Consider the following 72,089-nt stretch of genomic DNA (forward strand, 5'->3'; position numbering starts at 1 on the left):
TAGAGAAAAATCTTCATTTCGAGAAATCAATGTGTCGCATCCAATACGTTAGGACACAACGTGTTGAATTCCCAATAATGAGTTCTTATTTTTTTGATTAAAGAGAAATGTACGATCGTTAGATTTAACGAAGAAAATTGGAACCCAATACGTTAGGGCTCAATTTTCTTGAAAATCCTAAATACGAGTATTATCTCTATTTTGAAAATTTTCTATTTTTAAATTTGAGTAAAAGATGATGTAATGTTATATTATACGTACAAATGCTATAATAATAAATAGAACAATAATAAATACATCAATAGCATAAAAATAATATAAACAAATAAATAAACGAAATGAATATATATGAAAGCAATATTTCATGACATGCAAAATATTAAATAAAAAATATAAATGTAAACACAATTAAGTAGCGAATGAAGAAAACAAGCAAAATAAATAAAGAAAAGAATGTATATAATCTACACATAGAAATTTTAAAGAAAAATACATATGATTTACAAATAAAATTTTGGGTTATAAAACTTATATATACAAAAGTCATAACATATTAAAAAATAAATAAAAATAAATAAATAAATATGTATATGTATATGTATATGTATATGTAAATTATAAAATACGTGTTAAAAATATAAGCATGTATTTAAGCATTTTCGAAAGTAAAAAAAACATACGTATATATATATGAACACATAAAATATATTAAAAATAATTAAATAACATCTACATTATCAAAATAAATAAACATGCATAATTATATAAATATGAGAAAACTATTAGTTAAAAAAATTATGAAGAATAATATATATAAAAAATGTATAGAAGCATACGTATTTACATATTTACAAAAGTAAAAAAAAAGTTTTTAAAAGTGTATATATATATTATAAAAATGTTTGTATGTACATGAAAATAATAATTACAATACCAATAATAATAATAATAATAATAATAAGGAGAAAATAAATTTAAAAAAAGCGAAATTGTAAAAAAAAAAACCAAATAGTTAAAAAACTACAATAACAAGAAATAAATGAAATTTAATCAAAATAATGGGCCAAATCGCGACATGCAAATTACATGGAGGGCCAAATCGGAAATAATTCGCCTCCCCAAAACGGTGTGCAGCGATATGGGCTGAAATGGACAAAGGCAGAAACATTTGGGACAAATTAAAAAGTAACAATAGTTTTAATCCAAACATGTCGCAAAAGAGGAGGTCTAAATGTGAAATTTCCCACATAGGGTGGAAATGTGTGGACCCCACTGGATGGCACCGTTCTGCTTCTTTTTAAGTTTAAAAAAAAAGCCAAATTTAAGGAAACAATTTTGTTTCCCCTTTCTCTGAAGCAGCATATGAAATGGCTTCTTTAGGGTTTCATCAACCCTTGAGTGCCACCGCTCAGCCTTGTGCCAAAGCTCCGATTACGACGGAGATGGCAACAACTCAGTGGTTCCGGCAGAAAAGGTAAGTTTCCCGTTCTCTTCCTCTTTATTATTTTAAGCAAACTATAAAAATAAAAGAAAAAAGAAAAAATATAGATAGATAGTAAAAGAATGATGAACGCCAATAATGTAGAACGAAAATAAAAAAAAGAAACCTTTGTATTCAAAAAATTCTTGTATCTGTTTTCTCTCTTTTTCTTTGTATCCCCTTCACCCTCTTTCATACAGTATCTCAATGGCTTTTTATAGCCATAATAAAAATACAAAACAAAGAAACAAATCTATTGCAATTTTCTTGATTTTTCTTGCCATTGTTGTTTATTTCCTTTCTTGCTGTGCAGGTGGAGATCGCGTGGAGGTGGCTTGCGGCGCTGTTGATCCTCAGAAACCCTAGGGTTTCCTCATCCGTTTTGGACCACTGTATTTGGGCCATATTCGAAATTGGGCCATTGTTTTAAATCGGTTTGGGCCTTTTACTCGGGCCAAAATCGGGTATTACACTAGTCAAAAGTAAAAAAATCCACGTCAGCAATCTGTTAACAGATTAATGAAATTTTTAACGGCAATAACCAACTCGAGCAATTATCTTAATTAAAGTGACTACATTGACAAAAAAAAAGTTTAGAATGACTAAAATAGAGACGACGCTATTTTAGAGTGACCTACGATGTAGTTTACCTTTATTATTATGATTTTATTTAGAAAATATTTTATTTGTTCATGTCATGTCCTAACTCCTAAAATAGTTTTTGCATAAGTTTATCAAATTTTTTTTGTATAATTTGTCACGATCTAATTTACATAGTAATTGCATATCAATAAATATATTTTACCAGTTCATGTATTATTTTATTTTTAAATTATATTATGAAGTGATTAGTCCGAACAATGTGACATATTTTTAATTCTATCACATCATAATTTTTACTCTCAAATTATTTCAGATTTTGCTAATTTATTTCTGACAATTAAAAAAAAGATATTTTATAATTAAAACTTTATTTTTAATTAATTACTTGAACCCCCAACTTAATGGGAGTATACAATGTAGCTATATTGATTTTAGGGACATTGACATTTTTCAAGTTTTGATTTTGGTGTTGACATTTTCAAGTTTTAGAAACATGAATAAGTCGTGGAACATAAAACAGTGTCTGTCAACTACTTTAATTGCTAATTTAAAAACAAAAAGCAAATTTGATGAAGAAAATGGACGGTGGTGATGTAATTAGGCGGCTATTATTAAAGAAAGGGTAAATAATGAAATAGTCACTTTTATTTATCTCATGTTATATTTTAGTCATTTATGTTTAAAATGTTACGTTTTAATCACTTATGCTATCGCATTTGTAACATTTTAGTCACTGAACTATTAATTACGGTTAACGGTGTAATGTTAAGCTAATATGACACGTTAAATCATTATTTCAAACAAAATTTAGGTTAATTTATACAATCGGTTCCCATATTTTTTTTTGTTTTGAGCAATTTATTTTTTTTCTTTTATGTTATTTTAACTTTACTTTTTTTTTTCTCTTTATTTTCCATTCTCTTTTGCTTCTCCCTCTGTTTTCCTCCCTTTTCCATTTCTTTTAACATAGTTCTTCTATATTTTCCATTTGTTAAAATTAATCCCTACACTTTTAATTTTTGAACAATTAAATTTTTTCTAGTGAGGCAAGCTTGTGGACTAGTTTTAACAAATAGAAAACATAGAAAAACTACGTTAAAAGAAATGAAGAAGGGAGGAAAATAGAGGGAGAAGCAAAAGAGAATGAAAAAAAAAGAAAAAAAAGGGAAAGTTAAAAAAAAATTGCTCAAAATAAAAAAAAGGACCAATTGTAGAATTTAACCTAAAATTTTTGTTTGAAATGATGATTTAACATGTCACATCAACTTATCGTTACACTATTAACAACAATTAACGGTTTAGTAACTAAAATGTTACAACATGATAACGTAAGTGACTAAAACGTAACATTTCAAACATAAATGATTAAAATATAACATGAAGCCAACAAAAGTGATTATTTTGATAATTTACCCTTAAATAAAAGAATAAATATATACCAACAAGAAAATGACGTAACTTCCAACTGAAAACTGCCTACCACCATTCGCCATCCTTCCCTTTTACTCCAATTTATACACAGAATAATTTCACATTTATTATTTGAATAAACATATTTTATGTGGAAAGAAAATAGTTGAAAGAGGAAAAATAATATTATATTTTTAAATTCATAGTTTCTTCTTAAAATAGGTAGTTATTCTTTTAAAATGTTTATTATAAAAAAAATGAAATATATGAAATATTTATTATTAAAATAATTTATTTATAACATTAAATTCAATTATACAACTTATAATTAGTATTTGACGCACTACCAATAAATATATAAAAAAAATGTTTTGTTGTGATAAAATATAAAAACGAAAAATATAGATATTTATAACTCATAAGTGCATCATTCACAATGTGAGGTGAATATATATATAAAATTTATAATTAAAAATTACTTATATAATAATATTTGTTAATTTTTTAAAATTTTCAATCAAGTTAGTCTCGGATTAATTTGTGTAATTCATATAATTTAATAGAAAAATAATAAAAATTACACTTTGGAAGTTTTTTTCTGTCGGTGAAAAGTGTTTTTCTTTTAACGTGGAATTGTTAGTTTAACAATAAGTAGGTTTTTTTCCTTAAAAAAATCATAATTTTATTTTATGTAATTAATTAAGTGTATTTTATTTTACTTAAAATATCAAATTAAACAACAAGCCGACACACCCATTTTATTGGTTTTTTTTAAATATATAAATGTTAGTTTTTATACAAAAAACATTTTATTAAAATTTATTAAGAAAAAAGCATTAGTATAATTTATATTGTTATAAAATTATATATATAGTTGATTGAATTTGATATCACCGACAAAAAAAATTATACAAAAAAAAAGTTATAAGGATATTTATGTAATTTTTATTTTTTGAAATTATGACTAATAGCTTTATGTCTTTGTATATTTTTAATTTAGTTTGTTCAGACAGATAATAATAAATGTGTATTTAATATTTTGATAAATTTATACCCAATTCAGTCCCCCAGGCTTCAGCGAAAGATTTTTTTTTTAGAAAAAAAAATTAATTAAATGAATTTAAAATTGTCCCACCAAACTCGAACAAGAAATGCATTGTGAACAACTCCGTCCTGCACGTTGCGTTACCTGCTCTTCTTCTTCTTCTTCGTCCTCCTCTTTTATTTAATTCCCCCTCCTTTTGGAAGAAAAAAAACCCTCTCCAGATTCTTCTAAACCCCCAAATTCTAGGGTTTCTCTTTCTTTTCTCTTTTATCCGAAATCCTATTTCGGTAATTCTCTCCCTCTACTTTTTTTTCCCTCTTCATTCCGGTTCTTTTATTCTTTCTCTTTGATTTCTTCATTAATTGTTTTTTTTTCATTAATTGTTTTTTTTCTTTTTTGACGCTGAGAAATCTAGTAGCTAAACGAGTAAGGAAAAGAAATGAGAATTTGAATGTTGCGTGTTCTGTTTTGGTTGGAAAGTTCTATGGAGTAGTTCAATTGTTTTTCATTTTTATTATTTTTTTGCTTTTATATGGAAAAGGAACAAGCCAGCAGGAAAATGTCCGAGCTTAGAAACAAATTCATTTCTCTTTCCCTTAGAAATTGAAACAGAGAGTTTAGGATTTTGAGAGGTTTGGATTCTGGTGGAAGATTTGATGTCAGGTTGTTCTGCTGTTTGGTTGCCTAGAAAATTTAAAGGAGCGCGAACTGTTTAGAAGGCTTATCGAAGTATATAGATGTCATCTTAAAGGACTAAAAAAGAAGAATGTAAAAGTTCAGAGTTCAATGTAAAATCCATAGTTAGATATTACATTGCACCCGCTGCAAATAATAATGGCATAGAATAGCTTACATTTATTGCTTGGGAATTTGAAATATCTTCATTTTGAACTTTTTCTTCTTTCTGAGAGTAAATGCCGGCATTTCTTTTCTCTTTGAAATTAGGCAAGTATTTCTCAATTTTATGGCTGAGACCTGGAAGACTCCAAGAGTTTAATTATCTAGACTAGAGCTTTTTACTTTTGGTGCAGTGCAGTTGTACTGCCTAGGGTATTTATCAGGACGTGTGTTCTGGAAAACGAAAAACTTTTCTTGAAGCTTTAGAGCTGTCCATCTGTGTTTTTGCTTGAAGAAGGTAGAGAAGAAAATGGTGATAATTGCTGTTGAGTGAGAATATCAGATGAAATCTAGTACTTTGATGTTATGTTGTAGTTGTACGATCTCTATGTTGGAACAACAGAAAACTAATTGCTTTGATGTTTTGTTTCAGTTTGATAAGTTTTTGCTGTATGATGATCTATAAAATCAAACTATAGGTGTATAGATTAGTGTCTATTTGATAGGACCTAAACTTTAGATTAACCTGTTATGAGATAAAGTATTTGAGACACAACTTTAGTCATAGTTTTTTGCCATATAATATGATCTGACTTGCTTTTATGTTTGAATAAACTAAATGCAATTTGTTACAAGTGAGATTTATCAGCAAATTTTCCTTTGCTTCTTGAAGGACAAAACAAACCTTCACCTGCTAGCAACTAATTATTCAGTCAAGGAAAGTTCTTTAGTTCACATTTGGGTCATTACCTGTCCACTTTAAAGAGCTTATTTTCCCTTGAATGAGTCAGTTTGAAGTGCAGGTTATAGTCAACTTGGACTAGTATGAACAGGAAATAAGAATGCTTGTGATTCTGAATGAATATATATATCTGTTATAATGGGTGGTAAGATTTATGCCAGCTACTGTGACAATAGCAGCAATTTCCATAGTAGAGAATAATAAAGCAAGCTGGTGTGCTGGAGAAATAGATGACACCAACCTTTATTGTAGAAGCTATGAAATAGGAGAGAAGAAACTGGAGAATCAAAGTAAAGCAAGGTTGCTTGGTTGAAACTGGCTCTGTTGATTTATCTATACTAGTCTATTAAGGACATATCTTCCTTTTCTGTCTCTTCTCATGTAAAATTTTCTGATGAGTTGGATTCTTGTCTAACTATTCGACCCAATCTCCCTATTTCTTAATTGTTTTATTTAAGAAAAACTAAAACTTCCTATGTTTTCTCACGGTAGAAGATTTTTGCATCTTTTAAGCACTTTGGTAAGGCAAAAAAAGGGTAAATCAAACAGAATTAGCTTTTTGACTTTTCAGTTCGTGATCTCTTAAAAATTGTTTAGTGTCATACCTAGTTTACCTTACGGGATTTTGAAACTCTATTTATTGATTATGATTAGTGGGCAGCAACATCTCATACTTTAGCTATAATTTTGTTCTTACCGCTGTTTTATTAGCTTTTTTTGTTTATATCATGTTTATTAGCTTTTGTTGTTTATATCATGTTGGTTGGGGCTTTTTCTTTTTGAATTGATTTTTCACATGTGCTGCAGAATATTTTCCTCTTATTTCCTGATAATTTGACAAAAATTTAGTCACATGTGGGAAGTGGATATGCGTATACGTAATTAAGAAATGGTTAATCTGCTGAAATATTTTAAAGAATGAGATGTTTAAATGAATCAAACGATCCTTACTTTCTCTTTTATTGATCTCCTCTTCTTGTGAGAAGACCTTATTTTACTGTTTCAGTTAAGCTCTAATATGTGTTCTGCTTACTTTTCAGTATCTCCTTTGAGTTTTGTTCACTATGTCGAGTTTGGAGGAACCACTCGGTTTTGACAAGCTTCCTAGCATGAGTACTATAGATAGGATTCAGAGGTTCTCAGCTGGTGCTTGCCGGCCCACAGTAGATGATATGGGCATGGGAAACTGCTGGATCGAAGGGAGGGGTTGCAGCACATCCAATAGCTCCGAGTAAGTCAGATACTATTATCTGAAGGAGTGGTCTCCTAAGAGCACTTATATTCTCCTTTTTGTTTCGCAGAAGTTACTAATAAAATTTAGAAGTGATGGTATCAATTTTGGGACAATTTTCTCTCTTTTTTATATTTTACAGTATCTGTTGTTTACATCTGTGTTTATACCTCATAATTGGAGATGGTACTTTATACCAGTCTTGGTTGACTCAAGTAGATCTTTCTGTCAAAGGCTAAATGGGTCAATTTAGTAATAGAATTTAAAACCTAACTATTGCCTGGGCAGTTTGTCCATTGATAAAATAAGATCCAGCTTTATTCTTATACTCAAGCACAGCTCATAATCACAATCTAGCTACTCAAGCTCAACTTAATTTGGTTTTGAAACTTGGCTCTGTCACAGACTCAGTCTTGAATATGAAACTCAAATAAAATTTCTAAATATGTAAATCAATGCTTGATTTATATTTTTATTTTATATTTAGAAATGTTAAAAGGTTCAAAAAGGTTTTTAGGACCACTTTATTCAAGCATTAAACTAGACTATAACTTGTCTTATTGCTTGAGTACTTAACTTCATGTTTGGTTAATAGTGAATAAGTAAAACTTGAGTTGTAATGAGCCGAGGTTGAGTAGTTTACAGGAAACTTGAGTCATTCACTTCCCTGGTCACACCTGCACCTAAACATCAGATACATCCCGACTCTCAGGGATAATGATTTCTTTTCTATTTACTCATCAAGTACTTGGGACCTTTTTCTTTTGGGTTCCTTTTGTCTTTGGTGGAACTTCCAAACATTTAATGGGCATTAGCACTTTGTTCTTTAAATTCGATTTTAGGATGTCAAAAGAACAGAAATGTGTGCTTTTAGTTTTGCCTATGAAATTTAGTGTATAATCTATATGGTTAATTGCCAATGCTTCCACTTCTTCTATTGCTTTTTATACCATAATATGTGCATGGTTTGTATTCTGCACATATCAGTTTTCAATTTATTGACATTATTGAAAAATATATTTTCCAGTGAGGATTATGAAGAATATAAAGGGGAGGCATTCCCATGGAGAAGACATGTGAGGGATGCATCTGATGGTGAAGCCTTCAACCGAAGGGCTAAAAGCTTAAGCAAGAATAGGATGAAATTTGGACATGTTTGTAAATCAAGGAACTTGCCAGATCAGCACTATAGCTCCAAGTGCACTGAAAGAGGCACAAGGAGCATAACAAATAAGGTAATAAATAACCTGAACAGAATTGTATACTTTTCATTCCCTTGAGACTATCAGGATTTTCTGTAATATTTGTCTCCTGGATTATTAGTGGAATGTGTTTTTTCTTCTAGTTCTTCATTATCTAATATTTTTTAAGCTCTTGACTTCTTTATCTAATACTTTTTATTCATGTGATGCAGTTTTTAAATGGTATTCCAAAGTTTGTGAAGATAGTAGAAGTTGGTCCGAGGGATGGATTACAGAATGAGAAGAATATTGTACCTACATCTGTGAAAGTTGAATTGATTCGGAGATTGGTGTCTTCAGGGTTGCCTGTTGTTGAAGCTACAAGTTTTGTATCTCCTAAATGGGTTCCTCAGGTATCATGGCTTGATAATCAAAGTAGAATTATTTGATGCTAATTTTTTTTCCTGGTGACTTAGTGTATTCTTTCTGCCATAGGTTCTTCTCTCGATTATCATTTGTAGCCAGATAGGTTTTTATCCTCTTTGTGCTGTCTTTGTTGGGTTTGCATAATGTATGTATTTATCTTGCATGCATATGTTAGCACTTCATTTGTGTGTATTTCAATTCAGAACCTTACATGCTTACAAATTTATTCCATGGGAAACAGTTATCGTTGGATTCAAGTGAGATATGTGATTTGTCTCTTGCTGATATTTGAGATAGCCTGCATTATATTCATTCTTTACCTTTTTTATTTCGCTAGCAATTGCATAAATTTGTGTGTATGGTCACAAGATACATGCAAGATACATAATTATTCTGTGGAAAACAATGATATACACAAATGTATGTATATATCTTGTATGCATATTTATCTACGCATTTGATTTTAGTTCAGAACCATACATGCTTACAAATTTATCCCATGGAAGACACTTATTGTTGAGTATGAATGAGATACTTTACTTATCGCATGCTAATATTTGGATAATCTGCTTTTGATTTATTCTTTACCTTTTTATATAGCTAGCAGATGCAAAAGATGTAATGAAAGCAGTTTGCGACATAGAGGATGCCAGACTGCCTGTTCTAACTCCTAATGTGAAGGTTGGTAACTTTCCTTTGAATAAAAAAGAGTCATCAACATCATGTTGATGCCATATAAATTTCCTAATCTGCTGTTCATATTATTCTAGGGCTTTGAAGCTGCTGTTGCAGCAGGTGCAAAAGAAGTAGCAATCTTTGCATCTGCTTCCGAGTCCTTTTCAAAGTCAAACATTAATTGCAGCATTGAAGAAAGCCTTGCCCGTTACCGTGCTGTTTGTCTTGCTGCTAAGGAGCATTCAGTTCCTGTACGTGGGTATGTCTTCTATAACCTTATTGTCATTATTTTCATGACTGATAGCTACTATTGCTGTTTTCTTCTCTGTACTTGGATTAATAAAATGAATCTTGTTCCCCGAGTAATATCTCCTAGATTTTGCTCTCCTGTCAATTTTACACACACACACACACACACATATCAGGAATGCTGTAGCAAATGCTTTGGCGGAAATGCAGATTTTTCAGATGTGTAGTGATATACTTTGTCTTAGTAATGAATCATTAAAAATGTCAATGTGCAAATTTTAGGCCTATGGCCTTTGGAACTTTGTTCTTTGTTTATCTTTTCTTTTCCGTTTCTAGTTGTTCCCATGAGAAGGCTTTATAATTACCTCAGCATGTTTTGCTGGTATAATAATTGTTTCAGAGTGGATATTTGAATTATAGATTGTTAATAGATTTTTTGAATTTGGTTTGTAGTTAAAAATATTCAATTATCTTTTCTGCCTTTCTAAATCTGAATCGTTGTTCCATAAAAAATCAAATGCAATATAATTCTATGTATCAAAAAGAATAAATGCAATATAACTCTAGTTGGAATATTTTGTTTGTGCTTTATTCATTTTGGCTGGTACGGTGCTTAAATTGCATGATGCTAAAAAATGTTTACAGGTATGTTTCATGCGTGGTTGGATGTCCAGTGGAAGGAACAATTCCTCCGTCGAAAGTGGCCTATGTGGCAAAGGAACTTTACGATATGGGTTGTTTTGAAATATCCCTTGGTGATACAATTGGAGTTGGGACCCCTGGTAATGCTCTAGTCTAGACTGTCACCTTCTAGAAACTAAAGTATCTTGGTTGAGTAGGAAGCAATCACTATTAGGTTTTTTGTTGTTGCATTTGCTTTCTTTTGTAAATATTTTCTGCTTTTTATTTTGTTTTCCTCATTTAGAACTTTAAAATTATGCATTACTTTAGTTCATGTGGCGGTAATCCACAAAAAGAAAGGGGAAAAAAAGAGGACTGAAAAACATGAATATTGCAATAAAAATGAAATGAAAAAGCTAATTGCAATATCCCATTATTCCAATTCAAAATAAATTAGAACAATAGAATATTGCAAATTATTATTTTATATTCTTTTTTTTCCCTATTCTATATTTCATATGTTTTACAAGTTCGCATCTGCATGCATTCATACTTGCATCTATCCCATGCATGCATACAGCCATCAATCACATTAACATGTATGCATGCACCCCATTTATACAAACATGCATACCTATACACATCCATCTGTCCGTCCTTGTTGGCACATATTATTCCATACATGCATACTTTATAGTTATTTATGATTTCATTTCAATGAAAAGAAATGTAAAAACCAAATAGGAGTTGCTGTTTTATTTTGGGATTAACATCGCTCTCGAAGAATTGATGGTTATCTGTAACCCCAATGCAATAAGCATATAGAATTCTCTGAAGTTCTTGTTCTTCTCTTGGATTATATGTGAGTCAAACATTGGCCATTGGGAATTCTTAGCCATTTCTCTTTGGCACAGGTACTGTGATTCCTATGCTTGAAGCAGTAATGGCCGTTGTTCCTGCTGAAAAGCTTGCTGTCCACTTCCACGACACTTATGGACAATCTCTTCCAAATATTTTAATTTCTCTCCAAGTAAGCCTTAGAACAAACAAAGTCTAGCCATAAATCAAATCATTACATAATAATTATGCTTCTTTTGGTAGGAGTATTATTTTTTCAAGACTTTTTAGTACATGAGTTATCAATAAACTAATTTCACTTGGTAATTTTTAATCACTCACATGACTTGTTTTAAACACGGGGAGGAATTTTTTTTACTTATTTTGAAAATTTTTACTAGAGTTCTAATTTCAAGTTTAAATTTGTACTAATTATTTTTTATGTTATGACAAATTGTTTAATACTTTTGTAATAATCACGCTTTTTCTTGTATTAATACACTAATGGTACTTTTGGTTGGAGTATTATTTTTTTCACATGTTAATAGTCATTGGTTAAGTATAAGCTAATCACAATTGGTAATTTTTAGCCACTCGCTTGACTTGTTTGTAGCAAAGAGAGGAAAATTTTCCGCATATTTTGAAGAGGTTTTATTTTTTACAAGAGTTTTTACTCATCTTTCTAATTGCATGTTTAAATTTGTATTAATTATTTTTCATTTTATGTCTTAACTATTTTAGAACACGTGCTAAATATGTTTTTTACTCATGTTATTATACTAGTAACCAAATGAGTCATTAGTTCCTTTACGGTATTGAGTAGCACACAGTTCAGAAACCTGTAATGGATAGTTGAAAGTAAGATAATGAGACTGGGATCCTTTAAAATAGTTACCGTCTCACATCATTCCATACCACTGATTTTGGACCCCTGCCGCCACTGACAAGAAGATTGACAGTGCGGTCAGAATTCCTTCCACCCTTGCTGGGGTGGTTTTGGCTCAAATACCGAAGCTGTCCATGTTTCTAGTAGTTAGTACTGCTATAATCGGCTAAAAGTGAAAAAATATTGATTTCAAAGCATCATTGAGATTTATTGCTAGATGAGCATAAAAAAAAAATTAAAATGTTGTTTATATGAACAGATGGGGATTAGCACAGTGGATTCATCAGTGGCGGGGTTGGGTGGTTGTCCATATGCAAAGGGAGCTTCAGGGAATGTTGCCACGGAAGATGTGGTGTATATGCTGAACGGCCTTGGTGTGAAGACGAATGTGGATCTGGCAAAGCTCATGTTGGCGGGTGAATTCATCAGCAACCATCTGGGTCGACAATCTGGTTCCAAGACTGCCGTTGCACTGTGCCGGGTAACAGCTGATGCTTCCAAGATATGATAATTAAAGAGAAAACCTATAATTATAATTCTATTTACAAGAAAAGGGGAACATGGGCTGTTCCTTAAAATGTACAATGTATAGCAATCTATACAAAATCTTTAAAAAATAAGAACAAACTTCTTACTTAGTAGCAGTAATCTTATATTCTGGCAGGCAGTCATGTTAAGGGAAAGCTCTCTTTTGCATTTCTGAATTTGAATAACTGAAAATGATAGTAATGTAAAGCCGACAGAAAAGGAAGTTGAGGTTTAATATAAATTATGAAAACTACACACTTCACCAATTTTCATAAAAAGAGAAAAATCTGAAAGAGGAAAACTTAAGGTTTTTAAGAGTGGCATGTCAGGATGTTGATTAGTAGAGAATAAATATTTATGACCTTTCGCTTCACTCACTCAGTGGTGAAAAGGTGGAGTGAAATCATATATTGATGACATTAGCCTATGGTCACCTCATCTTACCTTTTGTTGTTTTCAATTTTTTAGCTTAATCAAATCTAAATTATCTAAACCCATATATTATTAAATTATTCTCATAGAATTTGTTCACTAAGGCTTTTAATATTTTGTTTTTCTAATCAATGAATGTATTTCTCTATTAAATCAATATCTCTTTTCTCAAATAAATAAACTTGAAATTGAACTCTCTTTTAATTAAAGTGACAGGGAAATGAAAAAAAATTGCTTTTTTATTGCTAAAACATGCTATTTACAGATAAATTTAACCAAAATGGTAAAAAAAAGAAGAAAAAGAAATGATAAATTTTAATAAAAGTAATATTTGAAGTAAAATGTAATAAATGAGATGTAACATAATAGGTTAAATATTAAATTTTCAGCTTATAATAAATACATAAATATTTTATCTTGATTTAAACAAAATGAACAAAAATCATTAAAAATGTCAAATTACTAAGGAAACATTAAATTATCTAAAAAATAGATGATATTGAAATTACCTCACTTGAAAGTAATGCTTAAAATCCAATGTTGAAATCTATTTCACATTACCGAATAGAAGAAGTGCAGGGGGTTGGTTAATTATTAAATTTGATGGGAAGATCTTGACTCAACCATCAAAACAAAACCATAAATTCATAATTATACTTGCAACAAATGTATTTTAAAAAGGATGTAAAATGAACAACAAAATTACCACATAATATCCATTATGTTTGCATTGCAACTAAATCACGTCAACAACCACAATTTAAATCCAATTAATCTAAGAAACTACATTTGATTTATCCATATGTATCATACTACCTTTCTTCCTGCTGTCCTACCTAATTAAAATTTTCAACAATCTCAGAAACCCACCTTCCCTTGCCAAAATCCAGGTCTGAGGTCTCCTTCAGCACCCATATCTGCTGAGCTTTTCAGTTGAAAATGTCACCCTTTCAAGCACCATCACCCACCAATTCACTCTCCAAGCTTGTAGCATCCCGGTACTGCACATGATTAACAATGAAATCCAAGCCCAGCTGTTTAAGTAGTTTCAGTCACTTTGTTTCTTGTCTAGTGCAACCAGGACTCATGCTTGCAAAATCATCTCTGTTACCGTCTAAGGATTCTTGAAACTTGGATTTCACCTTGGCAATTATAGCACACAAAATGTTAGATGTGTTTATACTCCCAATTTACTAATTTAGCCATCTTAGTACGGTTCTTGCTTCCTCAAACAAATATCATCAGGCGATAGCTCATTTTCTTCATCATGCTTCAGAGTTTCACGGTTACCACTGAAGAGTCCGGTAGACAATGTAGGGGATAGAGGTGCATGCTCACCTGCAATTATTTAAATAACATAACATTCCAATAGAGAGATTGAAGTATTTAACCCGAAGACACAGACTGGAGATAACAGAAAATAAGTTTTTTACACACCTCTGAAGGAAGAACCTCTATCAGAGTCTTTGGCTGAGTTTAACAGAATGGTACCACAAAGCACAGCAATGAAGCCACATAGTTCAGATATGATGCTTCCTGTGTTTTGGCCGTCCCAATCCTGAAATATGTAAAGAATCTATGTGTTATACACACTTTGGATTCATAATTCGCCTGAAGCAGAAGATCTTCGAATGAAAATATGTTTATATGAATATTGGTTCAAAAGGGGATATACAGTACTAGGCTGTCCTAAATTTGGAACAGCTTAAATAGGTAAGCTGCAGAAACTGCTTCAGTATTCCATAAGAGTTTAGAAGAGTTTCCTTAGTTTATATTTAATTTCTTTTTCGGGCACAGTAAATGAGTTTTACTTCTGAACTCAGTCCAGCCGAACTTCAGTTTACGGGCTAGGACTCCCAGAGGGAGGACTGGAGCACCTAAAATCTATGTTTACTTTTTATCCAAGCCAGCTGCAGCCTATTCATTAAGTCATGACACTTTGACCTTAATTTCTCACATCTGAGACTTCACAAGGAAAAGATGATAATAGTTTTAGCAAGATGTAATCAGTAATTGATGATGCAATACCTTGAACATAATGACACTGGCAATGATTGTAAGCGATGTGAACATGACATAATAAATAGGGGACACAACTGCAGTGTTGAACGTATCAAGGGCCTGAAACATCAGAATACTTTTCAGATCAGAAACTATTTACAGAAAATTTAAAAAGAGTTGATGGCATCAACTCATATCCGTGACTTATTTGAGCCAGCTTTTGAAACCAAAACCTCCTTGTACATGATAGTTTACTGCTAGCATATGTTAAATATTAAAAGCACCATACTGAACATGGAAAGACTGCCATGACCAAGGCAAATTAAACAACTAGGTGTTAGATATCAAAGAAGTTTTTCATAAAAAAATATCCTTCTTTTAGAGAACAAGAGAAACATATGCAAAACCAGATACTTGAAACCTTCTCCCAACCAGATATCCTTAAGGAAATCTCCTCAATGCATAAAGACGGAAAGCCAAGGGACACAAATGGTTATTCTAGATATTGTTTTTAACTTTATAACCTTATCTCAAATGTGTTCAACTGTGAATGTGGTGGAAAGGATTCTAGATGACTTGGAAGAAAATATTTTACCCGAAACACAACAAAATTTCTACCTTGTTGAGATAATTCATTTGTATAATGACACATGTAGCGACAATGAACATAAAGAACCATGTCTCCAGGTAGACTAGTTGGTTCTTTCCCTCAAAGGTTAGTTTGAGTGCGGTTCCAAGGGCTTTAACACTCATCACCTGCATTTGTATTCATAAAAATAAGACAACACATTGATAACTTTTTGAAAAAGAAAATAATATAAAGACCTAGTTTCGGTTTTTGAAAAAGATAATATCAAGAAGACCAGTAAATGAAAAGCTCAGAAGCTCACATTTAGTCATGGTGTACTATATATTTATTAAATGGTAGATTCGGCTATAAAACTCCCTTCTTTAGTCATAGAAAAGTGCATATCTTGACTCTTGGATGATCACATTAACTGATGGCTTTACCTTGATCGAAGGATCAAAGCCTTATGAAACTGAAATATTCCAGGGACATTCAAAATTTTAAGATTTAAATATTTCACATTATTGAAAACTTTTTAAATTCCAAAAAATGATTATATGTCACCTATTTTAAATTTAGATAAATCAGGCAGCTTTTGAAGTTATAGTTTTACTCAATTCATAGTTGGCTATGCCAGGAAAAAAGTAATTAATTCTTTTGTCAGAAGCAAAATAAATTTGAAACAATTAGTAGTTGAAATAACATACCGAGAGAGATCCCATTAATGAACAAATGCCAGTGAAAACCAACACATTTGTATGCCCACATCTTGGTGCAAAATATAAGATCAAAAGGACGACCAATACAATAACTGAGCCCAGATAGAGTAAAAATGCTGTAATGGAAAGGAAACAGCATTATTCGACGATTTAACACGAAAAAGAGACAACTGAGAAAGATGGTTGATGGTGACAACTAACCCGGTTGTGTAGCCATAGCCCATATCTCCTGAACAGAAGTGATAGGGCTCTCTTGTGGTGCGTGGATAACTATTATGACCGAACCTGAGATACACATAACGCATCCTAAAACCCCTAGCTGATGTAACTTCTCCTTCAACATGAAGTGAGCCAAGACAGCACTGAGGCACACAATTCAAAGTTCTGAAAGTCAAGGGATGAAGAAAAAGAAAAGAAAAGATTAACCAATATAAGATATTACCTTACAATAATGCTTAATGCACCAAGAGGAGTAACAAGAATTGCTGGAGCAAATGCATAAGCGACAAAGTTTGCAACCTCTCCAACAATCACTACAACAAAATATTATACACAAAAAAAGGTATTCTACAAAGAATCAGTTTAAGGACAAAACGCAACCAATTTATTTATCACCAGAACAATTGTCCAATTTCATGATATTTCCTGCATTATTGCATCTGTTGCTACAATTCTAACCCCAAAATCCCACCTAACACCCTATGTATATATATAGTTTGTGATTTTATGCAACCGAAATAATTACCCGAGGACCTAAAACATCAAATTATACAAAGCAATAATATTCAACAAAGTTATAACAACACAAATTCATTCACCTTTGACACGAAAATTTTACATAATCAACAAAAAGGATGAGAAATTTTGATAGCGACAAAGCAAAAAGGAAAGGTAATTTGAAAATTAAATTACATATCAGGCATTTAAATCATAACTCAGAACAAGAAAAAGAGAGAGAAAGACGAAAACAAGATCCCAACATACTTGTGACCATGCCCAACCACCATAAAGGCTCCAAAAGATATGCATATCCACCATAACCTGCAAAACTCCAAAGAATCAAACGCATACACGAAAAACCCAAATTAAGACGAAAAGGATTAAATCCCCAAAAAAGAAAAAGGAAGGACAAACCAGCTCTAACACCAGAAACAGCAGCAGCTCTTCTAAGACCTTTCTTTTTAATGATAAAACTTGCTCCAATAAACCCACTGGACAACAATGCCAAAATAAACCCTCTTAGATTGTCTTGAGACATACCCATCTTTTGTTCAAAAGATTTCCAGGATGCTTCTGTTTTTTTCTTGGTTTACTACTACTATTCATTGAAATCCTTCAATCATGCCTTGCTCTTTTGCTTACCTGTTTTGTCTTGTGACAATGGGAATGAATTTGCTCTACCTTTTTTAATTTAATATAAAACGTGGGACAGTTTACAATGTAACGCTTACACAGCTAATTAATGCATCAGCTGATTGATCTGTTTATTATTATTACTACATCCGGATTCAACTTTTAATTTTTAAAAATAATATTTATTTTGTATAATTAATTAGTCACCAAATTATTTTGGGTCTTACTCAAAAAATAAAATTACAATTATGATAAGCATTGTTTTCAACTAATATCTTTTTTTTTTCAAATTTCATTGATACATATATTTTAAGAAAAAAACCCCAAATTTTTAAAAAAAATTCAAATATATTATTTTAATGCCTATTTTTATTTGGTTTTATTTTTATGAGAATACTTTAATTTTATAAAATATTTTTAAATAACTTTATTTCATAAACATCAAAAAGCTTTATAAAAGTTTAGCATGTACTTTAAAAAAAACTTATAAAAAATAAACATATTAAGAAAAATAAACATTTTATTGTATATAGAGTAACCACCAAATGAGTTGTTTAAACACAATGAACATAAAATATTCAATGCAGGTATCGGATTTCTATTTAAAAAATTGGCATATATTAAGATTTAGATTTAAAAGAAATTATATAGAGTTTCCAACTCCACAAATTAGACTACCACTATCCTTAAGCATAAGACTGACAAAATAAAATAAAATATGGAACATGCATACAAATTGACAGGTCTAGCTGAAGCATGTGAAGAGTTAGATTCAGAAACAGCTGCAGATATCTTGTCTACATTTATAAATTAGTCTATTAGGAGAATACAACTTGGTGTAAAATGTTACATCCAAGGTTCAACTGAATCCCATATAATTCTCAAACAGTCCACTGTGTATCGAATACCTTAGGGGAGCATACCCTCATGAGGACAAGCCTGATAATGATAACAACAATAATAGTACCCGAAAATGGAACCAAATGATATGATGTAAGCTCTAACCTTTCGCCACCAATAGAATGGCTTCATATAGAAAAATGAACGTCCAAGATCTGTAGCAAACCTACTTTTTCTTCTGTGGAAACTAGTCATTTTGAGTTCCGTATCGACATTTGACTTCCTTACCTTCGATGAGTCTCTCCACAGCATCTGAAGGAAGGCCAATCATCTCCAATGTCTTCTCCCACACTTCGAATGAAGTCTCGACACTGTGTGCTTCTTCAGAAGGATTTGTCGGACGACAGTCTTGGGAAATGAATGCACAAACGGGCCACTCATCGGCTTTCAGCAACTCACAGTATTCTGGAACCTGGGGATCTGTAGCCGAGAAAAGGGCACTCCTAGAACCTACATTGATATTGAGTGACGGAAAAATTAGCACCCAATTCCCCTTACTCCTGTTTCCATTAAAGTTTCTCTATTCTAGTAATATGTTATCAGAAACTATTTTCTTTGCCTCACAGCAAAATCCTTTAATACATGAAAAATCTTCAATAAATTGGGAATCCAAATTTTTAAATAACTTGAAAAAGTTTGAACTTACAATTAAAATAGGCACGAAAAAAAATTATGCCAATTTTCAAGGTTGAACAATGACGGAATAAATCGTATATAGATACTATTCCAAATGAATGCTGTTTTGTTATTTATTCAACCACTGCATTCCAATCTATCCACTTTGACCATTTTTTAATCACTTTTAAATAGAACATTGCAAGTTTCACATAAAAACTAAACCTTATTCACTGTTATGAAGGAATATTGCAAAGAAATTTATTATTAGGGCAATAGAAAAATGTTTGTGCCAACATCTTAAACTGAAGGAATCATAAACTCTTGATGGTGTCAGGTGTGCAGTCAAGCCTCAAGTTTCAGTCTAAAGATCAAGTCAATTCAGTTTTCTTCAGCTTTCTAAATTATAAGGCTTGTGCATATCACCACATTCATTGCAAGAGTAAGTAGTTGTTCTACTTGAAAGAAACCTAGAGAACAGGTCCCATGGTGATTTGTGAAATTGTTAGTGTTTTAGAAGATTCAATATTTGAAGGAGCAGCTAATACTAGAAACTAGTTTGTGCATCAATGCTTCTTAAGCCTAGATGGAAAAAGGGAAATATTTGATCAAATATTTTCAGTACAATGGCAAGTGTCTCATCCTAAAAGGCTGGGCAGTTGCGCACCATATTGATAGCAAGTCTTGCTAGTGGGGAAAAAAATCATTTATATCATTTTACCATTATGAATTAAGGCCAACACAAGGGTACTTGATATATGGTGATAATCTTTGCAACCATTCAGGTGGGGAAGAAGTTGAAACAATTAGTGAACATGTAAAGCAAGCTTGAATTGCATACAATGAATAAACCACATATAGTAGCTAATAATTCTCGTTATACAAAAGACTGCAAAGGCCAATTGACAAGAACAAATAATCCAATCACAGCACAACAGCGAAAATGCATACTGAACATTGAAGTTCACACCCCTATATTGAAGTAATGGAAGGCTTATGGAAAGACTCCACTTGATTTATTAACAGATTTATTAACAGAAACCTTTATCTATAGGGGTAGGCATAGATGATTATACCCCGCAAGATTGATGGTCGGTAGAGCAACAATCTTGGATTGATGATGACAATAAATCCTAAGATTGCGTTATTATGCCCCCACAAGATTGATGGTAAAAAAAAGATGGATTTTTCAATTGAGGACGTTGAAATGATGAACTCTTGTTGTGAGTTACGACAACATAGAACTGAATTTAAGATGTAGTTTGACATCCATTAGGCAAGGCTTGATTGGTTGGTTTTGGTGAATAACAGTTGGTGTTGTTTCTGCCGAAAAAAGTAAATTGTTGGAGCTATATGAAAATGCAAGAATATGCTCGTTGAGCGAAAGGATTAAAAAAAGGCATATAGGCCAAGATCGAAACCATGTCATTAGACAAAAGGCATGAATACCATATGGAAGTAATGGGATGCTTATGGAGTGACTCCACTTGATTTATTAATAGAAACCTATATTTATAGAGGTAAGCATAAATTACATTTAAAATATAAAAACAATAATTTAAAACAATTCAAAACTAGGATAAAAGATAATAACAACTTTATTTGAATATTTTAAATCCTAAGATTACATTATTACCCTAATCTGTAAAATTGTTATCATTTCACTGACTCCTATGTGTTAAGCCATTTTAAAACCAGAAATCCTCAAAAAGCAAAGGTATTCATCAACCTAGCATTGCCTGTTAGATTTAACTGTTTGATTGAAAGAGAGGATGTTGTTCTCTACATCATTGTTTGAAAAAATCTCTTATGGTTTTCTTAGGTGGATAGACAAGTGCTTTTATGGAACATAAAGGCCTCCAGTGCAAAACTTAAGTATCTAAAAAGCTCCAGTTGACAATCAGTTATGATGTGAAAAGGGGGATAGAGGGATGAAAAGGACCAAAATAATGTATGGAGTGATGTGGGAAAACTGTAAAAAGAATGCAGGAATTAAATTCAGGAATTTATTTTCTGATTCATTCCTTGTAATCAAGGATTGGATATAGGGGAGACTTTAGTAGAGATTGGCAACAGATATTTTCGAGATAAATTATTGATCCTGTATTTAGTTTGTTTCCCTAATTAGCCTAGGTTTTGTAAAATGCATATGTACATTCTATTAACTCCGTACATACAAGACAGAATTAGAATTTCTCTTTTCAGTTTCTGACACATCTTTTCAATCCATTTCAGTTCACAACATGGTATTAGAGCCAAATTGGCTTCTTGTGACATTTATTCATTGAATTTTTTGGTGCTCTTCACAGAGTTATTTTTTTTTTGGTGAATAAAATAAAACAAACGCTTAAATAAAAAATCTAAGCAAATGATATCATTACAAGACGATAACAAACTTTGAAAGCTAACTATGCTCTAAAACTTCCATTCTCCTTACCAAGGAAGAATTCGAAACTGTCAATTCCCATCTTGAATAACTTTGACCACCTCTAGGCTATTAGTGCATATGATCACTTTATCAAGACCTCGCTTGTGAATGAGCAATTGACCCTCCAAAATCCCTCACAGTTCAGCATCAAACACTGAACACTCTCCCAAATAATGATTATATTCAAGGATCCACCTTCCATTATGATCACGCACCACTCTCCCTGCCGAAGCAAAAACTGCACCTGGCTTAACCACCCCATCAGTATGTAAGTGACACCAATTTCCTATAGAAGGATGGCCTACTTCGGTTACATGTTGTCCAAATGAGTTCTTCATATTAGCCAAGACATATTGTTTCGCCCAACTAATAGAAACTTTTACAATCTCACTAGAATTCCAAGGTATTCCTTGAAAAATGAATAAGTTTCTATTTTTCCAAAGACGCCAAACAATCAATCCAATTAAGCAAGACCAACTAATCCCAATATTAAGCATCCATAAATTATCATTTAAATTATTTTCCAACCATTCAATTAAATTTTTGAAGTAAAAATTACCCTGTTTGCTATTAGGCACAACTTGACTCCAAACCTCTTTAGTGGTTGGGCAATCTCTAAACACATGTAAAATATCTTTTAACTCATTGTGGCAAAACGAGCAAGAGGGATCTTGTCCAATTCCTCGTCGTACTCTTTCCTCATTAGTAAGGATTCGTTGCTTAAAAACAAACCAAAGGAACAACCGGACACATTGTGGACCTTTATACATCCAAGGGACTTTCTACCTACTCTTTCTAGTGTTCCACGAATTCTTCCAAATAGTCTGATACGCACTTTTAACAAAGAATGACCCTATTTGAGTATTCAACCAAGTGATTCGATTCGAACACTCTGAAGGATGGGGAAAGTGTATGCTCACAATTCTTTTAATAGATTCCTCTGATAGCTATACACGGAATAGTTCAAGATTTCATGTACTTTCTCCTGTTACCATTTCGTTAAGTCGACAGTCTGGTACAAGATTACCATGAGAAGATATTTGTTTAAACAAAGGCCCTAAGTGTGGTATCCAAGAATGCTTCCAACACCAAACAGAACGACCATCTCCTACAGACCACACTAAATTTTCACAAAGTAAAAGCCATATCTTAGCAAGAGCTCTCCAAAGAAAAGAACACCTCCCTCTCACTATACTGTCTGGCATCTTCTCCTTCATGCCATGCTTCGAATGAAGAATATGAACCCAACCCAACTTCATCAAGAATGAAGCATTTTGGTCCTCCAAGTGCTGAAATCCAAGACCATCACAAGCATGAGGTTGACACACAGAACCCCAGTTGACTAAATTCATCTTCTTTTGATTTGGTGCTCCCCAAATAAATTGTCTGACTAAACTCTCGATTTCCGCACAAATGCATTTGGGTAACATCATGGATTGTATAAAATTATTAGGTATAAAAAGGAGTAGAGATTGCGCTAAAGTAACTCTACCTGCAAGAGAGAGTTGTCTGGCGTCCCAGTTATATCAACCACAAACCTCAAAGTACTACTCGTCACTTTATCATGAAATAAAAGCACTCCCAGATAAGTTCCAAGATTCTGTACCTTTTGAAATTCAAGTATAGAGCTAATCCTGTCCTTTAGCTCCTCATCAACACCACTAGAAAAGAAAATATTAGTCTCACAAGCGTTGACCCGATGCCCCAAAAAAGCACAAAAATTATTCAGAGTTTCCTTAAGAAACCGAGCTTGTTTCAAATCTGCTTTAGAAAAGATAACCAGGTCATCAACAAAGAAAATGTGAGATAACTTCGATCCAAATCAAGATAGCCGAATGAGATACCATCTACCACTACAAATAGCTGAATAAATACTATGACCCAACCATTCCATACAAAGCACGAACAGGTATGGAGACAAGACAAAGGTTACCTTTGCCGAATCCCTCTAGCTGGTTTAACATTTGCGTAGAAACCCCCATTCCACAAAATCTACATAGTGGAATTAGAAATAGCTGACATGATTACCTTTCTAAGATAATCCGGTATACCAACCGATTTTTGGGAAACATCAATGAAGCCCTAACAAACCCTGCTATATGCTTTCTCCAAATCGATTTTGACAGTCATCCATTGTTTCTTATTTTGTTTCCCTCTCATAGAGTGGAAAAGCTCCTGCGCAATTATGACGTTATCTGAAATGTTCCTTCCTGCTATAAAATCGACTTGCTCTTGTTCAATGATTTTAAGAGAAACCATTTTGAAACGATTAGCTATAATCTTCATAATCAACTTGTATAAGGCAGAACAAAGACTTATAGGACGAAATTGTGAAAGATTCTCTGGATTAGAGACCTTAGGGATAAGGACAATAAGAGTATTATTTAACCCCGGATCAATAATTTCACCATCAAAGACCCTCTTCACCCAATCACAAATAGTGCTTCCAACCACTCCCCACTATTTTGGAAAAATAAGACGTGAAAACCATCACTCCCCGGAGCCTACAAAAAAGCCATATCGATGAGAGCAATTCTTATTTCCTCATCCGAAACTGTTTTACTGAGAAAGTTTGTCATACTAATCGAGCTGTGGGAATAAGCTAGGTGGTAAACCTCTCATTGATACCGACACTTCCCCATATAACTTCTGGAAGTAATTAATCGTTTCATCCTGAATATCCTCTGGGTCATAAATCCATTCTCCAACTTGATTTCGAAAGACATTAATTCGATTGAACTTCCTCCTTTGAATCGTACGGCTATGGAAAAATCTAGTATTCCGATCTTCCAAACTAAGCCAGTCACATCGAGTTTCTTGTTTCCACAATAATTCTTCACGATGAAGTACAGACTCTAATTCCTCTCTTAACTCCATCTCCTATTAAAGTAAGTAATCAGAATCAGAATGTTCCATCTTTTTTTTAATACCAAATAAAGTACTAATCAATTTTCTTTTATGAGTGCCAATGTGATCATAAATCGATTTGTTCCAATATTTGATACTAGCAGAGAACTAAGCAAGGGAATCAAACATACTACCATTAAATTTTCACTTCTCTTTGACAAACTCAAAAAAATTTGAATGTTCAGTCCACCCAGCAAGGAAACGAGAAGACCAACCTCTTGGCAAATTAATCTTTGGCCTTAGAGAAAGACAAAGAGGCCTATGATCCGATTTAAGTCTTGGAAGATTAGTAACCAAACAGTTCGGAAACACCCTTACCCAAGCATCATTTCCAAGAGCTCTATCAAGTCTTTCAAAAATTCCTCCTCTGTGCCAAGTAAAAAATGGTCCTCTAAATCCCAAATCTTGCAAATCAATTGACTCAACAAACTCACCAAAAGACGGACATCTCCTACCTTATGCCCTCCCCCCTTATTTTTCGTTAGTGGAAAGGATTGCATTAAAGTCTTCAATTGCCATCCATGGCTGTGGCTCAGAAGGGACGACAGACTTCAATTCTCTCTAAAGCATTTTCCTTTTCATTCTATCCGGACTGGCATAAACAAAAGCTATAAAAAAACAGTGATCTTGAGAGCTGCTACAAACTCGAACCAAAATAAACTACAGATGGCTACGAACTACCTCCACCCTAACCGATTCTTTCCAACCGACCTAAATAACACCATAAAAATCAATTGCTTCTACCCGATAAGACTATTGAAACCCCAGATTATCAATAATAGCATCTACTTTAAAACCACTAACCCTCGTCTCCAAAAGACTAACAATGTTAGGTCTAAATTTTGAATTATATTCCCGAAAAATACAATGAAATTTTTTGCTCGTGGACCCCTAACAGTTCCAAGAAAAAATAGACAAATTTAGATCCATAAATAAATAAAAGGCCAAGGTTTACCGACCTTCACCGTCAACCAACAATATTAGCTTCCAGTTTCCTATCAACTGAACTAAGACCTCTTGTACTACCTTCATTTCCAAGTTGAGAATAGACACTGTCCGCCATATTATTAATCAAATCCAAAATTGGTATCTGATTATTACTTGACAACTTGAACTGATTTAAAAGCAAGGATTTAATTCAAGGATTTACTCTCTAATTTATTCCTTGTAATCATGGATTGGATTTAGGACAGATTTTAGGAGAGATTAGAAGCATATTTTTAAGAGATATAGCAAATTTTTTAAATATATTTTATTGATTATGTATTTAATTTATTTCCCTAATTAACCTAGATTATGTACTATAATATACGTACTTTTCTCATAAAATATAAGACAAAATTCAGAAATTCTCTTTTCAATTTCTAGCACCTCTTTTCAGCCTTTTCAGTTTACAATAAGTGGTTACATTCTTAGTTTTGAGTTAGAAATAGAATGTTTGGGAGTTGAAAGATCCTTCCAAAAGATTATAATAGACTTTTAAGCAACAATAATTGGTCTGCAAGGGAGGAAGATGGATAGTTAAACATTCATGGGAGGCTCTTTTCATGGAGGACCTTGAATGGTTTTTATTAGAGTTTATAGATAAGAGAAAAGAGAGGTACCCCTTAGGCTAATCTATTAAAAGACTTTATGGGAGGGTCCTTGAATTCTATGTAGTTAGGAGGAGATTTAGTTCCCTGGATTCTCCATATGAAAAGAACTTTTTTTTCTAGAGAGGGAAAGGAGCTTTTAACCCAGGCTTAAGAAGGGAACTAATGCACTTACCGTTGAGCCAAATGCTCTAGTGTGTCTACATTGAAAGAGTTCCACAGACATGAAGAATGCAAGTATGAACAATGCTTTGAACTTTGTTCAAGTAACACCCTAGGCTATTTTCTTCACAATGGTAGAACCTTTTATAACCTAAGCTAATCAAGGGACTAATCAGTAGGTATATGGAAATAATAAAATAAAGTCATAGGTTGTTCTTGTACCCCTAAAATGAAAGCTAAAGTCTTATTTTATTTTTTTTCTTCTTGATGTTTAAGTGTCAATAGTATGGTCATAATTTCCTGGTTTAATGGAGATTGCAGATTTTATTTTTAGAATCTTACTTAGGTTTTTCATTATCTTATTGGGTTATAATATTAAGTTGTGAACTTTCTTTATAGAGTCTAATTATTTATTAGAAGCCTAATAAAAATACTAGTTCGAATCAAGTTTGAATTTCTTTTAGGTTCAGATTTTCTACAAATAAATGCACTCTTTCTAATGAGAAAATATTCAGAGAAAATTTCTAGTGTTGTTGTTTCCGTAATCTATCTTATGCAATCAAACTTAGGTATCAATCTTAAAAAAGCTTTGAAGCTTTTCTCTTAACTTATCAAACTTTCTCCTTGTTTTCTCAAGAAATCATATCAGAAAATCACCATCAACCCTAACCTCAATGCTGTCTTACAATATGTTGCTCCAACTCTTCATTACTAGAAATACCTCTGTTTGACACAAATGTCAGATGCATATCTAGATAGGGATGCGGGAATATGACCCTTTATAGATCCTCTAAATAGGTAAAAAAAAATTAGAAAAAAAATTAAATATACCCACAATAGACATATTTGTATGACATTTGTACCTGAATTCAAGTAACATAGGTCTTACATCAAACACCTCTTTATAGGGATCAATAGATATTGTGTCAATAGATTGGAAGGAGAATTTTCCAAAAGTTATTCAAAGTATTTTCCCATGTCCACCCTTAGACATCAAACACCCCTCCATAAGGGTCAATTGATATTGTGCCAATAGATAGGAAGGAGCATTTTCCAAAAGTCATTTAAAGTATTTTGTCATGTCCACCAGCAATTCACCAACATATTTTGCTTGTCGTGGCTGGTACAAGGTCAAGCCTCGTACCATTTTGTTTTAAGAACATGCAAGAAAATTACCTAGCAATGCTAAAGTAAACGGTTTTCTTCTTTAATAAGAAGATTTCATATATTTCAATATTAATGTTACAGTTTTTTTAATTTTGCATGTTAGTATCAAAGCATCGAAAATTATACACATTTTATGATACTTAGAAGTATTTATATTTCTGCCACCAAAAAAAAAAGTAATTATATTTCACGTGAATGTTAATTTCTATCAATCCTCAAGTTGTGAAATTAACTTAACAACAGGGTATAACCAAAATATACTAAAATCGCTGTTAAAGAAATTTAATTTTAAAAAAATTGTTTAACAAACACATTATATATGATTCAATTATTATAAATAAAAAGATCATTAATGAACCAACTAAAAATTAAAAGATTAATTCAAATAATATTGCTAATGTAAACCCGTTAAATTATGCTCAAATCTCTTTCATTCATAAATATTAACTTTTTTTATATTTATTCATCAATTTCATAATAACTAAAAATCTATTAAACCTTCAAGATGAAAAGTGAAAATCAAGCGAACATTTAAGACGGAAAGAGAAAAAGCCATAACCGTTTAGTAGTAAATTCTTTTGACCCAATGGATTAGAAGTTCAATTGCCCTGACGATCAAATCCTATTTTGGTAATTTTCTAATATATCTCCCGACTAAGTTTGATGTCATGAGTCAAGTGACACCAGCTCAATTAAAGAAAAGATTAAAAAGTTAAATTTTTAAAGAATTCTTATAAGGGTCCTTATGTCTTTTAGTATAGTTATATAATTTATACTTAAATAATGTCGAAAAATTACTTAAAAGCCATTTTTAGTAAAGGATCGAATATTATTATCATGTTTTCATCTTCTTTTTTTATATGAAATGCTTAAATAAAACAAGCTAAAACGCAATTTCTAAGGATTGAATCCATGCTTAAACAATACATATATGCAAATACTTTATCACTACACCTATGATTTAATTATTGAAAATCCTTTTACAAATATAATTTTAATATTAACTTTTTCTTTCACAAGTCAACAAGACACCAATTTAGTAGGTAAATGACTAAAAACATATTCTTTTTACAAAGAAATAAATATTACTATGAAGGTAGTTTTGTCTTTTTATATTTTATATAAACCTATAAATTTAAGTAAAACCTAGAATATATCTAGAAAAATACCACGTATGACAAGCTGTGAACATAAGAAATTACAGTCTTCAAAGCCTTAACTTTATCATTTCAACTAAAATCATGTCTTATTTTTACTATTATTAAAGATAATTAAAATTTCTTCTCTTTTCTCCCGTCATTTCTTTCCTTTTCTTCTCTTTCTTTTTATTATTTGAGTGTTTTTGGCCAAATCATTATTTGAGTTTATTAGTCGTACTTTTATTGATCTTTTGGAGAAAAAAAACTTCTCTCATCCCTTCTGGAGCCTTACCTTCCACCCACTCACTAAAAATTTAGAGCAAGAATGAACTAAAGTACTCAGAAAATTTCAAAAGCTCCTCCGCTCACTAACAATCAAGAAAAACTGTTCCAACAAATTAAGAATGGTTAATATGGATCTTCTCAAGGAAGTTGTTTGGCTTCACTAGTCTTATTGTGGCTCAAATATAACAGAATTTTACAGGTGTAAAACGAAGGTAGAAGACATTAAAGCAAAATGACTGTGATAGCATATAATGAGGGGACTTATCTTTCAAAGAATGAAACAAAATACTGACACTTGCAAATGATATCTTAAATGTGACTGTAGGTGAGAACTCCTTTAAGGACACGAGGTAGAGGGAATTTGGCTCATAGGGATAGAAAAAACACATTGTTTGATGGCTTATGCTCATAGATATCTAAATGCTATTAAAAGCAAGGTGATCTAGAATGTTGCATTTGGAAGAGGCTATTTGTGGTTTCTATGAAAAGCTTGTGGAGCCAAACGGAGAGAATGTCTCCTTTCTAAAGGTGGCAAATTATACCTGAACCTAATAACTGGAATGATGATATCCAAAATTACCAAAAAAGTTAAACAGTCAAACCAAAATAATCCTATACTTGAAACTAACCGAACTAGAGAGAACCTACACGTGAGTATCTCAAACCCAAAATAATCTGAATCTAAAACAAGCCATCGCACGACCATCTAATACACACTCATAAAGGCCCGAACTGAAACTTAAAAAATAAGACTTGTAATTAAATGACTTGTGTAAGAAAAAATTCCAATGATAAACTTGTTTTTCCTCTTTATTCGGAAGTTAAATTTTGGAAAGGTATTTCTCATTCATTATACAATTATAAATGTATTTTTCAACCTTTTTAAGGTTGAGATATATAACTTTGAAGATTTAAACTCAATCATAACATTAAGTATGATTTAAAACATGCTAAATGGTAATATGAATACCAAGAAGTCTATGCACCAGCTATTATTATCCAAAGACTCATACATACATATGCTATGCACACTAAGAAACAAGCGTCATTAAAAAATATAATATACTTTTGAGATAATCATATATAGAAAAAAGTGTTGAAAGTCATATGTAATGTAATAAATTTAATCATTCTTATTTAAGGAAAATTTGTGATCTAATTACATTAACATTATACTCTATTTTTAACTATTTATTTTGCATTTTTAACTTTTAACTTTTAACTGTACAATACTTCAAAAAACCACAACAACAAAAAACTGTTTCATATTTTATTTTAGTAGAGCACTATTTCAATACTGCTGTAAAAGAAAATGATTATTAATTATTTAGTGTTGAATTTTCAATTTATCCAATAGCACTTTATTCCTAAAATGTCTAGGACTGTCTATATAAAATAGTTTAAAGCAGTCAACCTAGTCAGCAATGTGCATAACTTTAATATGTATTCTTTAAGCAAAGAGATTAAAAAACCAGGCACCACTACGGGAGTATGGGTCCTTCCAAAATGTTTCTAGAGGAAAGGAAAGTTCTTGATATGTTCATAGTAGCATATGCGATTATAAAAAAATTTCTTGAAGATGGGTAACAAGCATGTGATTAGCAAGCTTGAGATACAGCTTTCTTGTATTATTTTGTGTTGAAAGTGGTTTTTGACTGTAAATAGATTTTGGAAAGTGAATGGATTACTTCAGCTGAATTTATTGATGGGGAAAATTTTCAATATCTTGTGTGTGGAGTCGGTTCCCTTCTATTAACTTGCTTAAACAGTTGGTATTGATTTCATGGATGAAACTTGTAGCTAGGAGTAAAGGCTTGTACGGATAAGGAGAAAACTTAACCAATCCCTCTCTAGATGATCTGTAAATCCACTAGCACATGGCGATTCATCTTAGTTTCTTAAAGATGCATGACATCATAGACCAAGAATTCATTTGGCATGCCAAAGAGAATATAAATTGCAAAAAGGTTTTACAAAGTTTAATTTTTTAACAAAATAAAAAGAAAAGGAAAAAGTTCTGAAAACAACCCTAAAATATTACCTTGATGTGACAATTATTTATATGATGATGATAGATATGGCAAACGATAGATATGCTTCCCAAAAGATATGTGCTACATGCATTAACAGAAAAAATTAAGAAAACACAACTGAACTAACACTGGTGAATACTTACCCTCTTGAGCACTGAAGATAAAATAGGGTATTAAATGATATGCAGCTTGAACAATTCTGGGAAGATCCCGAGCCTGCATTCAAACACAGAAGATACGTAAAATAAGTTCAACATTGTCAATGACAGAAACATAAAGACTGTGAATTATGTGATAAGGATGATTAATCAGAAAATAAGAACTCACAGCTGAGTGAGATATGACGAGAAACAAAATATTGTTTGTAATAAATTAAGGCACATGCATCAAATAATTTAGATTACCTTAGCAAACAAATTTTTCAAAAATAAATAAATAAAATAGTTACCATCTATGTAAGGACTTTTCATTTTCCCTAACTCAAACATGTGTATGGGGGTAAGATACTCAAAATATAAGGAGAAACTTTGAAAACATTGAACATATTCGTGTGGGACACTACATCTATCCGACAATTGCCACCGAGTTCGAGCAACATAGGTTACCATAGTTCAAAAACATAAGTTTTGAATAATAAATTGTTCAGTTTTATTATTACAAGACGTAGACAAGAAAGCCTGTTGTCTTTACACATATTCTCTACAAGAATGGTTTTTGTTAGAAAATAGGGCATGTAAATGCATGAGGAACCATGAGAATAACACATTCATACTTCGAGCCTAATAGCTAATTGAGTGCACATCAGTAAAAGATTCCATGTCCAACTTTATACTGGACAAGGGTCATGTTGTTAACAATAACCATGGTCTGCAGCCATCAAGATGTTGTCCAATCAATCTTTCCGAAAGCAGATAGTACTCTCCCAGTATTTTATGGCTCTGTTCCATGTACCCTTCAATTTACCTTAACACAATGAATAACACTTCGACCTTCCAAACCACAGGAAAACTCACAGAGAATGACATATACCATGTGGTCTACATAGATGACATGTTGGTAAATAAATTAAATATATCAAACATTCAAGTGGTGACCTTTCTAATAACTGAAATGCTCTAATAGACTTACAACATTTGTGTGCACAATTCCAGGTGATACACACACAACGTTAACACCAGCTTCAACAGGTAGCCGTTTGTGGAGGACACTGCTAAACATGACCTGCAAGCAGAGGCACCACTTTCATAAGCCATTGTCGATGTAATATATTTTACTTTACATCTTGCTTATATCCAACTTTTTATTTCTAGATGATCAGTTACTACAACAGGATGAAAAATCATGTATGCTGTAGAAAACGCCAGAGGTTGCATTGAGTTGAAAGACCAACTTACTTGTTAAACTAAGTGATCTCTCTCCATATTTAAATTTAGAAGGGAGAAAAAAATTGTAATTGTATTGTTTCCAAGAAGACATCCCAATTGTTGGCAATTGAAAATTTTAACTAGGAGGTCTCAAATTCAATAGAAGAAGAAAGGGGTTTGCGAATAAGAGAGGATTACCTCTCCTTGGATTTGTTATACAAAATGACCTCCCAATTTAATTTTACGCTGAGTTGAAGTTAAGAATAAAATTGTAATAAGGAGTGTAAGTGTACCATTACCTTGACAAAACAGATCATGATCATGATCAGTTAGAGCTTGTTTATGTTCATTTATAAAGCTTAACAAACAAGTTCAAAAAAACCTTTTTAGGCATGCTTGAAAGACAACACTTGAACATGAGTAAGCTTAACTGGTTTATGTTCACGAACAAGCTTGATAAAGTGTTTGTGAACAAGCAAAGTAAAAGGTCTGACAATAACTTATCATTCATCAAGGTGATTAAATTTTAACTTCCATATCTTCTTACACAAACAAATTATGATTTAACATTTATGTTATTGGAAAGTAGGATAAAAAAGATTGAAATTCATTTGTAAATTTTGTGAAACATTATTGCAGAGTTATTTTTTTATGCACAAAAAACACACACGCAAAAGATAAATCTGGAAACATGAGCAAGAGAAGAAATCCACTCCTTAAATGGAGTTGTAAAATTCAACTGGCAACGTGAAGGAGCAAGTGGTGCTGTCGATATAAATCCATCCTTAGACCTAATGCACTCACCTTTATTCCAAGGGAATCATAAATGGCTTCACATATAGGACCATATTATTTTTTAGAAGCTATCTTTAGCAAAAGACATTTTTGGAGTCTGTTTTTGAGTTAAAAGTTATTATAATGTGGCTTCAATGAGAGCTTGATATGAGCTAATGTTTAGTTAAATGCTCAGTTAACTCAACCAAGCTCAGTCCAAACAATTTGGCTTGAGCTCATTCATGTTCAGGCCTGTCTAAATTTAGTCGAGCTGAGTATAAGCAAGTGATACTCAACTCAGCTGGGATTGGATCATTTACAGACCTAACTGTAATGATTTTGTCCCCAAGAAACATCCCAATCATTTGCTATTGAAACATTTAACTCGGGGGTCTCAATTTCAACTAGTGGAAAGCTGAATGACGTTTACAGAAAGAGGGACTGGGATGCAAGAACCAAGGGCAGGGAACGAGAACATGTTTGACAAGGAAATCATTGAAGACTTATTTACTCTTTCTATGCAATTTCAGCTTTAAGAATGTACAATTCTAGATATTTTATTGTTAAGGGGCAAAGCTGTAAAATAATTATACTTAAAGCCTGCTACAGAATGAAGGAAAGGGGTTAGCTTGACAGTTAAACTTACCCATGTAACCCAAGTTTAATCATGTGAAAAGCACTACAAGGTAAGCTGCCTATTTTGTGTCCACAGGTGAAGCCGAAGATGTGATGTAAAAAATCATAATTCAACGAAAATTTAAAGCCAGCCACTTAGAAGGAATTGAAGTGACTTCTGATTATACCTGTGCTAGCTTGCTGCTAGTATATCCCAACAGGCTTGAGTATTTTCTTTTCCCAGTAACAGCATTCATGTCTTCTGTATCAACGAAGCCAACATAATGCATCTACAGAAGAGAAACATCAAATACATCATGAAAGAAATAACTTCCACATAATACTGGCGATGAAGATTATGATAACTATCAGTAGTATTATTAGTAAAAGGCACTCTACCATACAAAGAAAGCTTAGAAGAAAACTGCACATGAAAATAAAAGCAACAGAAATGGTCAAATTCAAACTTCCAGCAAGAGCCAAATCAAGCACTCACCAAAACAAAACACAATTTCAAGAACATAATGCTCAACAAAATCACAGTCTTTGGAACAAAAGTTACAAAACCAATCTAAAAAACATGAGGTTTAGCAACCGCATATGCAATTGCAGACCCTTACAGAAGTTTCATCTTTGATTCTCCTCATACCAAATGCAATGAACAAAGTGCATAATGTTTAGTGAATTCCCTAACACTACTGCATCACTTACCACCTCCTACATACCCATTCCAATAAGCCAACAAAATGGGGAGTGCATTTCACCAGCAAAAGTAATTGCACATAAAGTGATACAAGAAAGCAATGGTTAGCATCAAGATAGCAGGGCAGCAGAATCTTTGCCGCAAGTCTCCTCATTTTTCCTCTTCTAGAAGAGGGAGTAAAATTCTAGTAAGGGTTATGAGCTGAGCGGAACTTACAACAGAATTGACATTAATGATTCGACTTGGAGATCCTCTAATAAGGGATGGCAAAAGCAATATTGAGAGCAGTGCAGGAGCCAGATGATTGACTTGCATATGTTCCTCAAACCCATCCTTTGAAAACTTCTGGGGTTCTGCATATGGCAAGTTGAAATATAAATCTCCGTTTTTTGGGTTCCAAAAATTAATGAAATCCAAAAAAAATGACGAACCTCCGATTGAAAAAATTCCGGCATTATTAATAAGAACATGCAATGGTGCGAGACGAGCATTCCAGGCATTAGCAAAAGTGACTACAGAATCCAAGGATAGAAGATCAAGTTGCATGACCTCAATGTTCAAAGGGAGCCCATGCCAAGAGGCAGACCATTGATTAATCAACTCATGAGCTGCCTTAGGATTCCTGACAGCCATTACAACATGTGCCCCAGCTTCAGCCAATTGCCTAGCAATTTCCCTCCCGATGCCGCTTGTGGAGCCAGTTACGATGCAGGTGAGGTCGCTCAAGGGCGGCAACTCTAATGGGTTGTGCAGGTGACTCGCCGTTATTCTCTGGAAAAGCATCTCGTAGATCACGTACATCCATCCTCTCAACCATTCGATCCAACCCAACCCTTGCTTCCTCTTCGCCATTCCCACTCCCACTCGATGATTTACGATTTTTCTTTTTGTCTGCTCTCTTTTTGTGTGTTCTGAGAGTAGTGCTATACGCTAAGCAAAGAAGATTTTAGTGTGAAGTGGGTTACTACACATTGACAGTCAATATACTAATTTTATTGGCCGCAGTAAAAGCAAGCGTTTTACCGGCCTACAAAAAATAACCTCTTTTTTTTCTGATCTTTTTACCCAAAAACATTTAAAAATAGTTAATATTCTCACAAACTTATATCAAATTGTCTGTAGTTTTTATTCTGTTAAAATAGGTTGTATTTTTATTTTTTGAAATTAATCCATCTCCTTATTAAATTTTATAATTTAGGTTTAATGGTTAAAATTGTTAAAATCATTTTGTTAAATTTAAACTTATTATAATGTCATTTTTTAAGTAAATTTAACAAAAGAATTCTAATAGTTTTAATAATTGAAACTTAATTTTGAAATTTGAAAAGTAAAATAATTAATTTTTTTAAAATAAAAATATAAGATCTAAATTTTAAACTTATAAAAAGTATAAGGACTTATATCATATTTTAACTTTTTAATTTAAATGCTTTCTCATAAACCTAGGAGAAAAACTTGATGGTCAAATCTGGAATTTGAAGGAAATAAGAAATAGAGTGGGAAGAAGGGAAATTTTCCAGTTCTGAGTGATTAGAAAGAGCCCATTATAAGTTCCTACATTGTGGGCCACAAGACAACTCAATTAATTTAAGACAAGTGTTGTCAATTGGAATTCCCTTATCCTCATTCTGCTTTGCGCCTCTATTCTAACTATTGCCTCCTCTACGCCTAATTTATTTAAAATATTGTAAAGAAGTATTTTTGAAAATATTTAATTTAAGATTTAAGTCTCGAGTATTTTTATTATTTTTTTCAAATTATCTTTTTAAATTAAATTAAAAAGTTTGACTTTTCGAAAACCAATTTGGGTGTCTATTATAATTTTGTCCTTCATTTATATTAATTATGGTTAGCTTTTATTTTTAATTGTTTTGATGTAACAAATTTTATTATAAAATTTTTTATTTAAATTTACATGAATTATTTCAATCTTATCTAAATATATTTTTAAGTGTTACAAACTCAAAAATAAAGTTTTTAAATAACTTAATTTTTCTACAAAAAAAATTTTAGAACCCCAAATACTTTAAAATGTTTTTAAGCCACATTTTTTAAGGTTTCCAATCCTGTCTCGAGACATAAGCATGCCTAACTCAAGACAGACCAACATCAAAGCTAAAAATGCTTCAGATTAATCTTGTTTTTGTCTCGAAGACCTGCCAACATTGAAGCAAAGGTAAGCTTCAAGGGAGCCTTGTCTCAAGACATACGATAGATTGTATTGAGACATCTAGCTCCAACGGTCATATTTTGTTCTTCTTGTCTTGAGATAAGGGATTTGTATCTCAAAACACACTGTTGCAGGGTTTCACTAAATGCTCAAAATAAATGCTCTCAACGGCTAAAAACTCCCTCCAATGGCTCCAAACGTCCAAAAATCAATTAGAGGGTATATATCCAAGTCAAAAACACTTGAAGACAGAAGAGAAGAACATCCAAACATAGAAATTAACAGAAAAGCATCAAATTATTTATTCTTCATTTTCTTTTGTACATATCTTTTATGTACTCATTGTTAGATCTTTTTTATCATTTTCATTTCAATTTATTGAAAGAGTTAAACACTTGTAAGCACATACCTTTGAGAGACTTTTATTGTTTACATCTTTTCTTCTACATAGAAAAGGCTACTTAAGGTTTTTGGGGTATAAAACCTTGAGTAATTTGTAAAGGATTTTAGCTAAGTCACAAAAACTAGGAAGGGTTCTAGTTAACTTATAAAAACTAGGGAAATGTTTTATCTTAGCCTTGTGAAAAAGATAGGGGTTGTAAAGGTTATACATTTTCCTTGAAAGGTAATAATTAAGTATAGTGAATTGGGAAATCCTTTGTTGATGTATACCAAGGTAGTAGAGGTAGGCAATTGGGGTCGAACCATTACAAATCGATTTGTCCAAGCTTTTCTTCCCTTTCCTTATCATTTAGAAAAGTTTGCAAAGATTTTTTAAAATACCAATTCATCCCCCTCTTGATATTTTTGGGCCTAACAACTATAAAATATAGGAGAGGGATCACTTACGCCGATGTAAAAGTAAAGTGGTTTTACACCCTTCCTTAACTTTTTTTTATACATTTAATATTTTAATAATTCGATTAGATTGAGAATTGAATCAATTTGAAGATAATCGGGGCAAAAGGCAAAATTGTTGATTAGTCATTAAAGAATATTCGTTTACTGTTTTGTTAGGTAAGTTCATATGGTATTATTGTATTTAAATTGTTATATATTTAAATTATGAATTTGTGTATGTTTGATAGTAATTTCAATTGTTGTAATTTGGTACAAAAGGTGATATATGGATTAAATCACAAAGAAATGATAAATTGAGTATAGTTGTAATGGCCTAAATTCAAGGTTATTGGAACAGTGGTTTCGTAACCACAAATCCGATTTAAAGAGAAATTTATTTTAATATTTTGCATGAATATTGATATGATAGGAAAATCGTATGAAAATATCGATAGAAAAATTTTACCGATTTAGTAGTTAGTTAGAAAAAGAAATTATTGAAGAAATTGGGTAAAAACAATGTATTGAGACCTCGATCTCATAAAACTAAGTTGAAAATATTTTTATAAATATTTATGAAATGTTAGTAATGTGGTATTAAAATTTCGTTAGAAAATTTTAATGTTTGGGTAGTCAATTAAATGAAAAAGACTAAATTGGAAAATGTGTAAAAGTGGCTAGGATGATTAAATAGCTTAAGTGTCTAATGGATTTAGCCCGGACGGGTAATCCGAATTAGGGTCTGAATTTAGCCTGGACTGGTAATTCAAATCCAAGCTCATTAAAGTAAATTGTCGTTGCAGGGGATTTAGCCTGGACTGGTAATCTCACAGTAAGGATAAGGTTCGCGGGAGTGTGCTCTCTGGAATGGGAATGTGCGCACATGAATATAAATTGACAAACCCGGAATAATACGCTAAAAGTGCACCTTTGAAAATCTATTAAAATTTTGAGAAATTCAACAGGATAAATATGGGAAATAATAAGGGTAATAGAAAACATGGAATTGATGAGCTCATCAATCATTAATCTTTGTATTGAACTCATATGATGCTATTTGATTAATGTTTTGATTGAGTTTGTGTGTGATAGGTAAATGGTAAATTGAATGGATGTATGAAAATTTATTGTATTGTATTGAAAATATTAGGTAAGTATAATTCTTGTTACATTAGCTTACTAAGCACAACGCGCTTAACCTATTTCCTTTTTCTCTGATTCGTAGTATTAAGAGTTCGGAGGTTGGATTCGGTCGGAGACACATCATACTATCAACTTCAACATTTTGGTATATCAAGAAACTTTATTTTGGAATCAATGGCGTGTATAAGTTGATAAAGTAAATGTTAATGTGAAATGAATGTAAAGTTAGCCATTGGTATGGCTATCAAATCCTGGTTTTGGTATGTGATGAGGTTATCTTATGGATATGCGTAAATCTATCTTGAAAATATGTTGAATTGGATTGGTTGATTTGGTTTGATATCGATGTATGTTTTGGGCTTCGGAGTCTCATCTAAGGGGCGTCATAATATGTTTCAATAAAAGAATAGTATTTAACTCGTAATAATGAAAAAAATTAATTCAAAAAACTCCGGTAATGCCTCGTACCCTATTCCAGCAACGAATATAGGTAGGGGGTGTTACAATGATGAATTGAAATTTGAGATATTTAATGAATTTATAGTTTATTATGACTGATTGAATCATATTGGTATGAATTTGATTAATTATCAAGATAAAGAACTAAATTGAAAATAGTATAACTTGGTGAAATTGGCTTGGAATTGAGATTAATCATGATATGCCCTGTATGAAATGATATATTGATTAATGAATTGATGATATTGAAATCGATAGAATCAAAATTAAAATGAAATTAGATTATTGGGTACCCTATTAATTGTTCAGGTAGAGTCGGAAATAATTAACATGCCATAGAATAGCTTGAGTACGAGTTATTTCGGCTATATGTCAATAAGCTGTTGGACGCATTTTTCTTCCGAACGTCCCGATGAGTGTTGGGCACAATTATTGTTTTAGTTAAACTGATGAGCGATGGGCGCAATTTATTTATTTCGAACGTTTCAATGAGGCACTAGGTGCCAAATAGGTGTGTTGGTTCGACTGTATATCCGTTTGAGTTTGAGTCATGTTAATAGGGGTATAAAATGTAAAGTTGATAATGGTATATCAATTGAATTGATATTGTGAAATAATTCTTAAAAGAAGAGTTATAAAATATGAATTTTGTCAGTATACGAAAGATTATGTAAATCAGATATACAAGTCTAAAGGACTGATATGAGAACATGACAAATTAATCAATTCGCTTTGGAAATTGACATGAAATTGACATTGAATAGATTAAATGTTGATTGATTATATGAATGATACTGAAATGTTTATTATAAGTGAATTGGAATGTTATATGTTTAAATTACTATATGATACGATATATGTTGAACTCACCTTATTGATATATGGTTGTCTTGTTTAGGCAAACTTGTCAAGCTAGTAGTTTATCATATTAGATTGTAAATCGAGGTAAGTTTTTGTTTAATGTCTATGACTTATTAAGCATTCAATATGCTTACCCCTTTTCTTTCCCTTTCCCTGTAGATTGTTGACTTGTAGAACGTGTCAAGCGGATCGTCGAGAAGCTCACACTATCTCATTGTGAATTAGATAGTCTTTCAAATGCTCTAAAGTCCGATTATATGGCATGTACATAGGTGTTTATATGTGTTAGCTTAAAATGTTAATTTAGTTTGAATCTTATCTAATGTTTTATCTTGAAAAAACCAATGCACATGTGAAACTATGTTTGCTTTGGTAACATGTTGTGACATTTTTCTATGGAAATCAAATGGTATATTGAGCATGAAATGGTGTAATGTCCCTCACCCGATTCAGTCATCAGACCCGAGCTACAAGATGCTATAGCAATTAACATAATGAACACATTCATAATCAGCTTTAAACTTAAAAGAAATAGCAAAAATTTCGTCATTCATGTTTCAAATCATTCACAGTCAAGACCAAGTCTCAAATGAGCATCCGAAAGCTCTTAAATCAACCCGAGAAAAAATAAGTACTTATTTGAAAACTTAGCAAAAAATATGGAAAATCTGCAAACAGGGGTGACACAGCCGTGTACCTAGGCCGTGTTAAAAACTATGGTCATTTGGAGAATGAGTCGCACTGCCGTGTGGCAGGCCTGTAACTCACTGAGATCGTGTGTACCAAAATGCAAAAACTCAACAAAAATCACACAGCCATGTAACAAGTAGAGACCGTATGCAAACTAAGACTACTCTACAAAAAATCACACGGGCGTGTAGCCAGCCTGTGTGACATTCGGGAACCATGTAAATCATAAAATAATTACCTTAGTGGTCACACGGCCATGTCACCAACCCGTGTGGAGACATACGACCGTATGTCAGGCCATGTGCAGCAAAATGTGCCTTTAGATGCAAGATATTTATTTTAACCATTCCAAAACTTGTACCAATGCTACTTACCAATACTACACCTTTTCAAAACATGCCAAAGCACACCTAAACCATTACCTTAAACAACTAACTAATATGCCTCAATGGCACTATTTCACAACAAAAGCTTTTGAACCTATTGCACATAATTTGGTACCAAAATTTAGCACTATGAATACACCAATTCAACATCTCAAAATATAACATTCAAACCTTTCAAATACTAACCAAAATACTAAACATCCACAATTCAAACTTCCATTTCAATCTAACCAATTTAAACTTCATTCATGCTATCACATTAAATCATATTCAACAACCATTCCATTTCCATATTAAAGAGTTATCACTTAACCATTTAAGCATATTCAAAGCATCACATAACACATATATTTACAAAGTTCGATTGACCTCAAAATATACATCAAGGAGACCAAAATAAAAGCCTCAAATCTCCTATAAACATCTATCCAACTACACCTATTTACATGCCACTTATAACCGAGTTAGAATGATCAAAAGTCTACCAAGTCATTAAGAGGATAGTGTGAGCTCCGACGGGATCCAACCGATTGCATAATTTCTGACAATCTACAAGAAAGAAGACAGAACAAAAGTAAGCATACTTAATACTTAGTAAGTTCATACATAAAATTTTACACAAGTTGCCCGACATTAACATAATTCAAGAATTGAATATATCTATGTAAATACAAGACATAGTATTCCTTAACAACCTAAGCAATTTCAACGTTCATCAAGGTTGGTTCACCTTCACAAATTAAGCATAGAATGTAATCCATGCCATTGTATCATAAACATATTAAGCATACTTGTTTCATGTAACAACAATCATATCATAATTAGATCATTCTTCCATTTCCATACCATAAAATCTATTTTCACCTGAAGAACTATAGCGAAATAACCACAGATACTCAGGATAGAGTTGCTCACACAAGTTATGAATATAAGTGCTTAAACGAGCTATAAAAATGGGTATGCTCACACGAGCTGTGGGTTGGGATGATAACTTTACTCGATGTTGCTCACACGAGCTATGAAGAATCTGCAACACATGCTCGACCTTAGCTATTGATAAAACATCCAAGACCAGCACCCGATACCTTATACACCCTAATGACATGTCATTTGTATCATAGTCGTTCACTAAGTTCGTATGGGCCTCAATTCATATTCATGTTATTTCAACCCTCTGACCATCACCATATATATATAATTCAACTATATACATTCCCATATTCAATCACAGTCATCAACTATATCTTACTTTACTGTTTAGTCCTTCCAATACTCAAAATCATTATTCCATTACAATGCAACTACAAGTTATATACATATCATACTATAATGAAAAGTATAAATCAGAATAAGTATTATACGAACTTACCTAACCAAAAACAGCAACAAATACAACGCCAATGACTATTTTGCAAGTTTTCACTTTCCGTGTTTATTTTTTGGTTGTTTTAATTCTTGATCTATATAATAATTCATTTCAAAATTTCAATTCCAAATACCTTAAAACCCATTATACTATGCATATGAATACTTAATTCCATTTTTTTACAATTTCCCTAAAATTTTGTAGTTTATTCAAGTTAGTCTTTAAAATTGAAACAACTATAACTTACACATTTAAACCCCAATTTTCAATCTGATTTCACTCTTATACTTAAACATCTCTCAAATGCTTATATTTACAGAAATTTCAGTATTTTTCTATTTTAGTCTCTAAACTCAAAATTAACTATTATCACTTTGCAAATTAGTCATATTTCATAACAAAGCTTCAAAATCTACCATTTAACATCCAAAAAGCTTTAAAACAACAGTTTTAACTTTTAAAATCTCTGAAATTTTTACAATTTAGTACCCATGTTAGCTAGATTAAGCTACAACGACCTCAAGAACATAAAATTTACGATAAACGGGCTTAAAATCAACTTATATGCAAGGGTCGAATGATTAAGAATGCTTGAAGCTTTCTCTTTCTTCTTCAGTGGTGGTTTTTTGGTGGGGAATAAATAAATGAGGAAGATGGTGATGTTTTTCTTTTCTTATTTTATGTTTAATTAAACTTAGCATTTATTTTAACTAAAATTTTAACATAAAAATATTTAAAACTAAGCGCCAACCATCCTTAATAATTAAAAATGGGTAATTTTCCACATAAATCCCTAAACAAACACTAATTGAACCTTTTAACTAATGAAAGTCTATAGCGATTAACTTTTACGATTTTTACGATTTAGTTTTTGTACCCTAATTAACCATCCAACCAAATTACCAGACCAAAAGTTAATATAATGCTATAATAGACTCTTGAGTATTAATAAATAATATTTACTGACTTGATCATCGAAAAATGAGGTTTCGAAACCACTATTTTTGGTACAACTGAAAATTGGCTATTACAAATAGTATGGTAAAATGATGAATTTGAATGGCTACAAAACATGGATTAGTATATTGAATTGCATCCAAATTGTGGCTTATTGGATTTTTTTAATCAAATGGTTAAATGAATTTTTTGGTATATGTTTGGAGGGTTTTGTACAGGTACAAATTTGGTAAATAAGCACCAAATGTACAATTGTTTTGGTTGGCTTGAAATAGGTACCAAAATGTGGATTTTGAAACTTTTGCTCTAAGTATCGATGCCTTAGAAAGGGTATCAATACTTTAGTAATTTTTCTTAAATTTATTAAACATTGAACCTTAAAATGGTATTGTTAGAGTTGTGTGACTCAAATTCTTGTTAAAATAAAAAACAAGTGGCAAGATAGCGGGATTTATGAGGGCAACGGCTGAGGTTTAAACTTTGATTAGAATAAGGTGTTTTAACCTTACTGCATTACTTATATTAGATTTTAATTAGAATAAGGTTTTTAAACCTATAAATAGACGTATTTGGCTCTCCTATTGTATTATTCGAATTCGACATAGGAAATTTTCTTCTCCTATGTCCGTGGTTTTTTCCCAAAAGGTTTCCACATAAAGTTTTATGTGTTCTATTTTTATTTTCTTTTTTCTTTGCGATACATTGCCATTATCGACATTCTATTTTTTCACAAATTTGTATCAGAGCTTTCTGGGTTGGTTATCTCGATCACGATAATGGCGTCACTAAAGTATAAAATTTTACTATTGGATTGTAACACCATATTTGCGTTGTGGTAAATAAAGATGCAGGTAGTTCTTGCGTAGATGGATTTGGAGGATGCCCTACTATAGATAGATAAGATACCTCCGATGTTGATTGGGGAAGAAAAGAAGCATAAAGATCAAAAAATTTTGATGCAATTACATCTGCATTTGTCTAACGAAATTCTGCAAGATGTGATGACGGAAAAGAATGCCACTACATGATGGGAAAAATTGTAGCAGCTATGCTTGTTAAAAACCTTGACTAGTAAGTTACATAAGAAGCAACGTCTTTATACTCATCGTTTGGAGGAAGGTGCATCTATGCACGAACACTTAATTGTGTTTAAAGAAATTGTCTCGGATTTAGAGGCCATGGAGGTTCGGTATGATAAAAAAATTTAGGGTTGGTTCTATTTTGCTCGTTGCCCTCGTCTTATTCAACCCTTAGAGACATGATTTTGTATAACCGCGAATCTCTCACAGTTGATGACGTCTATGCTTCTTTGACTTTGTATGATAAGATGAAACATCTTATGGTTGAATCCAACTCTCAATGAGAGAGTCTCACTGTTCGTTAAAGACAATAACGAAATATTGATGATGATCGTGGGAGGACAAATGATCGAAATCCTCACAGTAAATCAAAGGGTATATCGAGATATTTAAATAGAAGTAAAACCTGTAACTTTTGTAAGAAGAAAGGGCACATTAAATTTGAGTGCTATAAGTTGCAGAACAAGATCAAAAGGGAGGCTGCGAATCAAAAGGGAAAACAACCAGAAAAATTCGGTAAAGCTGATGTTGTAGAAGACTACAGCGATGGTGAACCCCTAGTTGCTTCTGCCAACAATTCTAAAGTAAGTGAGTAGTGGATTCTTGATTCTAGTTGTACCTTCCATATGAGTCTCAATCGAAATTTATGTACAACTTATGAAACAATATTTGAAGGTGTTATTTTGATGGCAAATAATGCTTATGTAAAATCGCAAGTGTTGGCACTCTAAAAATCAAGATGTTCGATGGAGTCATCAAAAAACTTAGTGGTGTTAAACATGTACCAGAGTTAAAGAGGAATTTGATTTTGTTGAGTACTCTTGGTTTAAAAGGGTACAAATATTCAGCTAAAAATAGAGTTCTAAAGATTTGCAAGGGTTTGCTTGTTGTGATGAAAGGGCAGAGAAATACTGCCAAGTTATATGTTTTGTAGGGTTCTACTGTTATTGGTGATGCAGTCATCGCTTCCTCTTCCATGTCAAATGATAATGTTACTAGATTTTGGCATATGCGTCTAGGGCATATGAGTGGGAACAACATAGTAGAATTGAGCAAAAGAGGACTTCTTGATAGGCAAGGAATTTACAAACTGATGTTCTGTGAGCACTGCATTTTTGGGAAACAAAAGAGAGTTTGATTCACCAGGGGAATCTATAATAGAAAGGGAACGTTGGATTATATTCATTCTGATATTTGTGGACCATCTAGAGTGTTTTTGAGAGATGGAGTTAATTATATGCTAACTCTTATTGATGATTTTTCTAAAAAAAGTTTGGGCGTTCTTCCTGAAGTAGAAAAGTGATGTGTTTTCCACATTCAAGTCTTGGAAAACTATGGTTGAAAAATAGATAATAAATTAGATAAAACACCTCCGTATAGATAATGGCTTGGACTTTTGTTCTGATGAGTTTAAGGAATTGTGCAAATCAAAAGGGATTATAAGGCACTTGATAGTTCGTCATACTCTACAGTAGAACGGCATTGCAGAATGAATGAACAGAACGATCATGGAGAAGGTTCGATGTATGTTGTCAAATGTTAATTTCCCGAAGTTGTTTTGGGCTGAAACAACATCTACTGCATGTTTTTTGATCAACAAATCTCCATTTGTTGCCATTGAGAAAAAGACTCCACAAAATGAATGGTCTGGTAATTCTGCTGATTATTCTGAATTAGAAAATTTTGGGTGTCATGTGTATGCTCATGTTGATAATGGGAAATTGGGACCGAGATCCATTAAATGTGTTTTTATTGGCCATAAGACTAGTGTTAAATGGTATAAGTTATGGTATCCTGAAAATAGAAAAAATATGATTAGAAAATATTTTATTTTTATGCTACCTAACTTATATATTAAAGACTCTTCCAATAAAGAATAACAATAACAGATGGAGCTTTAGATTGATCCAAGATCTACAATAGAGTCGACTCTTCAAGTTAGTATAGAAATTTAGAATAGAGTTACTTTTTCACCACAATATTATTTTGTGAAAAACAAAGCTAGAAGAGAAATTAAACATCCAAAGAGGTATGTCGAGGCTGATCTAGTTGCTTATGCTTTAAATGTGGCTGAAGATATAGATGCAAATCAAGAGCCATCTACTTTTTCCAAGGCAGTAAGTTATAAAGACTAAAAAAAGTGGATGTTTGCCATGCAAGAAGAGATAGAATTGCTTTACAAGAACAGAACATGGGATCTTGTGAAGCTTCCTAAAGGTAAGAAGGTTGTTCGTTGTAAATGGGCGTTCAAAAGGAAAAAAAAGACTTTAGGAGTTGAAGAACCTAGATATAAAGCAATGCTTGTTGCAAAAGGTTACAGTCAGATTCCAAGTATAGACTTCACATACGTGTTTTCTCTAATTGTGAAGTATAGTTTGATTCAAGCCTTACTTGGTATTGTGGTCATGTATGATTTGGTGCTTGAATAATTAGATGTAAAAAACAACATTCTTACATAGAAAACTTGAGGAGGATATTTACATATAACAACCAGAGTACTTTACAGTCACAGAAAAAAGAGAACTATATTTGCTTGTTAAAAAAGTCCCTTTATGGCTTGAAATAATCACTAAGGCAGTGGTACAAGAGTTTGATTCTTTTATGACTACTCATGATTTCAAAAGAAGCAACTTTGACAGTTGTGTTTATTTAAAAAAAACAGTGATGATTCTTTTATATATCTACTCCTCTATGTTGATGACATGTTGATAGCAGCGAAAGATAAATGAAAGATAAGAAAGGTCAAAACCCAGCTTAGTGAAGAAATTAAGATGAAGGATTTGGGAGCAGCAAAGAAGATATTTGGTACGGAGTCTCTCAGAGATAGAAAAGTAAGTAAATTGTACATAAGTCAGAAATGGTACATTGAGAAAGTTCTTTGCAAGTTCAATATGCAGAGTGCTAAGCCTGTTAGTACTCCTTTAGCAGCCTATTTCAGACTTTAATCGGCTTTGTCTCCATAATCAGATGATGAGATTAACTACATGTCACATGTTCCATATTTTAGTACAGTAAGATCTCTCATGTATGTTATGGTTTGCTCATGTCTAGAGTTATCATATGTAGTCAGTGCAGTTAATAGATACATGGTGAATCCCGGTAAAGAATACTAGAAAGAAGCTCAATGGATTTGGAGATACTTACGAGGTACTACTGATGTTTGCTTATAGTTTGGAAGAAATAGAGACAGAGTCATTGGGTATGTTGGTGCTGATTTTGCTGGAGACCTTGATAAAAGAAGATCTCTCACAGGTTATGTCTTTACAATTGAAGGTTGTGCAGTCAGTTGGAAAGCCACTTTGTAAACTACTGTCGCTTTGTCTACCACTAAAGCTAAGTACATGGCGATTACTAAGGCTTGTAAAGAAGCTATTTGGTTAAATGGGCTCTTTAGTGAACTCAATGAAGACCTTCAAATCAGTACAGTATTTTGTAACAGTCAAATCGCTATCTTTCTTATGTAGGATAAATGTTTTATGAGAGAACAAAACACATTGATGTTCGGCATCATTTTGTTTGTGATATTATTGCTCTTGGTGATATTATTGTGAGCAAAATTAATACTCATGATAATCCTGCAAATATGATGACTAAGACATTTCCTATAACCAAGTTTGAGCATTGCTTAGACTTGGTTGGTGTTCATTGTTGAAGCTAAACCCTTAAGGGATTTCATGGAAAAGGTGGAGATCTTGTTCGTTGAGAGTTCATGATGAAGAAATAGTTTGTTGAGAATTCGTATCAAGGTGGAGATTGTTAGAGTTGTGTGACCCAAATTCTTGTTAAAATAAAATACAAGTGGCAAGATAGAGGATCTACGAGGGCGAAGGCAGAGGTTTATACTTTGATTAAAATAAGGTGTTTTAACCTTACTACATTACTTATATTAGACTTTGACTAGAATAAGGTTTCTAAACCTATAAATAAACGTATTCGTCTCTCCTATTGTATTATTCGAATTCAACGTAGTGAATTTTCTTCTCATCTGCCTGTGGTTTTTTCCCAAAAGGGTTTCCACGTAAAATTCTATGTGTTTTATTTTTTTCTTTTTTTCTTTACGATACATTGTTATTATCGACGTTCTATTTTTTCACAAGTATTGATACGAAGGTAAGGTATCGATACCTTGGAAAAGGTAGATACTTTGTGACAGGTATCGATACATTTGTTTTTAATTCCATTTTTTTAAACATCGAAGCTCAAAAAGTATTACTACCAGATCTGAAATTTTAAAAAGTTTACAATTAGGTTCATGCTCGAGTCAACAAATGAGCTTTCGTAAGCTCGATTAAGGCTCAAATTTGATTGTGTATCATATTGTAAATGTGTTTATGACATGTTTGTATGTTTGAATGTTGTTTATTTTATTTTATTATTGATTGTAGTTGCTCTGGCAATGAATTTGACATCTTGTTGCTCGGACCTGGTGATCGGGTCAAGTAAGGGGTGTTACAGTGATAGATATATTAGATCGATTCAAAATTTTACATGCATGATAAGTACAAATATATTGATAAATTCAACAGTTGAATTGTTAAAATATTAAACATATAGAAAGTTATAGAAGGGTGTAAAGCTACTTTACTTTTACATCGGTATAAGTGGATCCCTCCCCTAAAAGATAAATATGATTTATATATTCAAACTAAAATTTACAAATAATTTATATTAATTATTTAAAATTTATATTTCATATATTACAATATTTACAATATTAACAATAGTCTAAGTTAAATATTTCTTAATATCAAAATAATAATAAATTGGCATCGTGGTAATAATAACACATGAAAATAATGATAGTTTACATTTGAGTCAATTATAATTTTTATTATAATTTAAGCTTATATATTTCATATATCATAATACTAATGATTGAGTTTATAAATCACATTTGAGTTGATAAATACTGATAGCCACACTAATATAGCAACGGGCAGTATCGAATCACATGAGATCCCGTTTCCAACACATTACTATATCTAGGGCAACTCCTATCGCTTGTTATGTGTCTCCTCACCTGCTCACCATTTGTTAATAATGTTTTTGCACTAAAGCCAAAGGAAAATCCTAACCCTCTGAGGTGTCTTTGCTTTCCAAATCATATTCCAAACCGTAGTAAAAAACATGTCATAAAGAGCATGCATATTCTTATAAGTTTCAACGGTGGAAAAATCATCTTTCCTCATCCATTTCCATGTTAAACGATCTTGACATGCATTAGGAGAAGGAGGCAAGACAGTTGTGATCTGAGTGACGATATGATCTGGCACAAGATAAATCAAACGAGACCAATCCCAACTTCCACTTTCTGTAATCGGTTCACAAACACGTAGTGTATTATCTAATTTTTCAGCACCTTTATAAAATATACGACAGGGCCCTAATTGCCGAATCTACACATCATTAGAAAAATTTGTAAGCTGACCATCCCCAATAGACCAATAAAACTTAGCAATTACTTAAAGTTAGACCTTCATCAGTGGTCTCCAAAGAAACAAACAATTACTTTTCACAACAGACCTTGGTAGCAAACCATGTACATTGTATTTATTCCTTAACACTTTTACCCAAAGAGCATCTGTTTTCGAAAGCAATTGAAACCCAAACTTCAACAAAAATTTTTATTCTGATCAATTAACCTCTTCAATCCTAGCCCTCCAACATCGAGAAGACGACAACAATCATCCCTGGATACTAATACGTGTTTTTTATAATCTGAATTAGATCCCCAAAGGAAATTTTGGGTAATCTTGATGTGAGTCTCAAGGCCCAATTTCAGACCCATAGATGTGATGAGCTCACACTACCTCAAGGCCCAGCAACAATGTCAAAGGCCAAGCAAATCAAACCAAGATTTAATCAAAGACAAGATTCGAGGATGAATCTTTTCGAGGAAAGGGGGAATGATACATGCACGGATGAGGTGAAATTTATTAAATTCCATTCACCGAAGCTGCCAATTTTCAAGTTTGGGAAATTAGCAAACTTGTGACAACTTTTTGGATGCGATTTAGGTATCTTTAGGTTAAGATGTATTCATAGCGTTCGAAGATCTATCTCTTAGCTTATAAACGCACTTTAAATCACTCGATTTTGAGTTTGGGAGCTCAAGTTATGATCGTTTTATTGAAGACTGCGCGAGCATAATTTCTAGACGGGATTATGACGAGAATTACGAGTTTCGAGCTTTTAATTCGAGTTTAAATCATATTGGGTTTGGGTTTTAGGCTTAATGTTTATTATATATGAGCTCAATATTGTATTTATTAGCTCTTATTATTTTATTATTCCGATTTTTTAATAATTATTAAGTAGTTTAAGTTATTTAGGAGTTTTATGTTAACAAGAAAGTTTAGGTTAAAACTACTACTTGTTTAGATTAATTAGAGTTCTAGTATACTTTAAAGTTTTATTTAGATTTATTTAACTAGCCTATATATAAGCTTTTTTATTGTACACAAATCAAACAATTGTATTCATTAATAAAGTTTTCAATTCTGGGAGTTTGTTTCTTGTACGAGATTACTTTCTTGTGATTTTTAGTAGCTTTCTTCTCGATTTTCTTCAAAAAAGTCATGGAAATTCTTTCTTCACCCTTCAATTTGCCAATGATTATTTTTTAGAGGGTTGATTAAAATCATTAATTGAGATTGTTGGGATTTATATCTCAAAGGGTTCAATTAGACATTTATCCTTCTATCCATCGTATTCATCGGTTTATTTATCATTTATTTTTTTGTTAAGTTTTCTTATTGTTATTACTTCCGTTGTTATTTTCTAAATTTATTTGACTTTTTCTTTTTAGGTCACGTCCAAATCTTTTCTTCTTGAGTTAAACAACTTGATTTTGATTGTTCTACCTCTTCCTCCACTCCAATTCCGTATCAAATCTGCTCGATTTCTTTACAAACAAATACAGGGATACGAACTGAATTCATGAAGTAGTTAAGAATAGCCAAGAGGGCAACACTTACCAATGTTAAATGACCTGCTAATGACAATTTCCTTGCCTCCCAACCAGACAATTTCTTTCTTACTTTATCCACCACGAATGAAAAAGTGCCTGTTGTAACTCTAGTATGGGATAAAGGCATTCCAAAATAGTTGTCCAAATCATCTACATAGGTGAACCCCACATCAGCACAAATAGCATTATTCAGAGCCCTAGGCGTATTAGGGGAAAAAAAGACTTGTAATTTGTTTTTGTTAATTTTTTGACCTAAGTAGTAACAAAAAGTATCAAAAACACTATTAACAACATAACAAAATTAATAATGAAACGTTGTATCTTACTGATTTATAAATCTAAATATTTTAAAATTTTACAACATTGTAACAGTTTAAAAACCAATGTTAATAATTATCAAAAGTTAAAAAAAATTATCCGTAATATTAACTTAAAATTTATGTTGATTAACCATAATATTAATTTATAATTTGCATGAATAAATTATTAAGTATTTGTTGATTTAATTACATTTTTTTTGTTAAAAGTATTTTATTTAATCACATTATTAATCATAATATTAACTTAAAATTTATGTTGATTAACTATAATACTAATTTACTCATTACTCGCTATTAATTTAATCATTATTATTATTTTCATATTTAAATATGTAAGTTATCATTAATTGATTTTGATGCATATTTTATTAATTCTACCTATTGATATTTCAAATATTAAAAATATGTTACGTTTTAGTCACTTACGTTATCGCGTTGTAACATTTTAGTCACTGAGTCGTTAATTGTCGTTAACGGTGTAATCGTAAGTTGACACAACACGTTAAATTATCATTTCAAACAAAAAAATTTTAGGTTAAATTATACAATTGGTTCCCATATTTTTTCGTTTTGAGCAATTTAATTTTTTTATTTTCCATTCTTTTCTGCTTCTCTCTCTGTTTTCCTACCTTCTCCATTTCTTTTAACGTATCAGGAAGTTGAATTGGCAATGAAGAAAGAAGCAAGAAGTCGAAAGTCATCATTGCTTATAACCAAAACCCATAACACATGCCATATGCTAACTATCAAAACCCTCTACCATCACCCATCACTCATCATCTTCATTTCATCAACTAACACCTTTGCCACTACCATGACCTCATTTCGAAAACATCTCAAAAAATTCCCAACTTTTGGACAACCCAAGATTGAATCTCCATCTAAGGGCGAAGCCAGAATTTTTTTTAGGAGGGACCGAAATTAAATTGTAATTTTTACGATAGCAAAAATGTTATTTCACCATTTTAATAGTCTATATATTTATAATTTTTAAGGATTAAATTAAATTTTTATCATTTTTAGGGGGCAAAGTGTAATTTTACCTTTACTAATTTAAACTTTTAAAAATTTTAAAGGGCCTAAATAGAAAAATTTTCATTTTAGGGGGGCTGGGGCCAACTACACCCCTTTCTCCACCATTGGCCATTAGATTGACTCGATTTTCTGATATATGCTCCTCCTCACTAATACCTCATTCCTGACTGTTAGGATCGACAAGAAAGTTGTCGGAATACCTCGAACCCCTTGACTTGAATCTAACCCCTCTATTTTTTACACTCTTTTTCTTTGTTGCAATTCTAATCTTTGGCTCTCTGTGATTTTTTAGGGCTTATTAATTGTTGTTTACTTAGATTCTTGATTGATTTGAACGCGGGTTTATTTGGTGAGGAGATGATATTGTTAGGTTTGTCATGAATGAGGTCATGGTAGTGGTGAAGGTGTTAGTGGATGAAATGAAAATGATGGGTGGTGGTGGAGGGTTTTGATAGTTAGCATATGGTATGTGTTTATGGGTTTTGGTTATATGCAATGACAACTTTCGACTTCTTGCTTCTTTCTTCATTGCCAATTCAACTTCATGATACATTAAAATAAATGGAGAAGGTAGGAAAACAGAGAGAGAAGCAGAAAAGAATAGAAAAAAAGGAAAGTTAAAAGATCATAAAACAAAAAATTAAATTGCTCAAAGCGAAAAAAATATGGGGACTAATTGTATAATTTAACTTAAAATTTTTGTTTGAAATGATGATTTTTAATGTGTCACGTCAGCTTACCAGTACACCTAAAATGTAACTACAATTAACAACAATTAACAGCTCAGTGACTAAAATGTTACAACACGATAACATAAGTGACTAAAATGTAACATTTCAAACATAAGTGACTTAAATGTAACCTAAAGTAAACAAAAATGACCATGGGTGTAGTTTACCCTTAAATCAATGTAATATTCTATGAAATCAATTAACTTAATTTTCGTTATTTTCCTAAAATATGTTATTAATCCAAACAATCATCCAATTCTCATTAAAAAAATATTTATTTTAAGTAATAAAAAGGTTTACCTACCTCATCTGCACTCATATTAACCCTGTATTAAAGTTTGTATATTTGCATTATAGGTCCCTTTTACTTTTTACGATATTATGAGATCCTAAAATTTAGCAGGTGACCATATATTGTTAGTTAATTAAGCGATTCAATTTAAAGAAGAGAATATTACATTATATGTTTTGAATTTTTGATCGATAAACTTAATAGTCCACATATCTTAATTAAGGTAATAAAAACGAATAATGTAAAATATTACAAATAGGTAATACAATTTTCTATCACTCAATTAAGTCTATATTAGCTAAAAAAATTAGGTTTAGGGTTAAAATATGGTTACTAGAATAAAATCAATATATTTACTTGCCTTTTTAACATCTTTGGATTGTTATTTTTGAAGCAATTAAGAGCAAAATTGAATGGAGGATAATTAGAGGATAAAGATTTTCAAATAAAAAATTGTACAATCACGAGTTAGTTTAACATTATTTCTAAAAAGTACTTTCGGGGTAAAAAATATTTTTGAGATAAAAATACTGTTAAATTATATTAAAAATACTAAACCCGAGCTCGAATTAGCCTGCTTGTATTAATTTTTTATTATTTTATATAAAAATAAATTTTAAAAAATATAATACATTTCTAACCTATATATTTTTTTTAAACTCGCGCATTTCCACACCATTATCAGGTCTACGTGGGAGTAAGGGTTGATTTTGGTTTTTCAAACCTCCGTAAAACAACCCACCGCAAAGGTGCTTTAGAATCAACTCTTGGAAAAAATGGCGTCTTCTTCTCCATCATCATCATCGGCTGTTAAAAGACTATCAAATCTCAGCAACCATCTTTCCCCAACTAACTCAAACCCTTTAGTCAAAGTATCTGCTCAAGTGTCCCAGGCTCTCTCCACTGGTCTCCCGGTTGTTGCTCTCGAGTCCACCATCATTTCCCATGGTAACTTTTCCTTTCATTTCTTTTTCCTATTGGGATCTTTAATTGATTATAAAAAACAACTTTAATTGTTTGTAGGAATGCCGTATCCGCAGAATTTGGAAACAGCCAAGGAGGTGGAGGCGATTGTGAGGGACAATGGAGCTATTCCTGCTACCATCGCCATTCTTGATGGCGTACCATGCATAGGTCTTTATTCTTAAACTTGTTCCTTGTTATATTATAAGCCTTTTTTACGTCTAAACCTTAATGTTAGTTAATATTGATGTTTCAGTGTTTACCACTTCATTACCCAGGAAAGTTGACACATAGCAGTAGCATATATAACCATTGCTTTGATTCATAGTTTGTTGTTTAATACTTGGGACCATAAGCCACCCTTACTCCATCTTCCTATACATTTAGAATGTGTAATAATGAAAAGAGAATTATAATAATTTCTGGTTAGTCAACAAGCTAAGCTCATCTTTGAATGTTTTTATCTCTTCCACATCTTGCTGCCATCACTGCATTTTCCCCACCAGATTGGGTTTCTTCCTCTTCGTCTTAACTTAGCCCTTAGCCAGATATCTATGAGAAATTTTAATTTTTTTTCTTAAATAGGCTTTGGGATTATAGTGTTGCTTCTTTCTCTTGCCTCTAGGTTTGAATTTGGAACAACTGGAAAGGCTTGCCCGAATGGGAAAAAGTGCTCAAAAGACAGCTCGAAGGGACATTGCATATGTTGTGAGTATCATGTAAAATAGTTGGTTTTTGCATGACCAACTCTGCTCTTCTTTGTGATCTACTAAGGTGAAAGAGTTATAGGATTTGTTACATTGAAGATGACATTATGATACTAATGAAAAAGGTTCACTTACCAGAGACAAAGGATAATTATTTATGAAAATTATTTTGAATAACTTCTCCTCTCCTGAACAACATATAGTTGCATGCCGTTTATGTTAGACATTGTTCAGATAGAAGAAAATCATTGAGCAACTTCGTAATAATTAATTAAACTTATTGTTTCTATGAAGATTTTGTATTTCACAATATCTTCTATCGGATCACATTTAGCTTGCTGCAGGACGCTTTGTTCATCTCTGATTCTATCTCTAATGATAATAAACTTATTAGATGTATGATTCGACTTTTGTATTATTATTTTTGAGATTGAGTGGTTATAGGGTGTTAATTTTTCCATTGAACTTTCAAATTTGGTGCAAATTATAAAGGAATAACTAATAAACACAGAGATCAATGTACAAAACTGCTGGCAGAGCTATTGATTTGTTTATATTCTTCTAAGTAACTTTTTCTTGAATATTTTCACTTCAATATCTACTTCAAATTCTTCTTGTAATAAGTACAAGAATAAAACCATAAATGACACTGGCCTATAAAAATTGAATGAGTTTCTGATTCCTATTCTTTTCTGATATATTGCACCTCAACTTTTGTGTGGTAATGAATGTCCATTTTCAGGTGGCCACCAAGAGGAATGGTGCAACAACTGTTTCTGCAACTATGTTTTTCGCTGCCATGGTGACTACTAGATTTGAATCACCTTTCCACTTTTCATCTTCTTCCCTGTAATTGTTACCCTTAGTAGTGTCTCCACTGACACATTCATCACTTGCAGGTTGGTATACCTGTTTTTGTTACTGGGGGAATTGGGGGAGTGCATAGGCATGGCGAGCATAGTAAGTTGTACTTCCACATCTGCAATAGTCCTACAAATTGTTTGTCTCTGATAGTGTTTAAAATTTTGTGACCAGTGAACCATACTCTTTTTTCATGAGCATGTGGACTGATACCAAAAATTGCACGAATATTCTATGCTTTACTAATTGTAATTTTCTGCTTCTTATGTTTCAAAACGCAGCAATGGATATATCCTCTGACCTCACGGAGCTTGGAAGGACACCAGTAGCAGTCGTTTCTGCTGGTGTAAAATCTATATTAGATATTCCGAGGACACTGGAATATTTGGTACTTAATCACTTTCTCTACAAAAGATTTTCGAAGATCCCAGCTTCAGACTGAATCAGTATTGTTTAATTTAACATTGTAAGTTTTGTTGTTAAAACAGGAAACTCAGGGAGTTTGTGTTGCTGCTTACAAGACCAATGAGTTTCCAGCTTTTTTTACTGAAACAAGTGGCTGCAAGGTATAACTAGTCAACACATAGAACATTAGCATTTCTTGAAGCACCATTGGTGTTCTCTCAACAGTATGATACTATTCTGATAATTATTTGTGGGTTTCTTCTGTTGTTTTTACAGTAGCACCAAAAATTTATATCTTTGATTTCTTCTGCAATTAAAATTTGAAAATTTATATATTTGATTTCTTCTGTAATTAAATTTTGCAAAGAGAAGGACGGCCTCATGATTGTTGGCATGTTGCATTGAGTTTGCATTTCTATCGTTATTACATAAGATTGTATCTGTAGTTATCTTATGGTGACCTTCACATTAGATATTCCAAACTGAGATCAGTGAAAAATGTGACCTGCTTATTAATCTTATTTATCTTTGGAATGTTTTTCATCTCTTTTCCTTCTTCCCCCTTTCTTTTTCTTGGGAAAGGAGAAGTGGCTTTGGTTTGGAGTATTATAGCATTTTGGAAGGTTTCTAGTTTGTTGTGGAGACATCATTTTTCTGGTTAAAACTTTGGGTAATAGCGTCTAATTGAGAAGTTGTGCTGCTGATGTATGCACAGAGAAATATTGTTACAATGTTAATCTTATATATTTTCAATAATTTATGTGCAAACTTTGCATGCTTTGTTCAAAGGAAAGTAAATGTTGTTTTTGTTTCTTAATTGGTGGTGATAATCTAGGTGCCTTGTCGGTTAGGTAGCCCAGAAGAATGTGCACAGTTAATTGGTAAGTTACAAAGTTCATTTGATCTCTTCTTTTTTATTTTCAAGGGTTATTGATGATCTCTTTTATTTTTTTTACTTCAATTTTTTCTTAATTACAGATGCAAACAGGAAGCTTAATCTCGGAAATGGAGTACTGATTGCGGTTCCCATCGCAAAAGAATACTCAGCTTCTGGAAGCTTAATAGAGTCTGCAATACAACAAGCTCTTACAGAAGCCAGGTGAAAACTGTTTTTATGCTCATTAAACATCCGGTTTTCTTTACTTCCTTTCCATGTTTTTTTTTTGACCATCCTCTTTACCTTCAGGGAAAAGAACATAACAGGGAATGCTGAGACTCCATTCTTGCTCGCTAGGGTTAATGAAATAACTGGAGGAGCATCACTTGCTTCAAGTATCCTTAAGAGATAAATTATATTTATATTTGTTTAAATACTTTCTGTCATGTGGCTTACGAACAGCAGTAAGTCAACTTAGAGAATACATACATAGTTGTTATCATTATATGTTGTTCTTCAGCTGATATCTTGGGCAGTGAATATTCTTCAACTTATACTGTATTGGTTTTCTTAACTAAGCTCTAGACATTGCGCTTGTGAAAAACAATGCTGCTATCGGTGCTAAGATATCTGTAGCCCTGGCCCAGCTCCTCAAATAACTTTGCATAAAGGTGAGGAATATTTTGTTTAGTACACTATATTTACTAGAAAAGGAGTTGCTAGAAACAAACCTCAGTGAACAATTTGTTTGGCAAAAGAGTTTTATATATAGGGTTATTATCCTATCCACTACTAATGGAGTGTTTTTAACTGCACGAGTAGGGTTAGGAATTGGACAAATGTCCATATGCTATATCTAAAAGAAAAAGGAAAAATAATCAAAAGAAAGACGTGTTGGGTTCCTAACCCTGCTTTTAGTGTTAAAAGAACTCCAGTGGCAATGGATAGGATGCTAATCCTTGGATGTCTATGTTTCAGGGATGGGTTAGCTGAACTGTTTTCTGCAGATCATGTTATTACTTTAGTATTTGCAATGATGGATAGGATACTAATCCTTGGATGTTCATGTTTTATAATGGGTGAAGTTCTTTTGGTGGCTACTTAGTCATGAATCTGATTTCCACATTCAATGCTTATATTGTATTACAGTAAAAACATTCAATATATCATATAAGTAGTTGAAACCTTTATCAGCTCCCTCAATGACGATACGAGAAGTTCTTTGGTTGTGATTGAAAGTTTAGTATGAATATAGAAGATAAATACTAGTTGTTCAACTGGTTATTGTTTTGAATTTATTATGAACAGAAAGTTTGTTGGGAGAGGAAAAAGAAATTAGAAGCATGCAAAGGCATTGTTTTGGGAGAGATTCCTTCAAACTTTTTAACTGATGGATGATGTTTATGAATGCGTTTCTTTCAGCATTTCGAAACGCTCCCATCTTGCTTTTGTCTTTACGTTCACTTCCAACTCTCTCACATGATTTCCTTAACGTCTATTGTATTTTCTTAAATTACCTCCTCTACTATTAAATCAATTAATTTGGTCCTTATACTATTAGAAACCTCAGAAGTAATAAAATAAAACTATTCTAAACATTTTACAATATTATTTGAAAATGCAATAAGAAAAAGTTAAATACATTTTTTTCATAGTTTCGAGAAAATTCAAAAAAAAATCCAAAAAATTCAGAAAAATATTAGTATTTAATATTTAAAAATTTCAGAAACTTTTAAAAAAATTTCCAAAATTTTGAAAAAGAAATACAAAAAATTCTGTAAAATATTTTTTTGTAAATCTTTTTACATCACTTATAGATTTTAATAATTTTAACAGAATATGCCATAAATTGTTTTTTATGGAATTTTCCCCGCACCAATCAGAAAAAAATTTGACATATATTCCTTAAAAATATCTTTTCTTTTAATTATTTTTGAAATTTCAAAGTTTTTCTAAATATATTTTTTATTTTTATAGTCAATTTTTAGAAAATTTTAGAAAATTCAAAGAATATTTTATATTTTTTTTGAATTTTTATAATTTTGAAAATAATTGGATTTTATATAAATGTTTTTTACTCTTGAATTTTTCTGAAACTTTAGAGCTTGTTATAAGGTTTCTTTTTAATTTTTATATCACTTTTTAAGATTTTATGAAAATTTTAATTTATTATTATATTTTATGACTTTTGGAGTTTTATAATTTTTACATTTTTGAAATATTTTATATCTTTTTTTCTAAAATTCAACCAATCATGAACATCATATTCAATTATCCTTGTTTGCTTACTTTAAAATAGAATAAAAAATTAAACTTGTTTGTTCACTTTACTTTAAAATAGTATAAAAGATTATATTGATTGATTAATTTTTTATTAAATTGCTCTTTTTTCTAGAGTGGCCAATTTGTTCACTCTCCAGTAATATAAGGGCATCAAGAATACTTATACCGAACAAAATTTATTAAAGATTTCATTATAGTATAAATAAAAATAAGTACTTATAAATCAAGTAATATTTCATAAAAAAAGTTATGAAAAATATTTTAATTCCTTCGAAGATTATAATAATTTAAGAAAATACAACTAGATCTAATTTAACCCATTTCTCTCACTTTTTTGTTTTTAATTTATGAAAAAATTATTCATTGTATGTTAAATTAAAGAGCAAATTGATTATTTCTATTAAAAATTTCATTTATTTGTATTATTAAAAACTAATATGAATAACGGAATAATGATAAAGTGACATGACAAAAGATCAATTTACTTTTTTTTTTTTTTTTGAGAAGGGGAGAGTGACCCATGGTGTTCTTTTTACCCTCATTTTACCAACAACTTTTATGGTTATAGTGACGGCTTTTCATGTGTCAGTAAATGTGATTTTTGTTACAGTGTTATTTCAGGGATGAAGCCAAAGATTTGAGTGAGAAAGTGTTAAAGATGAGTAGTAGGGTATAATTAGATATGGAAAATAACCACAAATCTTATTAATAATTATTTAATACATAAAGTTGACATCTCTCAGATTCTCAGATTCTGAAATCATCATCATCATCTCAGCAGCTCTTCTCCTCAAACAGATGGCGGAACCACGAAGCCTGAAACAACAACTTGGTTAAAAATGAAATAATCACAAATATATGAAATGAGAAGAAGAAGAAGAAGAAAATGGAAGGATGTTAAAGGTATGTAAAGTAGGTACTTCCGCATTTCATTCCGGGTTGAAGTGTCAATCCACAGGATTTAGCAACAAACACAACTTTTTCCATGTTCACAAGCTTCTCAACATCTGGTGTCACGTACTTGCACATGCATGGAATATCCAGACTTGTTATCACATCACAGCAAGCCTTGGATGGAGTCGTTTCCGGCCCTGATCCTTCTACGTATTGCCCGCATTGGGATATGAGCTTGGGGATACTCGTCTCGCACTGCCCCCATGCCCAATGGCTTCCAACCATCATCAACACTGCCAACCTCAACCACCACGCCATTTCCTTCCTACTCATTTTTTACTGCCTTTGCCTCTCTCTCTCTCTGCTTTGGTGTATCTATAATTTATATTGAGATTTTAGAGGATAGCTTTGGTAATTTCCTCTTCAATGCTTTTCACATATATCCAACTGTCCATAAAGGAGTGGACCAGTGGGGTTAGTCATTTCTTCTTTTCCATTTTCGGTTACACTTCTAAAATTTCTTTTTCTCAATTAAATCAGTTGCATTGAATTATAAAATTATTAAAAATCGGTTCTTTACAAAATAATAAATATTATTTTGATAATATTTATCACTTTTTATATTTTATCTATACAAATACATATACATGATTGGAATTATTAGATTTGTATAAAAAACGATATCATAATTTTCATTATCTTAATTTTATTGTTTCAATTAATGTAACATTTATTTTTCATATCAATTTTTTTATATAAATTTATTACACAATGTCTAGAACTACCAAGAGGTAAAGACAAGGGCAAGCAGTGGTCTTACCCCCATGGTAAATTTCCTATAGAGGTCTTTTAAAGTTTATCAAATCATAAGTTAGTATAATGATAAAATTATACTTTGGTCTCTCAAAAATTTATTATTCATTTCTAATCCCTCTAAAGTAATTTTTTGGCATCGCCCCTGGAACTATCCATAACCCCTCCCAACTTGTAAATAGAAAGATAAAACGCACTTGAACTCATGTCCTCCTACACTGACAACTAGAGCAGAGCTAAGAAATTTGGTTTGTGGGGTCAATTTTTTAAATAGTTAGAATGTTTATAGAAGTCATATTATAAACTAATGTATGATTTTTTTTTCTTGTTATTCTTCTTCTATTTCGCTAATAGATTTTCTTTTAAAATAATTAATCATTCTTGTTAAACATTTAAAACAAATATACCTAAGCCTTAAAAACATAAAGGTTTCCATGAAGCCAACATACCACTAGTAATTTTCTTTCATAAAAATAAACATCACTTAAGTGTTTTTTGATGTCATAAGAATGCAATATATCAAATTTTCAGACACAAGATTTACAATAATTACACTAGCAACAACAATTTCTAAATAAAAATGCTAAATTTCTTATCCATCCTAATTTCTTCAAGGATTTGTATTAGTCAACCTCTAAAAATTATTATTCAATCGCGAGGTTAGGAATCTCATACAAAATCAATAGTCCAAAATCATTCAATAAAAATAAATAAATCTTATATAAAAATTCTAATCTATCATAAGAAAAGCCAAAATCCTAATTTTCTAGAGACTAATCAATAAAGCATGAAAAGAAAAGAAGAGTTATTACCAAATTGAGAGACCATCATGAAAGTATTGAAAAATTGAACGCCTATCTTGTAGAAATTCTAGAGAGTAAGAGAATAAAGAAAAGTTGGAAAAAAAATGATGAGTGTTGGAACAAAATAAAAAATTAGAAATTTTTGGGTTTTGAAAGAGATTCGTTTATTTTTATATGAAATAATTTATTTTATAAAATAATTATTGTTCAAAAATTTTGATGAGTCCATTTCAAATTTTGGGGGGTTATTTTCAAAATTTTTTTGTATACTAGTACATCAGTTATATAAAAAATAAAAAAAAATAAAAGTAAGATTTGTTTTTTTTTTTAAAATTTTTTGTGGGTTCACAACCGTTATTGAACTAAAACTCAATTAGTAAAATTTTAAATTTTGATTACAAATAAAATTCAGTTAAATTTACACAATTTCAAATATTTATATAATTAATACTGATTAAATTTAGTAATATAATTATATATTAATTAAACTTGGTGTAGCTTAAAATATGTATATTATATTTGTAAATAAATAACTCCGGTTTCCCAAAGAAAAAAAACCGAAATTGATGGTTTTCCGGTCTAATCCGATCTAAAAGAGTTAGTTTCGGGGCAGTAGGGGTATTATGGAGGAAAGAATATACCACCCAACTTCCAGATTATCACGAAAATACCTCTGTATATATTATCGTGTTTTAGACTTTGTTTCTTGTTATTGTCGCCTCTTATACCGCATTAGGCATTTTTTTCATTTTAATTTTGGAATTACATGGGGGGTTTGTTTCATAAAAAATAACGTATGAATAATTTTTTTGTATTTATTTCATGTAAAATAAATTAGAAAATAAATCACTTTTTAATAAATTAATTTTCGTTTTCTGAAAAATTAAAATAGCTTTATTTTTATGTAAAAATTAACTTGAATCACTCCTAATATTATTTATAATAAATTTTTAATTTTAATTTTTAAAAATATTTAAAATATTAATATAAATATTATTAGTATTATATTTTTTTGATACAAAGTATAGAACTACTTATAACCCCTCTCCAATCTTTAAAATAATGTGCTCGAACTCACGTGCTTCTATTTTGACAAAAATATTGATGTCAACCCAGCTAAAGCTCAATCAACTTTTAATGTTATAAAACTTACATATTTATATTTAATAACATAATTAACATAATTTATTATTTTAATAAATAATTTTATATTGCAATTTTATTTTAATAATAAATTCTATATTTATAATTAATGGGGATCAACCCGATTAAGCAACGAACAAGTAAAAATAGCAAAAGAAACTGAGAAATTGAACACACAAATTTAACGTGAAAATACCCCTCCAAAGAGGATAAAAAATCACGGGCAAAGATAATTTTGCTATAATGGAAAAAAAACGAAAAGTACAAAAGATGGAGATAAAAACTAAATCCTGAAAACCCGAAAATAAAGAACCCTAAAAACGTAAACACAAAATTCTCTAATGAGTGTTTTTTTGAAGGTTGGTTAAATTCATAGGTCAAATAATAATAAAATAATCTAGACTAATCAGAGTTTGATTGAAACAAATAAACAGAGTTTAATTGAAAGATTATTTCTCAAATTTGACTGAAATAGTAGTCATACTCAACAATAATAATTTTATATTTAAACAATATTCCTAATATATTTATTGAAAAATATTTATATTACTCTTTTAATAATAAATATATTAAAAATTATATTTTTAATAATAAAATATGAATATTTTATTTTTATAATATAAATATGTGTATTTATTTAAATCATGCTTAACTTCATTTATCCCTTCCAATTCTAATAGACCACTACACACTCTCGCGCGCGCGTGTATATATATATAGATATAAAAGAAGGGATAGAAGTATATGTGAAAAGATTGAGTTCTAGGTTAGTTCTTTTTTTAAGTTATATTGAGAGTAGATTTTGATTTTAGAATTAAATTTTAAATATTAATAATGATGATCATAAATATTAAATGATTAAACATTCTAAATAACTCATCATTATACTTATTCGTATTTGCATTAATAATCCCTAATTGTAATTTACTGTTAACACATTTACAAGATAGCCGATAAATTGCCATACTGAATATATTTACACAATTCGCTTCATATCAAATCTTATTTGCTACCATTGTTTTTAAAAGCAAACAGTCAATTAATGCCATGTACAACAAAGAAAACAAATATACTTTGTAATGTTAATGTAAAGTGTGATAGAAAAATCCTTAATATTGATTAAGGATTGATTTATATAAAATAAAATACCCTTTTATGCATGTTTGAAAGTGTCGAAACCGTTTTTTTTTAAAACAAAATTTTAGTTGTCGACTTAAAAATAAAAACAAAAACTGGAGTCGCCACCGATCCTTTATTAAGGTGTGATCGGCCCACCTTAAAAATAATTTTGGTCTGCGAAATTTGAGAAAACAGGCTCGGGATTCAGTTACGCACGAGGAAGGATTAGCACCCTCGTAACGCCCAAAATTGGTACCAAATTGATTTTTTTAATGCCTTGGTGTCGAAAATTTGAAAAGATTTTAAATAAAAACTTTTTATTTTATGAATGGATTAAAATAATAAGACAATTCCTATTTCAAAGAAATAAAACACCATACCCAGTGAGTTAGGGCACAATGTTTTTAAATCTTCAAAATACCCGAATATTGCCTTTTGTTTTTGAAAATTCTTATTTCGAGAAGAAAATGTCATGACCAGTAAGTTAGGACCCAACATTTTGAATTCCCGAGAATAAGCTTTTATTTAAAATTTGAATTTATTGCAAAACAAATACTTGGCTTTCTAAATTCATCGAAAAATAATCGCGATCCAGTAAGTTAGGACACGATCTTTCACGAGAATCATGAATGCCAAATATTTTGGAATTTATAAAACAGGATGATTTAAACACTTTGAGAAAATCAAAAAATATATTTTTAAAATGGATGCTAAAAAGGGTTAAGGTATAACATGAAACGGATACCCTAATTTCAAACATAAATGAATAAATATTTACAAATATATACAAGTACAATATACAAGTAAATTTGCAAACAAAAAGAAGGAACGAAATACATCAAACCAAAAAAACTAATAAAAATGCATGTATATATGTATATGAAAATCATAAAAATAAAATAAAGATAAAAAAACGTATATGTGTATATATTTACAAAAAAAAGGTATAAGTATATATAAAATATAAAGTATATAAAGGTTTTAAAAAATATATATATAAAAATATATATATAAAAATCGTATGAATGAAAGATATGCATGTATTCATAAAAGCTTAAAAACGTATATATTAAAAAAATGCCTATATATTATATATATAAAAATATGCGTATGTGCTATATATATAAAAAATGCATATATAAATATATTATGTAAAAACCATGCGTGTAAGAATATAGAGATAATAATAATAACCATAATAATAAATAATAATAATAAATAACGATATAATGATAAATATTTAAAAATAAAAAATAAGAAAAATAGCTAAAATGGGCTAAATTGAACTTAAAAACAAAAAATGGGGCGAATTTTGAATAAAATTTTAAAAGAAAGGGCCCACTTGAACACGCGCGCAACTATGGGGGACTAAAAGGGAAATTATTCCCTCCCTCCAGAAACGCTGCGCAGCAGTGGGCTAAATTGAAAAACAGATAAAATATGCGGCTCAATTTAAAAAGAAACAAAGCAAGTTTAATTGCAACGCGCCACAAACCAGAGGGACTCAATGCGCAATTCACCCTTTAAAGCCCAACGCGTGGATCCTCCCCTCCGGGTCGGGTCACCGCGCGGGTATGGCCACCTAAACGGCGCCGTTTTGCTAATACAATTTAAAACAGAATTTTTTTAAAATTTTCATTTGCAGCATAAAGGAAAGAAAAAAACAAAAAAAGAGAGCAAAAGCTCTGCTAGGGTTTTCAACCCGTTCTCCGCGCCGCCGCCGTTCCCAATCGACCGGCCGATTCAAATCCCGGCCATTCCAGCCCCGATTCAGGCGAAGCAGGCTCGGGTTTCAACGGCATATCCTTGAAGGTGATATTCCCTTTTATTTTTTATTTAATATAAAAAATATAAAATAAATAAAACAAACAAAGAAATAAAAAAACTAAGATGAAATTCACCTCTTTTGATTTTATTTCACTGTTTTTCCCTCAATTTACAGTATTCTTTTTTTTCCCTCTCCATTTTACAAAACTAATGGCCTTATATATATAGCCCGAAAAAAACAAAATAAATCAAGTATAATATGTTTTTGCTATCTTTTCTCTTTCGGATTCTTTGAATCCGTGTTTACAGGTTCGTTGCGGAGAGCACGGCATGCATGGGGAATCGGTCTCCGAGACGTGCGGCGCTTGGGACTGTCGGACGTGGGGACTTGCTGCACGTGGGAGCGGCGCTGCGGCGTCAAGCTTGCTGCACTAGGGTTTTTTGTTTTTTCTGCTGAAAATGTTATGGGCTACTTGTTGGGCTTGTAAAAATTGGGCCTTAGATGGGTTTAGGCCTGTTATTACAAAAAACAGACTGCCTACTTTGTTTTGTGCGGGCCCGGGCCAATTGGGCTTATTACAGAAAGCTTATAAAAAGATTCCTGCAAAAAGAATTATAAATTAAATCATTGACATTTAAGGTTTTTAACCTTATTTTTCTATTTTTATTATTTTTAACTACACAATTTGTTTTAACTTAAGTTATTCTCTAACTTCTAACATTAAGATAACGGAAGGGAATAATCCACTAAGAATTTAAAGAATAAACTGATAAGAGAGTGATCAAAGCCAGGTTGACATGTACAAGACATTGTACAACGAGCAGCTTAAAATTAATGAAAAATATTGTTTAAGAGCTTGAAATGAACAAGAATATTATGAATATTTGTCAAATATGATTTAATTGATTCAACCAATCAATGAGTTAAACAATATACAATCTTGTATACACTATTTACGCTATGTTATTTTATATTATTTATGAAAAAAATTAAAAATAAATTTATTATGTTATAATTAATACAGACAACTAATCGTGCATTGCCCAGGCTAAGAAGCTAGTATATATAATATGTGTAACTTCAAATTAAGTTTTATTTAGGTATTAGTTATTAATTTATCTATATAAGATATTAGTTATCATAAAATGTCATCTTACTATTAAATAAATTTCAATTGCTAAAATTGATAAGTTCGATGGCATCACAAATTTCAATCTGTGTCAAGTTCAGATGACGACAATTCTGATTCATGGTGATCTTGAGAAGGTCTTTACAGAGAAGAACCTGTAGACATGGATAAATCAAAATGTGATAGGTTAGCTAAAAATGCTCTATCCACGAGTCAATTATGTCTAACAAATAATGTGTTGCAAGATGTTTTGATGGAGAAAATGACATTCACTTTATGGAAAATGTTAGAAACCCTTTACGCGACTAAGCCTCTGGCTAACTGATTAGTGTTGAAACAATGGTTGTACACGTTCTGCATGAACGAAGGTGAGTACCTTAGAGATTACATTAGTTAATTTATTATTCTTTTGAATGATTTAAAGAACGTTGAGGTTCAGATTGACAATGAAGATTAGACTATGCTATTATTATGCTCTTTACCCCCTTCATATAAGTCTTTCAGGGAGACCTTGATTTATGATAGAGATAATCTCTCATTCGAGGATGTGAAGGGTCATTTGTCGAGTAAAGACAAACTCGACAATGAGTTTGGTTTGGATAACAAGTTAGATAGGCAAGCCTTTGTTTTGGTAGCATCAAGGAAGCGATACAAGAGATGTTACTATTGTAAGAAGTTAGGTCATGTCAAGGCAGATTGAAACACCCTTACCCGTACTCAACACCGGAATAGGGTACGAGGCATTACCAAAACACATACACTTGTAAACATATTTAACTGAGTTATAAAATTTCATCTAAATTAAAACTTTCAAAATAATTAACATGTTTCTATAACTTTTCACAATATATCCTCAAAATATTATAATCTTAATAATTAGGGCCTGTGAGACTCGATACATACTCATGCAATTTAATGCTTCATTTCCGTTTCATTCAATTCGCAATTTCTCATACTCACAATTTAAATCATATCACAAGCAATTTCCATTTAATTCACGTACAATTCAATGACATTAAGTTCAACACTAATACGTATTTACCATTTAACTCAACGTTTATCGAATATGCCATTCAATAGCACATTTATGAAATTCTCAATTTTGCAATGAAAATATCACTTTAGCTTAAATAACAACATCATCCTGGTATAAATACACTACCACTTATCCATTTACTTTAATTCTTTTGGGTCCATTTGTCACTTACCATCCTTAATCAAATTAGGGAACGATTACGGAAAATTGAGTACTTCACTTTCACTTTGCCATAGTATAACTATGGTCTTGCGTATGATCACTTATCACTTGTCCCTGATCAGATAAGTGTAGCTGAAGCTATCACTTATCACTTGTCACTTGTCACTGATCAGATAAGTGTAGCTGAAGCTATCACTTATCACTTTCCACTTGTCACTAATCAGATAATTGTAGCCGAATCTATCACTCATCACTTTCCACTTGATCAGATAAGTGTAGCTGAAGCTATCACTTATCACTTGTCCCTGATCAGATAAGTGTAGCTAGGGGTGTTCATTCGGTTAACCGACCCGAAATTACTATAACCGAATTAACCGACCTTCCAAAAATTTAATCGTTAACCGAACCGATTTTTTTTAAAAAAAAATTAACCGAACCAAAATTTTTTCAGTTAATAAGGTCGGTTAACCGAATTAACCGAAAATTATGTATTTTTTATTTTTGGTTAAAAATTACCCGAATTACCCGAATTAACCGAATTAACCGAATTACCGAAAAATGCCCGAATTACCCAAATTTTTTTATTTTTTATTTTTAAAATTTAAAAAATTTATAAATTATTAAAGTAAATTGGGTTTTAGACTTTAGTAAATTGGGTTGTCTTTTAGTTTTAGTTTTATTGGATTGGGTAATTGGGTAAACTTTAGTTTTAGTTTTATTGGGTTGGGTAATTGAGTTTGGGCTGGGTTGGATAATTTTATTTATTAATTTTTTCGATTAACCGAAAATTTTCGGTTAACCGACTGGTTTCGAACCGAATTAACCGTTAACCGAAAAATCATAATAAAATTAACCGACCCCGACTGAAAAAATTCGGTTAATCGACCAATTAACCGAATTCGGTCGGTTAACCGATTTTTTTCAGTTTTACCCGAATTATGCACACCCCTAAGTGTAGCTGAAGCTATCACTTATCACTTTGTCACTTGATCAGATAAGTGTAGCTAAAGCTATCACTTATCACTTTGTCACTTGATTAGATAAGTGTAGCTAAAGCTACCACTTATCACTTTGTCACTTGATCAGATAAGTGTAGCTAAAGCTATCACTTATCACTTTGTCACTTGATCAGAAGTACTCAAATCCGACGTTCCGCTCAATTTGATCATTTATTCGATTTTAGCATTGTTATTTTATTTTCAATTCATCAACAAATATATCTCATCATACATTATATAGTTCATGAAATTAACATGTAATCATTAAATTTCAGCCATATGAACTTACTATTTCATTATCTTTCCACACTTGTTTCCTATGTGCATCACACAAGATATAAACTTATCATTCAACCATAGTTGCAAGCTAGTGTATTTGAACATAACTCTTTTTGGAACTAACCACATGATAAGCCATTTCAATGCATAACTTATAAATTTAACGTGACATAATTTAGCCACTACTTGGCCAAAGCCTAAGCATGTATACCAAATGTGTTAGCCAAATACACATATAGCATAAGCATTATAAGTATGGATGAGCACAACATTTATTAATGTACCACACTTACCAACATGTGTTAATTCATAAACCATTCATGACATTACTTCATGCCCAATCATATACCAAATATTTTATTCACACATACTATGAAACTTTATTTTCACACATGAGCTTAACCCATGTCCAATAACGCACAAATATAAGCATCATTTCTTTTTTTTATCGTCTATCAATTATAATCAAGCATATTACTAATTATACACAAACCATTCGTATATTTCTCAATTTTCCTCCTCCTCCTCTCCATTCCACATCCTTAATGTGTATAACACACTTAAACAACATTAACTATAATTTCACTGTTCACTCACATGTATATTCAAAGCTGTTTATCCGAGTCAGAGTCACTAATTTATTTTTATCTGGAGCTACAGAGTTCTAAATTAAGATATGTAAATTTTCCCTGAAACTAGACTCACATATCTTCTTACCATAAAATTTTCAGAATTTTTGGTTCATCCAAATAGTACAGTTTATTCTTTAAATTTCTCCTATTTCGTTGTCTGACAGTTCCGACCACTCTTCACTAAAAATTAATTATCTCATTGTACAAAATTCAGATGATGTTTCTATTTGTTTCTTATGAAAATAGACTCATTAAGGATTCTAACCATATAAATTATAACTCATAATAATTTTTTTACAATTTTGAATGAGTTTTCAAAGTCAGAACAGGGGAACCCGAATTCATTCTGACATTGTCTCACAAAATCTATTATATCTCATGATTTATAATTCCATTGCTTACACCGTTTCTTTTATAAGAAACTAGACTCAATAAGCTTTAATTTCATATTTTATTCATCCTATAATTCAATATCTACAATTTTTGGTGATTTTTCAAAGTTAGAGTTATGTTGCTGTCCAAAACTGTTTTAGTGCATGATGTTAATTACCATTTTCCCCCAAATTTCACAGTTTATACAATTCGGTCCTTTCTCAATTAACCCCTCAATTGATCTAATTTTCTCAATTAATACTTTACCTAGAAATTATAAGTTATTTCACAACTATTGAAATTCATAATTTCCATATATAACTCTAACTTCAAACTCTTTTACTATTAGGTCCCAAACATTCACTTTCTATTCAATTCTTTCAATAAAATCAGCACATGAACAATTTAAAGCTCTAATGCCATGCTAAATCATCATATACTCCCAGCATGTATTCATAGAAACTTTCTACTTCTTTCATAGAATCAAAAACTAATGAATTCAACAAGTGGGCCTAGTTGTAAAAGTCACAAAAACACAAAAATTTCAAGAAATGATCAAGAATTGAACTTACTTGTAGTAAAAATATGAAGAACCAGATTGAAAAAACCCTTCCATGGTGTTTTAGCTGATGAGAATGCAGAAAAATGAAGAGAAATCTAGATAATTCCACTTTGGTCCTAACTTTATTGAGCAAATTTTGCAATATTTCAATTTTGCCCTTAATTCTTCTTACTTTCTTACTGATTTCATGCCTTTGCCGTCCAGCCCAAATAGACCTTGGGTCTATTTTCCTTTTAAGCCCTCTTCCTTTTATCATTTAAGCTATTTAATCATTTCCTATAATTTTGTATTTGTTACAATTTAGTCCTTTTTGTTCAATTAATTATCAGAACTTTAAAATTTCTTAACGAAACTTTAATACTAACTTTTTAACACTCCATAAATATTTATAAAAATATTTATGGCTCGGTTTAAAATCTCCGATGTCTCAATACCTCGTTTTTTTATTCTAATTATTTTAATATTTATTTCTAGTG

At 31.5% G+C, this 72,089-nt stretch overlaps 5 protein-coding genes and 1 long non-coding RNA gene across 8 annotated transcripts; 3 read left to right on the plus strand and 3 right to left on the minus strand.

Annotated features, from left to right (window-relative positions):
• Positions 1–1,338: 1,338 nt before the first annotated feature.
• LOC121219456 (uncharacterized) lies at positions 1,339–1,980 on the plus strand. Its single transcript, XR_005916229.1, has 2 exons — positions 1,339–1,474; positions 1,794–1,980. It is a non-coding gene; the product is annotated as an uncharacterized lncRNA (long non-coding RNA).
• Positions 1,981–4,575: 2,595 nt separating this feature from the next.
• LOC107954312 (hydroxymethylglutaryl-CoA lyase, mitochondrial) lies at positions 4,576–12,864 on the plus strand. 2 transcript variants are annotated; one of them, XM_041097660.1, is made up of 9 exons: positions 4,576–4,825; positions 7,158–7,348; positions 8,376–8,583; positions 8,763–8,942; positions 9,556–9,636; positions 9,726–9,889; positions 10,525–10,661; positions 11,415–11,530; positions 12,483–12,864. In XM_041097660.1, exons 2-9 carry the CDS (start codon positions 7,182–7,184, stop codon positions 12,729–12,731), a joined length of 1,302 nt encoding a protein of 433 aa, XP_040953594.1. In that variant the 5' UTR covers positions 4,576–4,825; positions 7,158–7,181; the 3' UTR covers positions 12,732–12,864. The 2 variants fall into 2 exon arrangements, with proteins under 2 accessions (XP_040953594.1, XP_016745318.2); XM_016889829.2 differs by having other exon boundaries at positions 4,641–6,417.
• A 1,021-nt stretch (positions 12,865–13,885) lies between these two features.
• Positions 13,886–17,896, minus strand: LOC107954311 (probable magnesium transporter NIPA3). Of its 2 annotated transcripts, XM_016889827.2 has the most exons (9): positions 17,606–17,896; positions 17,456–17,512; positions 16,914–17,004; positions 16,673–16,833; positions 16,460–16,587; positions 15,803–15,940; positions 15,212–15,304; positions 14,621–14,741; positions 13,886–14,521 (listed from the first exon to the last, which is right to left on the minus strand). In XM_016889827.2, the coding sequence occupies exons 1-9, from the start codon at positions 17,733–17,735 to the stop codon at positions 14,391–14,393; spliced, it is 1,050 nt and encodes a 349-aa protein (XP_016745316.1). In that variant the 5' UTR covers positions 17,736–17,896; the 3' UTR covers positions 13,886–14,390. The 2 variants fall into 2 exon arrangements, with proteins under 2 accessions (XP_016745316.1, XP_016745317.1); XM_016889828.2 differs by lacking the exon at positions 14,621–14,741.
• A 699-nt stretch (positions 17,897–18,595) lies between these two features.
• On the minus strand, positions 18,596–35,477 carry LOC107954310 (dehydrogenase/reductase SDR family member FEY). Its single transcript, XM_016889826.2, has 6 exons — positions 34,940–35,477; positions 34,725–34,861; positions 33,994–34,095; positions 32,181–32,273; positions 31,196–31,268; positions 18,596–19,174 (listed from the first exon to the last, which is right to left on the minus strand). The coding sequence occupies exons 1-6, from the start codon at positions 35,358–35,360 to the stop codon at positions 18,912–18,914; spliced, it is 1,089 nt and encodes a 362-aa protein (XP_016745315.1). The 5' UTR covers positions 35,361–35,477; the 3' UTR covers positions 18,596–18,911.
• Positions 35,478–54,479: 19,002 nt separating this feature from the next.
• On the plus strand, positions 54,480–58,808 carry LOC107954308 (pseudouridine-5'-phosphate glycosidase). Its single transcript, XM_016889825.2, has 12 exons — positions 54,480–54,755; positions 54,831–54,941; positions 55,396–55,478; positions 56,220–56,279; positions 56,377–56,437; positions 56,620–56,726; positions 56,827–56,904; positions 57,579–57,624; positions 57,722–57,842; positions 57,930–58,015; positions 58,206–58,291; positions 58,599–58,808. Exons 1-11 carry the CDS (start codon positions 54,584–54,586, stop codon positions 58,277–58,279), a joined length of 999 nt encoding a protein of 332 aa, XP_016745314.2. The 5' UTR covers positions 54,480–54,583; the 3' UTR covers positions 58,280–58,291; positions 58,599–58,808.
• A 1,778-nt stretch (positions 58,809–60,586) lies between these two features.
• LOC107954307 (uncharacterized) lies at positions 60,587–61,168 on the minus strand. The gene is made up of 2 exons (XM_016889823.2): positions 60,824–61,168; positions 60,587–60,719 (listed from the first exon to the last, which is right to left on the minus strand). Exons 1-2 carry the CDS (start codon positions 61,128–61,130, stop codon positions 60,694–60,696), a joined length of 333 nt encoding a protein of 110 aa, XP_016745312.1. The 5' UTR covers positions 61,131–61,168; the 3' UTR covers positions 60,587–60,693.
• Between the last annotated feature and the right edge of the window lie 10,921 nt (positions 61,169–72,089).

This window comes from Gossypium hirsutum, chromosome D07, assembly GCF_007990345.1.
Source record: "Gossypium hirsutum isolate 1008001.06 chromosome D07, Gossypium_hirsutum_v2.1, whole genome shotgun sequence".
In the NCBI taxonomy this organism is placed as follows: Eukaryota; Viridiplantae; Streptophyta; class Magnoliopsida; order Malvales; family Malvaceae; genus Gossypium; species Gossypium hirsutum.

Excerpts from the sequence above, each read along its gene's own strand:
- LOC107954312 (XM_041097660.1), top strand. The coding sequence starts at position 7,182 with ATGTCGAGTTTGGAGGAACCACTCGGTTTTGACAAGCTTCCTAGCATG. Across the intron at positions 9,637-9,725 it reads TTCTAACTCCTAATGTGAAG|GGCTTTGAAGCTGCTGTTGC; the intron begins GTTGGTAACTTT and ends ATATTATTCTAG. Across the intron at positions 11,531-12,482 it reads ATATTTTAATTTCTCTCCAA|ATGGGGATTAGCACAGTGGA; the intron begins GTAAGCCTTAGA and ends TTATATGAACAG.
- LOC107954311 (XM_016889827.2), bottom strand. The coding sequence starts at position 17,735 with ATGGGTATGTCTCAAGACAATCTAAGAGGGTTTATTTTGGCATTGTTG. Across the intron at positions 17,005-17,455 it reads GTGGTTGGGCATGGTCACAA|TGATTGTTGGAGAGGTTGCA; the intron begins GTATGTTGGGAT and ends ATTTTGTTGTAG. Across the intron at positions 14,522-14,620 it reads TAGAGGTTCTTCCTTCAGAG|GTGAGCATGCACCTCTATCC; the intron begins GTGTGTAAAAAA and ends AAATAATTGCAG.
- LOC107954310 (XM_016889826.2), bottom strand. The coding sequence starts at position 35,360 with ATGGCGAAGAGGAAGCAAGGGTTGGGTTGGATCGAATGGTTGAGAGGA. Across the intron at positions 34,862-34,939 it reads CGGAATTTTTTCAATCGGAG|AACCCCAGAAGTTTTCAAAG; the intron begins GTTCGTCATTTT and ends TGCCATATGCAG. Across the intron at positions 19,175-31,195 it reads TATCTTCAGTGCTCAAGAGG|GTTCTAGGAGTGCCCTTTTC; the intron begins GTAAGTATTCAC and ends ATATCAATGTAG.
- LOC107954308 (XM_016889825.2), top strand. The coding sequence starts at position 54,584 with ATGGCGTCTTCTTCTCCATCATCATCATCGGCTGTTAAAAGACTATCA. Across the intron at positions 56,438-56,619 it reads GCATAGGCATGGCGAGCATA|CAATGGATATATCCTCTGAC; the intron begins GTAAGTTGTACT and ends TTCAAAACGCAG. Across the intron at positions 57,625-57,721 it reads AGAATGTGCACAGTTAATTG|ATGCAAACAGGAAGCTTAAT; the intron begins GTAAGTTACAAA and ends TCTTAATTACAG.
- LOC107954307 (XM_016889823.2), bottom strand. The coding sequence starts at position 61,130 with ATGAGTAGGAAGGAAATGGCGTGGTGGTTGAGGTTGGCAGTGTTGATG. Across the intron at positions 60,720-60,823 it reads ACCCGGAATGAAATGCGGAA|GCTTCGTGGTTCCGCCATCT; the intron begins GTACCTACTTTA and ends TTGTTGTTTCAG.